At 33.2% G+C, this 72089-nt stretch overlaps 3 protein-coding genes and 1 pseudogene across 3 annotated transcripts; 2 read left to right on the top strand and 2 right to left on the bottom strand.

Annotated features, from left to right (window-relative positions):
- The first annotated feature begins 8942 nt into the window (after positions 1 to 8942).
- LOC131048574 (EP1-like glycoprotein 2) lies at positions 8943 to 10565 on the top strand. The gene has a single exon (XM_057982573.2). The coding sequence runs from the start codon at positions 9552 to 9554 to the stop codon at positions 10353 to 10355; it is 804 nt and encodes a 267-aa protein (XP_057838556.2). The 5' UTR covers positions 8943 to 9551; the 3' UTR covers positions 10356 to 10565.
- Positions 10566 to 30205: 19640 nt separating this feature from the next.
- Positions 30206 to 39050, bottom strand: LOC131029194 (exocyst complex component EXO70H1-like; annotated as a pseudogene).
- Positions 39051 to 48418: 9368 nt separating this feature from the next.
- LOC131029193 (EP1-like glycoprotein 2) lies at positions 48419 to 49810 on the top strand. Its single transcript, XM_057959586.2, has one exon. It carries the CDS (start codon positions 48419 to 48421, stop codon positions 49808 to 49810), a length of 1392 nt encoding a protein of 463 aa, XP_057815569.2.
- A 15493-nt stretch (positions 49811 to 65303) lies between these two features.
- Positions 65304 to 66686, bottom strand: LOC131029191 (EP1-like glycoprotein 2). Its single transcript, XM_057959585.2, has one exon. It carries the CDS (start codon positions 66684 to 66686, stop codon positions 65304 to 65306), a length of 1383 nt encoding a protein of 460 aa, XP_057815568.2.
- Positions 66687 to 72089: the final 5403 nt, after the last annotated feature.

Below are 72089 nucleotides of genomic sequence, written 5' to 3'. Positions count from 1 at the left end.
TTCTAACTTTCTCTTTTCCTTAAAATATTAGTATAGTAGATATGCTAATATTTTAAGGGGAATATACTCCGCTCGCTTGTGCATTCTTACATGAGCCCTATCTATTTTTATCCTATTATGGAGATTGTCTATTATTTCCCTTTGTGACGTTTATCAAAATATATTGTGTCTATAGTGGCTTTCCTCCATAGCAGGGTTTGTCCTACCCAGTGCCTATTTACATTTGGGTCTTTAACTCTATCAATAGTGGCACTCTTCCATAGCAAGATCAATTCTATTAAGTGTCTTATTTGGTAGTGACTTTCCATTACAACAAGGTCGCTTCTACTAATCTATGATCACCTAGCATAACACAGCTTGATAGAGTATTATCCGGCTTTTTAATCACTATCATAACCCTTAATGACCAAAAAAAGCTCTTGCTTGAGTCATGCAGTCTCTTTGATATTGGTTGCTTGTCTTTTGGATGCATTCTTCTCTTTTTAGAATTCTTCTTTTTTGTTGTGTTTATATTGTATTTTGAGGATAACGCATAGTACTTGATGTCATGTAAATGGGGACAAGAAAACAACAAAGTTCAAAGTTAATAAGTTAGTATCAACCATAAAACCAAAACAAAGAACTAAAACCCATTCCAAACATATCAAAAGAGATTTCAAAAAGCATGAAAGAAGTTTAACAAAACAAAAGAAGGAGAAGAGCCTCCCTAAGATGCTTCCATGATGCCTTTTGATGCTTCTCCCTTGTTTCTCCCCTCTCCAAGTCCCAAATGAGTGTAGCTCTTAGCTTTTAGCACTAGCCATGGATGCCATATGGATATTCAAGATGGTTGGATGTGATAAACAAATTCTATGCAAATGTAGATACTGATGCTATGAAAAAGCTCTATGCTAATACCAGTATAGCAACAATACTCTAATGCTTCCTTCTTTGCTTGAGGAGAAGGGTTCTATTTATGGAAGAAATTGGGAAATGAAGGGTTAAGATTGAGCAATCTTAACAAGGGTTAGGATTGAAAGATATTCAATCCATGCAAAACTTTCAACCCAATCCCATGTTAACAAGTGTCACCATGAGGAGACTTGAGAGGAGAGATAAGGAGCATTAAATGCTTGAGGGGACATGATGGTTACCCTAGGGGGTTGGGTTAGGGTTAGGTTAATGGATATTCCTTTTATCCAAGGGATACATGAATGTGCAAGGGTTAAATGGTTACCTTAGTCAAAGAAATAAATGCTTTGAAGAGACCCATGAGTCAAAAGGATGGTTAAGTTAGAGGAAAGTCTCTGACCAGAGGTAAAAGGTGAGTTAACCATAAATGGTTATGTAAGAGCCTTTAATGGTTTGGAAGACTTTAGAGGTTAACCATTTGAAGACATAAAGCCTTTAATGGTTATTAAAGAATTTGGAGGTTTTTGAGAAGTGACTTCCTTTTATTTAGGAATGTGACAATGATTAGGATAGGATTAGGCTAATTAGAATGAGTTAGAAGAATCTAGAAGGGATTTAGGCATGCAAGTGGATTTTGTAGGAGAATGCAAGAGGGAGGAATTTTGGGATATTCAATTGAAATAAAATCATTTATTTCAATTAAATGGTGTAATTTGCATATGGATGGATATTTAAATTAAAATATTAATTTATTTAAATGTGAATGTGAATTTTGGATTTTATTTAAATAAATTTTAATTTATTTACATAAGAAAAAGGAAGATAAAGCATTAAAATGCTTAAAGACTTTAAGGGAAACCTTTAAAGGCTTAAGAAGACTCTAGAAGGAAGCCATTGAGTTTGAAGACTTTAAGGGAAACCATTAAAGGCTTGAGAAGACTCTAGAAGGAAGTCATTGAGTTTGAAGACTTTAAGGGAAACCATTAAAGGCTTGAGAAGACTCTAGAAGGAAGCCATTAAGTTTGAAGACTTTAAGGGAAGCCATTAAAGGTTTCAAGTGGGTGAGGATAAATAGGATTTTAAATAAATAATTTATTTATTTTAAATAGTTGTGCAACTTGCATTTGTAGGAAAATGCAAGTGGGTGGAGGATAAAGGTGATTTAAATAAATGTTAATTTATTTAAATGTGAGAGAAGATTTAATTAAACAAATATTATTTATTTATTTAATTAATGGTCTGAATTTGGTTAAGTGAATTAAATCAAATAAATTGAATAATTTATTTAATTAATAGGAGAAGAGGGTTAAGATGAATTAATTAAATATTAATTTAATTAATTATTGATTGATGGTTAAATAATCAAATAAATACTAAATATTCATTTAATTAAGTGGACAAATTTATGTGTCTACAGTACTCTTTTTTTTTTAATTTGTTTGTTATATGCTATTCTCCTTTGTATATGTTCTATCCATGTTCTTGTCTATATGTCTAGATGTTTGGCATTTTATAATTCATTTTTTATAGCTTTTATTTTCTAACTTTATTGTCTTGTATAGATTTTTCCTATCTAATGCATATGCTTTGTAGGTCTTTAGTTTGAGGGCATGCCTCCTTAGCAAAAAGAGTTTTCTTTTTACTCTACATTATCCTTTTTACATTACAGTGTCATTTACTTTTAGTCAAACGTTTTACTTTTGTGAGTATATTCATGTAGATTCATAAGTCCGCTAAAGTGGGGGAAAATGTAGTGTCAAAAATTTCATAGCTTGCAATTTCACCCATACTTTTGTATTCATTTACTATTCATTCCCTTGTGTAGGTTCATTTCATCTCTTGCATACTCCTTTTCCCTTCTCAAGATGCTTGGATACCTTTTTTAGTAGCTACTTTTATGCGTTAGTTTTGCCTTAAGTATGTGATTATCTCGTCTCTTGCAATTTTTTAGCATGATTTGTTTGGACACTAATACCTATAATGGTTACACTAGCAGCCCATGATATTTTAACATTGAAAGGTCATTTATGAGTGTTTCACGACTTGTCACCTACCCAAATTAATAGAATCCATTCAAAATGAATTTTAACAACTTCTCCAACCTTTTCCCCCCTCCTCTTCTCACTTTTAAATCTATCTTTACGCCGAAGGAATCTCCTATTTGAAATGGACGAGCTAATTTTTTTTGATCGACGGTTCAACCTCCTCAAAAAAACATGCAAGATGATTGGGAGAATCTTGTGCATCTATTGTTTTCACCATCATCTGTAGTATCCTTAGAAAGTACTACTGGTCAGCGTCCATTCATTTTCGCTCCTCTCCTAGCCACTGTTCACCGTATTTATTTGGTTTGAAAGCACCTCGGGGCACAAAGATACATGGCATTGTTGTCTGCCAGTAGATAGTACATATTAATGGCTCGATTTCCATCAAGTGTAGGATTATTTAGACAAGTTGATGTTGTGGGCCAGCTAAACCCCACACAAACAACAAATGTCAAGATAAGATTCGTTGATGCATCTAACCGTGTTATTCTTAAAAGTACCTAACAGTATATGAACATATGTGATCATAGCAACCAATCGAGGAAAATATATTTTCATTTATTGGCTAAACTTGGCCACAAATTTTTGGAATATACAGAGTTATATATGGTGGGGAATTTTTTTTTAAATGTTCTTCTCAACATTGAAATACATAATTATCACCTTCAAAAGCTCCATGCCACTCGCACACTCACAAAATTTACTGTCATCTAAATTTCCTTCTTCTTGTGACTGAGAAATGATGTCATCCTGCCCGTATTGTAAAATACTTTCGGCACATTTCCTTCATTCAGGATAGTAAAAGATTCATTCATGTAGAATCTAAAACTTCCCCTATTCTTATAGCAAGATGATCAAGAAAATATAATATCAGAGAAAAACAACTAACAACAATAAAAATTGCAGAGATAAAATAAAACACAACTCAAAATTTAAAAAAACAGAGTTCTCTATTTTTAGAACATCACACACATTCTATATTACTTCTTAATAAAAAGAATACACATATTCCCTATAAATAGAGTTTGTTAGCTTCACCAACAAAAAGAATTCAAACTCTCTAAAAATAGAACATGCATGACATGCACTATTTGGTGAAAAAGAAACCAACAGTTCTAAAGAAAGCTCTAATCTAAGAATAGTCTAACCTCATGCACAACATGCTTTATTTGCATGAGAAATCAAAAAAACTATTAACTAATAATATACGATCCTAAATTAAGCTAGTTGCATGCTGGTGTATGGTCGTGGAAGCTAAAAACAATTATAAGTTGCATGGATCTGCATGCTCGAGCAGCATCAGTTATCAACATAGTCCCCCTTGATGCTGAGAGGGCTCACAATCTTATCTCGTAGTGCTAAAAACTGACCTTTTGCAACTGCTTTGGTGAATATATACACTAGCTGATCCTGGGTGTTGATGTGCTTCAATTCAACACCCTTCTTCTACATCAAATCTCATATGAAGTGATATTTCATATCAAAATGCTTTGTTCTGCTGTGATGAATCGAATTCTTAGCTAACTTGATGGTACTCACATTATCACAAAAAATTACTGTAGGCTGAATTTGATTTTCTCCAATTTCTTCCAGAACTTTTTTGAGCCAAAGAGCTTGTGTACCTTTCGAGGTAATTGCAACATACTCTGATTCTGTAGATGAGAGGGCAACAATACTTTTATTTTTTGAGCTCCAGGTAATCAAACCAGAACCAAAAGAAAAACAATTTCCAGATGTAGATTTACGGTCATCCATACTACCTCTCCAATCTGAATCACTAAATCCTACAAGATTGAACTTTTAAGAATAGTAGTAATAAATACCAAAATTTAAATTCCCTTTTACATACCTCAAAATCCTCTTGGCTGCCTTCGTATGTATTTCAGATGGATTTGTCATATACCTTGAAACAAGTGAAACTAAATATGTAATATCAGGTCTTGTGTGGGTTAGAAACATCAAGCTCCCCACAATAATTCTGTAGGATGTCTCATCAACTAAATCAGCACCATCATCTCTACATAAAAAGACTCCATGAGCACTTGGATTGGATGCAAGGTTACAATCAGTCATATTAAATTTCTTCAGCATATCCTATGCATACTTTGTTTGACAAATGAAAATCTCATCCTTACTTTGATAGACCTCCATTCCTAGAAAATATTTCATCAAACCAAGATCTTTCATCTCAAATTATTTCATCGTAGCAGCTTTGAATTCATCTTTCATCTTAGAACTACTACCCATATACAAAAGATCATAAACATACAAACTTATGATGAGAATATCAATACCTTCTTGTTTATAGTAAAGGGTAGGATCACTCTTACTTCTCTGGAAGTCATTCTCTTGAAAGTATCCATCAATCCTAGCATACCTTGCTCTTGGTGTTTTCTTGAGACCATACAAAGCCTTCTTCAACATGTAGACATGATTCTCTTTTCCATCCACTTCAAAACCCTATGGCTACTCCAGGTATACTTCCTCTTCTAATTACCCATTCAAGAAGGCACTTTTCACGTCCATGTGATGTATGCTCCACTTGTTCTGAGTTGCTAATGAAATCAACATTCTTATGGTCTCTTGTCTTGCTACTGGTGTAAATGTCTCTTCATAATTGAAATTCCATACTTCTGTGTGAAGCCTTTAGCAACTAATCTTGCCTTGTGTCTTTCAACACTCCCATCACTATTAAACTTGGTCTTGTAGACCCATTTGGTGCCAATATTTTTCTTGTCATGCAAAAGTTCTGTTAACTCCCAAGTCTCATTCCTGTGAATGGAATCCATCTCTTCTTCCATGGATTGCACCCAAACCTCATTAGTACATGGAACTTCAAAACATGATGGTATTTTATTGGCATTGTTGTAATTTTCAAAATAATAACCATGTTTTTGGTATTTATTTGGTTTGAAAGCACCTTGGGGCACAAAGATACATGGCATTGTTGTCTGCCACTAGATAGTACGCATTAATGGATCGATTTCCATCAAGTGTACGATTATTTAGACAAGTTGATATCGTGGGCCAGCTAAACTCCACACAAACAACAAATGTCAAGATAAGATTCGCTGATGCATCTAACCATGGTATTCTAAAAAGTACCTAACATTATGTGAACAGATGTGATCATAGCAACCAATCGAGGAAAATATATTTTCATTCATTGGCTAAACTTGGCCACTAATTTTTGGCATATACAGAGTTATATATGGTGAGACTTTTGTTTTAAGTGTTCTTCTCAGCATTGAAATACAAAATTATCACCTTCAAAAGCTCCATGCCACTCACACACTCACAACATTTACTGTCATCTGAATTTCCTTCTTGTGACCGAGAAATGATGTCATCCTACCCGTAGTGTAAAATACTTTCGACACATTTCCTTCATTCAGGATAGTAAAAGCTTCATTCATGTAGAATCTAAAACCGCCCCTGTTCTTATAGCTAGTTGATCAAGAAAATATAATAACAAAGAAAACAACTAACAACAATAAAAATTGCAAAGATAAAATAAAATACAACTCATATTAGAACATATTACTGCTTAATAAAAAGAATACAAAGATTCCCTATAAATAGAGTTTTTGAGCTTCACTAACAAAAAGAATTCAAAGTCTATAAAAATAGAACATGCATGGCATGCAATATTTGGTGAAAAAGAAACCAACAGTTCTAAAGAAATCTCTAATCTACGAATAGTCTAACTGCATGCATAGCATGCTTTATTTTCATGAGAAATAAAAAACTATTAACTAAATTAATCTATCTGCATGCTAGTGTATGGTGGTGGAGGTTAAAAACAACTATGAGTTGCATGGAGCTGCATGCTCGAGCAGCATCAGTTATCAACAAATGTTACAGATATCAATGTGGACGCCGATGGGAGCATGCACTTCGATAGCGAATCCTACTGATCACAAAATTATTGCTTTTCCACCCTCTAGATATCCTTTGTAAACACATTTCATATTCAATAATTGTATCTTTCTCATCTGTTGGTTCGTTCTCCTCCACAGATTTGATTTCTCTCATCTGGAACTTTCTCTACTCTTCTATGTTTATTTTGGAAATAAATGGCATGTGAACTATTTAGAAAATGCATTTGACAAGACCTGATCTCGTCGAGTGCAATGGTTGATAGGCATGCAATATGTGGGCACACAACTAAGACACGTGATTTGTTTGACAAAATAAGGATGTATAGACTAGGCACGTGAGCTGAGCAGTAGAATGCCACATGGGTACATGTGTTCCACGTATCGATCTCCTTCCCAAAGTAACATAAGATTTGCTTTGTAGACAATAAAACAATTAATTTTCATCTCAGTTGGCACTTTCTATGTCACGATCCACTTGTCCATGTTAGTTGGCACTTTCAATGACACGACACAATTATCCATGTCCCCGCCAATTTGGGATTGATATGAGATCAAAAATTAACAGATTAATCATTCCACTAATTCTCTAAGGTTATAAATTAAAGGCATGCAATTGCAAATAAATGCATTCAAATTCAAATCCATTTATGTTACCTACAACTTCAAAGTCCATAGTACCATTCAATATTACATAGGTATGTTCCAAGCAGACAACCCCATTTTCGAAATTTAGAACTTGACTTGCATTTTTTTATTTTTTATGGGATTTTTTATATGATTTAAATTTTACTTAGTATTTCGTTATAATCTATAGATTAATTTAATATTATTGTTGGTAGGTAATGAAATAATGGTTATTTTATTTATTGTGATCAAATTATGTGGGACTCAATTGTTTGGTAAAGATGTCTTGTCATGACTTTCTATGTTTATAAAATATGCACAAAATGGATTTGTTGAAGTCTTTGGAAACTTTCAAGAAAATGCAATTGTATATAAAGTTGATTCGAAAAAAAACTATGCTTATCTTCTCCTTAACTGTGCCAAAAAAAGATCTATAATAGGATATGGCATCTACAATAATATCATGGAAGGGGATTTTGTTAGATGTTACTTCCCTCTCTTTGTTATGTCATCTCTTTTTCTTCTTTATATCTTTCTATTTTTCCTGTTATCTCCTTAACCACCCCACTTTCTCTATTGCAAACATAACAAGAGCCTATTGGTAATGGAGTTTGATCGTCTTCCTCATTCGAAGGTTTTGTTTCAATTGTATTTCGATTTGTGTAAGAGTATGTATCGTTAATTTCAAATTATCACTTCTACAGTGAGACCTTTTTAAACATCATTTCCTAAATGGCCTACCAATTGACTTCATGTATTGCACAAATGTCTCTCATAAATATACCAATTTTTTTTATTTGACCTTTGAGACCCTTTAAGTATACCCATTGCACACCAAAATATAATTGCTAATTTTACTACACACAATCTCTCAAATATTCTCTAAAAAAAATATTTTGGATGTTCTCTTGTAAACTCTCTTGAAGATTTCATCTCTCTTTTAAATGGTATCTATGAATAAAAGGAGTTGAGTAATGAGACATGGGCTGCGTAAAGGGTATCTATTAATATGAAAGATTTTTGGTGGGGGAGCGTTGGAGGAAGCAATGGGCGTAAATGGTATCTATTAATGTGAAACAAGTTTGGTGGGAGGAACGGTGGGGGGAAGCAATGGGCATTTGTAGACTTGACAGTTGCTACGCTCTAGATATTTTTCGCTGACGTAAACATTTAAAGTACACGAGTGTGGATTAGCTTTGTCCTTGTATGGATGCGCATCTCTGCTTGTTTAGCTTTCCACGACTCTGCTTTTATTTAGGCCTAAACAGCAATTTACTGATCTTGATAAGCACGTTTTTGCGGTGGTTTGACCATGGCGGCTGCTCAGATGACTTTCTGGAATGGGAACAATCATTTGTACTTTTTGCCAGTGGCCATACGATAGTGAGCTGTTCATTGACCCCAAATACCAAGACGCGTTGAATGCAAGTCCATTCTATTTTGGATGGCCATCATCTAAATCCCACCTCTTCCATCTCACCATAAAATACAGATCCATCCCACGCACTTTGTATTCCAAGTTCATACCTCTATAGCCATGAATTCCAAGGCAGTGCTCCTTGTTTTGGTATTTGCAATAGTCCAGGCATATGCCGAGGGACCCTTTTCCTACGTGAATGAAGGAGAAATGGGTTACTACATCGTAGAATACAATGCCGACTACAGACCGGTGCCAGTGGTAGCTCTGCCGGATGCCATTTTTAAGATGCTTTTCTTCAACACCACACCCAACGCCTACACCCTGGGCATTCGCATGGGCAACCCCAACAAAGCCGAGACCATGCGAATCGTCTGGACAGCCAATAGAAACCGCCCAGTCCCAGAGAGAAGCACTCTCAATTTCACAACCGACTGAAATCTGGCGCTCTTCCACGCCGACGGCAGCCTCGTCTGGTCTACCAACACTGCTAACAAGGGCGTCGTAGGGATCGAACTCCGGAGCAACGGAAATTTGGTCCTATATGATGCCCAAAACAAAAGCGTGTGGCAGAGCTTCGATCATCCCACGGACACTCTTTTAGTGGGCCAGTCGTTGAAGACAGGCGGAATTCAGAAGCTCATCAGCCGGGTCTCGGAAATAGACGGATCGGAGGGGCCTTACACTTTCGCAATGGAAGCTGGCGGCTTTGCTCTCTATGCCACGTTGCCCATCCCTCTGCCCTACAACTCGCTGAGCTACTACGACAACAAAATAAAGGACTTGTACTCCATCACCCACACGTGCAAGCGTCCACTGGCAAGCATTACCTTTCTCAGTGATCCGGACGCCGACAATGGCTTCCCCCTCATGATGGAAATACGCCTCGCCAATTCCACTGCTCCTCCGGAAATGAGGGCACCTTATCTTTGCAATTTCACTTCTGACCAAACCTCCACAGCTCTCTACTTGTTCGCCACTCCCAGATTTAGCACCACATTGTCGTTCCTCAGGCTGGACTGGGATGGCAATCTGAGAATGTATACATACTCTCCCCAGATTGAATACAATACGTGGGACATCACGTATGAGCGGTTTAAGTACGGTGGACTTTATGGCTGTGGGTTGCCCAAGAAGTGCGGGTCGTTGGGAATTTGTGGAGACAGTCAGTGCGTGGCGTGCCCGAAACCGCAGGGGCTCCAAGGCTGGACCAGCTCTTGCTCTCCTCCCTCGCTTCCCGCCTGCAATTACAGCAGTGTCGCTGTCGACTTTTACAAGGTGGTGGGAGCCGAACATTTCAGTAGCAAATATGTTGCAGGAATAGAGAAAATAAATGTGGTTGAATGCAAGAGGAGGTGTTTGAGTGACTGTAAGTGCGCCGCTTTTTTCTATTGGCAGGAGTCTTCAAAGTGCTTCCTTACGCAGACTGTCGATACTCTGCAGCAGAGTAGTAACAGCACGCACCTCGCGTTTATTAAGTACCCAAAGAATGTTTAATTGAGTCCTTACCGGTTTGGCCATCAGGTCAGCAGCCCTGACATAATACAATAACAGGTCAGCAACCTGCATGGTTTTGTCCTGATCCCAGTCTTCTGTCAGTCTGAGTATTTATTTCACTTTAGTGATAGAGTTCGCCGCTGATCTAAGGCTTTTGGATCTAGTAAATGTTTGGATTATTAAAAATAAGAAAGGAAGATTATATTTTTACCGTTGTGCGACTTTAATTCAAGGATAGAGTAGGGAATGCTTGAAGGCAACTCTATGCCAAGTGGGTTCCATTGCCTTGTCATCAGTGATGTTAATCTGAAATTGATATTATTGAGGATGAGCATCTTGAAATAGTGGCGAGTACCTAATTGTTAGATACTTGTTTTGATAAGTCCTCTCTCTCTGTCTTTTTTTATTTAACGAATTTCAAATTTTTCATATATATACAATTGATTTATATGGCCTATGCAAGACTTATAGTAGGTCGTGCTCTTGCTTCAACCCTCCACACTCGGATTCTCATAATAGAGATGGACGCTATAACAAACTTTATCATTCAAAATATGCACCAAACAAACTCGTTATAGGACGTGCATGCCCACCCTCTCTTTATAGAAAATAGATAAAAGACTTGGTTGGGCAATTAGTCAATAAAATAACTTCACATGGATGATTAATTATGACCGTTGATTGAGGAATGGATAAGCACAATCCATTACAATTGATCTTGGCTCATTAAAAACAAAATAAAGCACACGCAAAGTGACCTTGACTTGGACAATGACTTAAGTTTGTACAACTTGATACGGGATGTTTACAATAACAATGAACAGTGATCGAATTCTACAGAACAAAAGAAGATCACATAATCCAATTTCATAAATGTAGTTAAAAAGATAGATTAAAATTTAGAAATTTAACATCTAAAATTCTCTGCAACAGTCTACAAATCTATATGTAAGAGCACACAGTCAATGCACCATGAAGTTCTTGGAACAATAGATCGAATCCTTATGTGATCATATACTCTGTTATTCTACATTTTTTAATGAAAAAACAGGGTGAAAAGTGGGGAAAAGAGGAAGCATCCATATCCCGTCATTACTAAATCTTGGCACCACATCTAAATCAAGCGAATAAGGACCATTAGATCATACCACAAATCTTGGGTGTTGCTTGGCGATCTTTGCAGTTTCATCAGTTAGATTCATCTTATTCAGCACCTACGTTCAACAGCGCAAATCATGACTCCATTTTGTTGTCCCTAAATTTTAACCCATTTCAGAGCTTCTAAGTACCCAAATGAACATATCAAATAATGTCAAGTGCCACTTTTAGTCATTGAGTCATCCTCAATCTGTGTCAAATTGTATGTTGAAATGAATCAAGGTGGAAAAGGTTAAAATTCAAAACAGAGCAAAAATCTAAAAGGAATAAGGCAATTTTTCTTTAGTTAACTTGCACATAAGCAATTTTATGCAAAGTAGAATAAATAACTGCTCATGCTAGACGCAGTGTTGATAGTGGCATTAATAGTACAAGTTGTTTCTTTTCTCATCTCAGTCGAATTCCTTGATTTAGCGATGACTTGTGCCAAGTATTATGATTTTTAGGTTCTTCAAACAAAATGATCCACAACATAATGGCTAAATTTATCGAAGAAAACGTTGAGATTCCAACTCATGAAATCTTTATTTTTGCTCAAAGATTATAAATAAGAATTGCTTGGATTTCTTGTATAGGGTTAATAAATACACTTCATCCAAAGAACTTAGAAGATATAGGCCAAATCCCCCTCACAGAAAACCCCCTTTTTGAATTTTTTAGTTTAAAAAAAAAAGTTAAAACTAGAATGTGGGATTAGGTTTTTGTAAGGGCTTAATGGGGATTAATCCTCTATTTTTATTTAGACCTATAAATTAAAAAATGAAAACATTGTCAAAACTTGATTACAAATTTGACAACTAAAGAATGTAACTTCCAAGAATAAAACGACGTCCCACCAAGTTTTTTGACATGGAGACGAAGGGGCATGTCTTGGGGATGGGGGTACTTAGGGCCTAAGTTTTGGAATGAAAATGGGATAGCAAGGGAGGGAGAGGGGGAGGGCAAGGCATAGAGAAAGGATGTAAGGGGAGCAGTGCCAAAATACATAATACATATAGTACTTGAAAAATTAATTTTAAAAAGATAAAGATGTATAACTATACAAGTCTAAGGAATAGGTAAAGTTTAAAGTTTAAACACATTGCAATGATTGCATTAAACTAGTAGCAGTTTTAAAGTTTAGATAGTGAGTTCATCAAAATAGTAAAATACAGACATTGGAACGAGAATTTTCAAAATTTCGGACTTCATAATCATGCTTCATAATTACAATCAAGTTATCAATAATGTTCAAAGTTCAAACTGAAAAAACAAAATAGTAAACACTAGAATCTAGATAGTAATCTGTAATACTAATGAGTAATGACTCATGTTTCATGAGTCAATGGCTAATAGTGTAGACTCTAATGTCTGATCATCGCCAAGCTCCTTACCAATCTCCTCATCACTCAAAATATAGGACCTCACATGCTCAAGCTCATCTATACTAATACCAACCAACCTTGTCCTGTAGCATCATCATCAAGTTGTGTTGGCTTGAGTTAGGGTTAGGGTGAGGCCTTTGAAGTGACCTTTTTTCTTAAAAGAAAACTAATAATTTCTATTGTGGGAGTTTTAATCACATCCCTTAGGGTGTCAACGAATGGCTGGAAGTCTCATGGATGTCCTAGAGTCCCTTTTGGCATTTTTGATGCAAAAAACTTCTTAGAAATGTCCCCTGGTGAGGAAACATCTTAGAGATGGTGGAGGAAACTTGGTGGCGATGGAGGGATGAGGAAGGGACATTCCCCAAGTGTCCCCATGTCTCAGGGACATCCTTGTCTCGGAAACTCCTACTTTTTCAGGGGGTGCGTCCTTATGGAACAAGGGAGTAAAATGCCCATATGAAAATTCCACCAATTACAACTCACCATAGTCATCCATGGAAATGCTATGTAACTTGCAAGAATAATGCTTTTACAGTTGTATTTTTGAATGCCCTCCTTTTTATTATTGTAGTAACCCACTTACTTAATCCAAAAACTCAACTGATTTTTTTTTTTTTTAATGTATAAAAATATTGATTTCTTATTCTTCTTTATTTTTTATTCAATCAAATACTCAGGTACATCTATCCAAACGAGATAGGCATCCATCCAACCAGGATGGGCATCTAACCACACTGGTTAGGCATCTAACCATACGGGTTGGGAATCTGTCCATATGGGACAAGAGGTTTCATCTATCCAATTCGGGATAGGCATCTACCCAAACGGGGTAGGCATCTATTCATAAGAATAGGATATGCTCTAGCCAAAGACTTTAGACTCATCGGGACCATCCGGGTTCTGAGCCACTCTCTAAAGACTACACTCCCCTACTAGGAGTGCACCGAGGTCATCGTCCTTAGGAGTATAAAAATAATTACATTAACAAGCTTTAGTTTCGCCTCGAAATTCGGCCTAAAGCCTCGGGAATTCAAGCGAATCCATACGGGATTCCTTCTGAGTATGCATTCAATTAATTTTAACATTTCAATTATTATTTGCACCATTTGATTTAAAAGATCAAGGAGCTTCAAGAACCAACTACTCACCCATAACCAAATCCTAACCCCCATCACCGAACGCCTGAGTACAAGGGACAACTCCGTCCCTAGACTGCCTACAAACCCGTTTCGGCACGGGATCAAGGCGTAAAGTATGTAGTTCTGGTTTCTAACTATGGTTTAATGTAAACTGTTTGGTGGGTACGCAACCCTTTCTAGGGTCAATGTCCTAGACAATTTCTCTGCAGTTGCTACCCACGATGGTAGCTCTGTAGCAAAAAGGCTCAAGGTGACCTCATGCTTGTGGCCTAAAACAACTAGGTCCTATTTTCTATTAAATACGTCACCCTTAATCCATTATCATACTTTGAAAAAAATCATCAAGATAGATAAATTCCAAATTATCACACACCGCCAAACCCTAATGGGGTTTTCTAAGGTTTAATTGAGCAGATGTAAATTCATTTAAAAATTAATCTTTTTAGATTATCGATCCAAGGGGGATTACCTGCCCCTTGGATTTTAGCCTCCAAATGACCCTTATTTCTCCCCGGCAATTTAGAGGGACGATGCCACAGACGTCATTATTGCAGCTTTATTAGGCATTAAGTGCAGTAGTTCAAAACGATGACATTACTCGTAAGTGTGACCCAGAGGCACCATAGATACCGAACGCCACTAATTTTTGGTTTCAACTCCTCTTGTTTAGTTATCTAACTAGGAATTTAATTTTGAATTCATGAATCCTAAAAGAAGCAATATACCAATACAATTATGAAAAAGAAACTTTTATATACAAGGAATTATCGCTTGAATTTAAAAACTAAACTATGAATTTTACATAATTGAAAGGAACATAAACAAATGCACTACTTGGAATAGTATTTTCTCTGAAGGAAATTTATGATAATTAAAAATTCAAAAACTTAAACTAAATACATGAAATTACTAATTGCTTGGAAACCATGATACTTTCAAAGATAACTTATGAAAAAGATTTGAATTACTTGCAAGATATAATTGTTTTGGACAAACCATTACACAATAAGTATGAATCCTAGTACTGATTTGCTTGAAAAAAATTAAATGATTGAATAGCAAGAATTTGGAAATGAATTTTAACACCTACTTGTTTGAAGTGAAAAGTACTTAATAATAATCCCAACTAATTCTCCCATATGAAGTAATACAACTTTCATCTACAAATGATAACACTACTTTAAATGTGAATCCTAATACTTGAAAGGTACTAAATTGCTTGAAATAGAATTTAAATTATCAAATAATTATATTTTGGAAATGAATTTAATACTCACTTGTGAAGGGAAAAGGAAACAATTATTCAACAATAAGCTTCAAATTAACCACATTATTCTTAGTTACTAATTGTTTGAAAAAGAGATTAGACAAGAGTGTAAACACTTGCTAGTTAACCAAGTAAATAATACTAAGTTTCCTAATAAACAATTCTAATCAATAAACTTCTAGTTGCTTTTGAACTATACCTTTGCAAGATTATAAAGTGATAACTAATTACTCCTTCCACTTGAAGTAACGTTAACTTTATTGTTGGATACAATTCTACAAATAATAGTTCTTTATCAATTTCAAATACTTCAAAGGGAGCTAATGTTTGCTCCTTAAATTACCCTCAATTAGAATTGTTATTTAATTTTCTAAGTGATCATGGAATAGGTTTCTTGAAACTCATTTGCTAAAATATTTTTGGTTTTGAATAAACTCTCTTTGCATCCTAATTAATACTATTACCATATGAATATTTTACTATGCAATTTACCTCTAATTTTAATGTTAATTAAATTTATCCTTACTAATTACTTGTATTATTAAGTGTAACTTTTCCTTTTTACTAGTCTTATGTTTCTTTTAGCTAGAAGGTAAATGATTTTAACTATTAAAAGAAGTGACTATTCGCAATGCCTTATATACTCATCTTGGAATCTAATAAAGAAACAAATCAAATAATCAACCTTTCAAATTGAGGCAAAAATTTGTCTAACATTAACTCATATTGCTGAAATACCTAAAAGGGTTACTATGAATCTAAACACATCTACTTGCTAGGTAAATTCCTTTAACATTTGATGCTTGTACTAATTGAAATATACAAAAGATATTTTGGAGTCTAAATATTAAAAATAAATAAATAAAGAACTTAGATATTTGAAATGTATTAAATATCTTGGGAAAATCTACTTACTACTAGGTACAATTTGAGACTAAATAGAGACACTTGAAGAAGAAAAAACCAATACTATAGAATAAGTGTATCATTAGTGAAATATCTTTTTTCCCCCTAAGGGATTAATCACCTCTTAAATTTTTCTTTAATAAACAAACTTTACTATACACTAACGAATAAATCTCTTCCTATAAGAGTAGGTTATAAATTAAATTTCAACTATATTGACATAAATAAATTTTAATTACCAAATTCTAATGAATAAATTTTAACTAAATAAACCCCTTAGTATATATACATAAAATAAATTTTAATTGTAAATCCTAATTGTATTTTACTTTTACTAAGGCCAAAATTCATTCATTCAACAATTAATAAATTATAATTTAATTCATTCAACTCGAATCAATGCAAATCAATTTAACATTAACAAGATGTTATTTATAATCAATTAGTACTAATTTTAAGACAACATATACCAATATTATTTTATATCTTAAACTTATTATAGTCAACTATATATAATATATCAATTATATTAATAGTTTATTAATAACTAAATTAAAAACAAAATTATAAAAATAACAGTAGTTATAACAATTGATATAACATGGATACTTATATAATTTTTTAATGTATTTATCTATATATATTGATTTGATCTGAGTTTATAAAAAAATAAATAAACAGAGATGGACTTGAGAATTAAATAATATATTCACTAAAAGATATAATTAATTTAGAGAGAACAAACAATAAGTGAAAGAAAATAAATAAGTAAATAAATAAATTTATCTTGATGCATTCTGAGATGGGTAAAAAAAAAATTTAAGTTTCTCAGAGAAGTGATATTATTCAAGGAGAAAGAAAAACACATGTTCCTAGGGAGCTACAAATTTTTCTGAATAGATGAACAAGTATATGTTCATAGAAAAATAATTAAATTAATTCACAAAGAGAGTAAAATTTATTTACAGGGAAGGAAAGATTATATTCACAGATGTTTATACAGAGGAACAATTTTATGCTTTATGCTCACAAAAAGAGTAAAACAAGATCTATACAAAAATGAATAAATTTAGATTCACAGAGAGAATATTTATTCACGGAAAAATAATAAATAAGAGAAGTAGTATTTATACACAAGTAATCATATGCTCACAAAAATAAGTTTATTCGCATGAAAGTAATAAAATAAATAAATTAAGGATTTATACACAGATGATCAACATATATTCACAGAAAGATAAGTTTATTCACATGGAGATAATTACATATGGAAAATAAGATTTTTTTTTTTACAAAGATCTTTTCTAGATTTTAAAATTCAAGAAAGCAAAAGAAAAGATTTGATTTTTCTTTCTTTTTTTCTAAAACGGATTAAATATATAAAAAGAATATTCATATGCATTTTTCTGAAAAAGAACTTTTATCTGTTTATTATTATTTTTGTTTAGTTATTTTTATTTATAATGAAAGTAGATTTTCTTTTGATTAATCTTTCTAAACAATTAAGATGAGCACTTTTTTATATATATAAATGAAGATTCCAGAGAGATAAAATCTATATATAAAAAAAATACAAAATTTTGACATGTAAATGAGAGAATGCAAGGGACGAGAACCTGGATTGTCGAAGCTTGATGTTGAATCTCCAATCTTCCAACTATCCTTCTTAGATCCTTCCTTGTAGCTTCATGAAAAATTCTTCAACCAAACTTAAAAGAAACCTACAATACAAGTGACTACCAAATTCTACTTCTACCAACAAGAACAAGAACTCTAGAAAATTTATTTTCATTCCCAAACTATGAACTCTTTTTTTGAAAGATTTGCATACATTATATAGAAAAGATGCATCAATTCCACTATCAAGATAGTTAATTGAAAATGGAGGTTCTTTTCTAAAATTGGTTTCATGCAAAATTGATTGATCACTTGGTGGAGGAGTCACATGCAAGAATATGCAATTTGAATTTTACCTCTAGAAGCTTCTATTTCCTCCTACGACATGTGCTAAATTAACATATTGAGAAAATAAGAATTTTCAAAATTAATTTCATGCAAAATGATTGTTGTCATAGTGGGGGTTACACTTGACCATGCATTTGAAATTCACATTTGAATTCTCCCCCAAAAATGCATTTTGTAAATCCTTTGTCATAAAAATGCCATGAATAGAGTTATTTTTGTCATAGAATAATTTTGTAACTCCCATGTCATATATTTGCTAAATATAATATTTATTCTTTAATATTTTAAATTTTAAATTTTAAATTTCTTTTCTAGAATCTTCTTATTTCTCCTACACCATGTGCTTAATTAGGATATTGAGAAAATAAGCAATTTTCAAATAAATTATGACCTCATGTGTGTGTCACCACTTATATTCCTTTTTATTCAAAAACTTCAACCTCATTTCAATTTATCTTTTCTTTCTAACATTACTCATAAAATTAATATAATAATAATATTATTATTATTATTATTATTATTATTATTATTATTATTATTATTATTATTATTATTATTATTATTATTATTATTATTATTAAGTCATATCAAGGTCCAAAAAGAGGGTTATGACAATTATTGCTTCAACTAACTTCTATGTCCTACAATCCAACAACACCACCCACCTCTCACTTGCATGTAACACATTTAAAACCCTAATTGCTAATTGTCCAAACCATATAATTTAATTGATACAAGTAAGAAACAAAAGCAATCTTGAAATAAAGTTAAATCTCAATTGATTGTTCGAGCATAATCATTGTTTAAAGCTAACCCTTTGTTATAGTTCCATGATAAGAACTAATAAGAAAGGAAAATTATCATACATTGATATGCTTAATAAAAAAAGAGACATAAAATATGAATGGAAGGATTGCATGAGAGAGGGGGAGAGAGAGAGGGGGAGAGAGAGAGAGAGAGAGAGAGAGAGAGAGAGAGAGAGAGAGAGAGAGAGAGAGAGAGAGAGAGAGAGAGAGAGAGAGAGAGAGAGTTGTAATGGGAAGAAAACTAGCTAAAGAAGCAAAAATTAAGATTGAAGAAGAAACTAAGAAAAGAGAAAATGAAAGAGAACTACAAGCTATGACAATAGAAGGAGGTTCAAAAAGTGTAGATGAAGATCGCTTGGCAACTAAAGACAACTCAAAGTCAAGTGGATCAAGAACACAAAGATAAACGTATGAGTTGAACATTGTGTCCTCTACCACCCCAACACCCTATTCTAATGAAAATATTTGACATATTGTCCCTATTTACAACTCTAAGAAATCTACAAGCTGATTATATCCCTAACTAATCAAAATATTTGTAGCTAAATATAGAGGAAAAGTAGACTTTGCTTTCCTGTATTGCAAGAAGCCTATAGAATGTTCCATAGCCAATCAATAGCCTATAAGATGCAGCAACTTCTTTGAATATATGTATGTGTCTTGTTTTCTGACCAACAATAATTATAAGATTACAAGATTAATATCATTGACCCTAACAAAAATATAGTAAATAGGGTGATGGGAATCTTTAGGAGGATTATGACTCATTGAGACTTGAACCCCACTTGTGGAATAGAAGTTGCAATGATTGTCATTTGACTGAGGCTAGGGTCCCATGGGGGCCTTTAGCTTCTATTTTCAAGGAACAAAGGTTCAATGAAGAGAAAACTCCTACTTTTTAGGACTACATATTTGAGCAAGTGAAAATGGAGTGGGGCTACAAATTACCTCACTAGCTTAAGAGTTTTATTTGCCACTTGTCAATCATCCGAGTTTAGATTCTAAATAGAAAAAAATACGAGGAAAAGTTATGTTTATTTACTTCTTTTTATCTCTAGATAGACAATACACTCCTTCAACACTACACAAACTACATAAGAGCATCAACAAATAGAGCTATAATATACTATGCATGTTTCAATTTTAAAATTTATTTATGTATTCATATTGTTTTGAACATTGTATTCTATGCGCATTTCAATTTTAAAATTTTAACAAGTAACAAGATCTACATTTGAAAAGGGCTTGATTGGCAATGAATATGAGATTTTCTTTCACTGAGGATTTTATATATTTACAATCTAGTTGTTGCTTCTCTTCATCATAGGGTTTTATATTGTAGTAGATGCTATTTTTAAAGAACCTAATTTGTTTTTTAATCGTCCAATTTTGATATGCATCGATGAGGTTAAGGTTGCACATTTATTCAAGACAAATAAATAAACGTGGCGTAAACAAATATTTTTTCTTATGAGATTAAATATAATTTAAAGATGATAAAATAGATATATGCAAAAATGTAAACAAATATCTCTATATAATAGGCGGCAAAGTAAAATACAAGAGAGTTTTCAAGTATATCGGATATAATTTTTTTTTGTGATATGAAATTTATTCAAAGATATATAAAAGTAAAATTCATTAAACCACTAGCTTCCTTAATTTTTTAGGCTTAAATTATTAAGCTGAAATATATGCTAAATTTATGAACCACCAACTTAAAAATATTCCTAAAACATAAAAAATAAAAACCATTGAAATCTGATAGGCTTCCCCTCGACCCCAGGCTGAAATTCCCCCTGTCGTGTCGTCTGTATTCTACAAAACTTTTGCATTTAATCCTGTAAATAGTTATTATCTGGCGGCGAGGTCAAATTACCTGAATTTGGGAAAGCTTGCGCAGATTGGAGCTTTAAGAGGATGTAACCGAGATTGAATATTAGAATCATTATTATATATATAGACGATCATTACACTGTTTTGGCGTACTTAATATAGGCAAGATGCGTGGTGTTGCCAAGTTGCTGCAGAGTATATAAGCTCTGTAAGGAAGCATGTCGACGACTCCTGCCAATAGAAGAAGGCGGCGCACTTACAGTCGCTCAAACACCTCCTTTTACATTCCACCACTGTTAACTTACCAATTCCTGCCGCATATTTTTTAGAGAAATGCTCCACCCCAACCAGTTTGTAGAAGTCCACAGAAGCAGAGTTTATCCCACTGCAGGCGGGCAGCTTTGGAGGAGAGCAATTAGGGCTCCAGGCCTTGACACCGTCAGGCTGAGGGCAAACCCCAAGAGACCCACACTTTTTCGGCGGACCACACCCATATATTCCTTCTCCGTTCTTAAACCGCTCATATATCATATCCCAAGTATTGCCTTCTACATCAGGAGAGTATGTATACATTCCCAGATTTCCATCCCAGTCGAGCCTTAAAAACCGAATAGGGAAAATTGAAGCCGTACCTAACTGTGGATTGGGAAGTGAGATTGCAAAGCTCGGGTGCTCTCTGCTGTGCCGGACAGCTCGCATTGCTTAGACGCATTTCGATTATCTGGCGGAACCCATTGCGGACCTCGGGGTCGCTGAGGAAGGTGATGCTCGCAACCGGCCACTCGCAGGTGTGCTTGATGCTCAACAAGACTTTTCTTTGATGTCCAGTACGGCAGAGGGTTTGGCAAACTGGCGCAGAGCGCAAAGCCCCCGGCTTCCATTTCCAGACTGTAAGGCCCCTCCGAACTGTCCTTTTCCGAAGTCCGGCTCACCAGCTTCTTCACTCGGCTTATGTCTAAAGACTGCCCACCAACAGACTGTCTGTGGGGAAGTCGAAGCTCTTCCACACGGTTCTGTTCTTCTTGTCATAGAGCACCATGTTTCCGTTGCTCCGGAGTTCGACCCCTACGACGCCCTTATTAGCAGTGTTGGTAGACCAGACGAGGTGGTGTCTGTTTGGCGTCCACACAGCGCATGGTTTCAGCATAGCTGTAGTACCCCATGCGAATGACCAATCCGTATGCATTGGGCGTGGTGTTGAAGGCGGCCAATTGAAATATGACTCCAACAGATGATAAGTGTAAGGCTCGATAGCTAGCACCGTACTCCACTGTATATTCCCCAGTATATAGCTAGGACGCGTCTATTCTGGTTTCAAAACGGTAGTATGGATTGACTAACATGCATGTTAGTCGCGCGTTTTACACCGTCGATTTTGCAATAAACGGCTGCAATTGACTAACCTATCGCTAACACGTTGTACGAAAGGTCTGTTTTGGAGCCAGAATAGCTTCAGCCTATATAGCTAAGATATATATTCAGCCTATATAGCTAAGATATATATAAATCCACTTGTCAGTAAGTTAAACTAACATGCATTGTACACATTATCTTGTGAAAAGATGTTAAATCCATATTCTAATATTAAGTTTAGAAATGGAAAAGACATACTTAAGATACACATGCCCAGATAAATATGAAGCAATCAATTGTTCATCCATTTCGATCTGTTGGAATGAATTCTTTATTGGCTATAGACTTATATATCCCTTGTGCCTTCCCTTAAATGAAGATCACTCTATGTAGTCTGTACTCCAATGAAGCAATCACTCATAATAAAATATTATTATTTTTATTTATAAAGGAAAACCATTGCCAAGTGTCTTATAAACAAAGATTAGATTATGCTTATAATTCTTCTTAAAAGATTAGATCAAAGTAGAATCTTGTTGAAAATAAAGAATAGGTTGAATATTAAATTAGACATATTGCAATGTGGAAAATTGACATATTAAATATTTTATCTACACGTGTCTCTTGCTACATATTTTTTATATCAACTTGTTGGGAACACCTAATTATTATGGATATTTTAGCAATATGATTTATGGTGCTTACATTCCTTTTATTACTAATGATGGTTTTGTCAATAATATAACAAAAATAAAGAGAAAAAAAATGACACCAATATATATGGATACAAATTTTTGAGTAAAAAACACTACACTCAAAAACACCAAACCAATATATTAATTTTGCAACAAAACATGCTATAATACACTTGATTGATCAAAGCTTTAAAATGGAGATTTGCATCTTTCTCTCTTGACATGGACCCAAAGAAGGTTAAAAAATACCATGCTAAGAATTCTTATGACCCATGCCTAAATTTGTCTCATTAAAAATATCATTTAGTTCCTTAAGAAAGATGCTTTATGGTGCATCATGATATGTGTCATAAGTGGGTCAAAATTCTTGGCCCACTTTGTAAATCTCTATAATCATGCTCTTACATATGTCATAGAGTATTTCATAATTAACCACCACATCCTAGAATGCCATAATGGTATTAGCTATTCTTATGAATTCCTACACATACCACAAGATGTTGAAATACCTCAAAGTGAGACATCCCACTTCCCATGTAATGAAAAATAATAAATAAACATAATAAAGTAAATGAATGCGAACATTAGGAATGCAAGGTTGAGCAACCCTTTTCTGACAAGGTTATTAATTCATGTTATGATTTAATCGATTTAACTAGGTTATTTATGAGAGATGTATTATTTTCCTTTACATTTACTCTAGCGAACCAATCTTATATTACATCCCCCAACATTTCATCCTTAGGGTTTATCCTTGTACATGAGGGTTTTATTTATGACTTTTATTGAATGAATTTTATTATTTCTCATTCTTTTCTATATCCTAATTCTGACATGACCATTTCATTGGTGTCCTTATTAAATTCAAGGTCATCTAAAGACTTGGAACCTTAGGTCCATAATTTAAGATTTCTCTTGTATTTTTTATTCCCTTCTAAACTCCACTCCTTGGCATATATAGTGAAATATATTGACCTAATCCCAAGATTATTATAAAATATTATCTATGTATCTATGATGCTCACCATCTACCAAATAAGATCTAATGACACCTAGAATCATTCTTTATGAAGATTGGCAAGGATCTGAAGAAGGAAAGTGATGCTCAACCATACCTCAATTATTATTATAGAGGTTGATGATTGGCATGCCATCCCTTGGTCATTATTTCAATTGATTTCTTGAGAATTTTCCTAGGATTCACACTCAATCCCACAAATCATCAATTCTGATAAGTATATTAGGGGTACAAAGAATGTTACTTCATGTTTCTAGATGATTAGATCATATTTTGAGAGGACACATTTCTTCTATAGAGTATTAATGTGAACAACAACTAGGGCATGAACACATTCTCTACAACATACCCTTGGTGGAGTAGGATTTTATTACAAATTGGGCACCATCCTCCAAGGTACTAAGAAATCACTAGTCCTTATTTTTAGCGAGTTCTCAATTTTTCAATGTAAGAAAAATATAAAAGAAAATTCCTTTTGTATTTACTCTTTTTGAAGTTATAAAGAACTTTCTTAACATCTTGCAATCAATAAAATTTTGTGTTTACCTTTTAGATCATCAATTTGAGAATGATATGCATTCTTTAGTTTAGCAACACTTTTTTTATTTAAGTCTTGTTACCTTCATGTATAAGTGGTTTTTACTTCTTTGGAGGTAATGTATGTTCTGTATAAATTGTTTGTAGAAACTATTTATGGATTATTGTCTTTAGTCCTACTCTCTCTCTCTCTCTCTCTCTCTCTCTCTCTCTCTCTCTCTCTCTCTCTCTCTCTCTCTCTCTCTCTCTCTCTCTCTCTCTCTCTCTCTCTCTCTCTCTCTCTCTCTCTCTCTCTCTCTCTCTCTCTCTCTCTCTCTCTCTCTCTCTCTCTCTCTCTCTCTCTCTCTCTCTCTCTCTCTCTCTCTCTCTCTCTCTCTCTCTCTAAGTGATTTTCAAACTCCTTACCTTCATACATGCTTGCATGAGTTAGTAAAATAGAGAATCATATGAGTTTGCAAATTTTAATAGGCTACCTATGTTGTAGTGATCAAGAAAAGTAACTCAACTAATTCTTGGTGCACAATTACCTTTCATTTTAAACTTTTTCCTTCTTCCCTTTCTTTTTGATTTATTAGAGTAGGAGTAAGTATTAGTTTTAATATATTTTGAGTCGGATCAACACTTGCACTTAGGGTTAGAAATGAACTATCCTTCTCTAGAGGTCTAATCTCAAATTAGGAAGGTTACACACTTGAGAGCTCATTCCCATTGAATCTCTAAAATATTGGATCAAGTTCAGCAATGGTGCAATTTCATGTGACAATAGTAGATAAATTAGAATGACATCTGAATAAGTTTAGGAGAAACTAGAAACTACTTAAAATTTGGATCAAGATGTACTTTGAATATTATGATTATATGATAAAAATTTGGTAAATAGAATTTGGAATTTGACAAGTTATTAGGGCCCTAAGATGATTGAGTTTTTAGGATCCTAAGGTTAACGACTTGAATTTTCTTGCAATTTGATCTAGGAGGCCAATTTCATTAAATGTTGAGTTTGTCCATAGATATTTGCTAAAAAAAAGTCACCTAGTATATATTTTGTGTCAAGAAAACAATTTGGTGCTAGAGAATGCCATCAATAAAATGTTATGTACAAAGAGAAATATGAAACCTCTTTGATGATATTGAGGTCCCTAGGTTGATTTGATAATATTGAAAGAGATATAAAAAAGAGTGATGAATGCCAATTTATTGATGTTTGATGTAAGCTATGTTAGATAAAACCCAAGTTTTATGTAAACTAATGATGATACCAATTAAGAAGTGATACATGTCAAAAATGAAATAGGCTAAGTTTGATGGAAATTGAGATTAATGATAATTAAGATTGACATTAATAGAGATTAATGTGTGTAATTCCTTAGAGGAGATATTATTATGTGATAGTTCAATGATTAAAAGTAAATTAAGATGTCTGTTAATTGCATAAGCATAGACATAAAATTTGACCTTTTTGCTCCTACTCTGATAATAACAATCATATGTTAGGATAGTTAACTCTCAAATTAGTGAATTAATAAAAAAAATTGAATATGAAAGACTAGATTATGTTTATGACTCTTTCTAAAAGATTAGGTTGAAATAGAATGTTGTTGAAAATTAAATTAAACCTATAGCAATGTGGAAAATTTGACATAATAAAATATCATATCTAAATTTAAATTTAATAAGTTTGGCATAATGAAATATTATATCTAAATTTAAAGTTGATAAGTGTAGCAAGTGGGCAAATTTTAAAAGTATTGTATAACCGGTGAAATGATGGGATTGGACTCAATTAGTGCCTTTAGTGTTTGAAGGTTGTGCATGTGAAAGTAAAATATTGAAACTTAAAGAAAGGGACAAGACTCTTGTATGGAATGGTGCAAGATCCAGGAATTTGCACGAGTTTAGATATGTAGAATGACTGTGCAGTACAAAAGAGTGGGCTACCGCCATGTGCACTGGCTACCCTTTGCTTCATTCAAAAGCTGCTTTGAGATCAACTCGATTAAGCATCAATACAACATGGTAAATTTATTCATTCAAGAAACGTGAGGCAATGTTTAAAAAATAGTTGTTCATCCATTTCCAACTATTGGAATGAATTCTTTATTGGTCATACAATAGTCTTTGGATAACTAACATGTCTTTCATGCTCATTCTATTGCAAACATAATATAAGCTTCTTGCTAATGAAACTTGATTATCTTCTCAATTCCAAGGTTTTGTTTAAGTAATGATTGGATCCTAGTACGTAGATGCATAGTCGATTTTAAGCTATCACTTCTCCATTGATACCTTTGTTGCACAAACAACATAGTTTCATATCAATTGACATCATGCACTACACAAATTTATGTAAGAAAAGGACCAAATTTTCCCTAATTGACCTTCCACAACTCTTCAACATACCCATTGCACACCAAAATGCAAATGCTAATTATAAATATAATTATGATTTGATCTATCATTATGTGCTAAGATCTATTTGATTCTTACCCACCCTCTTAAATTTTGTTTTTGTTATATCATTTCTCATGAATTCTCATAAACCACCAACCTTTGTTTTTATCCATACATAATATGTTCACATTCTATCATTTGATCCTTCCATCCTTGATGCTCTTTATGCCTTTTTCTACCTTGTAGATCTATTTTTTTTAAAGGCTTTATAAAGCATCGTATGGCTAATTTTTTTAGCCAAACAATAGATTTGGTCATTTCTTTTCCTTCTTTCTTATATAACATACACGTAATCAATAAATTTATACCATTACTTTGATTTCAAATAAGATCATTTTTTTATCAATAGGAAACTTGCAAAGCAGGGCTCTTATTTTCTTATTTGAAATCAGGAGGCACTTAAATAAGGTGTGGAAGGAGTATATGAATGCAGGACACCTAGAAAGTGTGGATTGCTTGGGATCTATCATGACAGCAGTTGCGTCGTGTGTCCTCAACTTGAGGGAGTGAAGGGTGGAAGCACTAAGTGCTCTCCTCCGAAGTCTTCAAAGTGTGGTGCCACTAGCAATACTTCTCTTAGAATTTTAAAAAATGGCGGGGGTAGGAATTTTCAACATGCTTCCTTATGCAAGGTGTGTATACTCTGCAGGAATTTCGAAACAACATGCACTTGGATTTTATTAACTACTCTAGTCTATGGGCAAATCAAAGATCTGTCAGATGACTAGGTTGCTTTTGTCATGGAGTACAAAGCTTAGGTGGTCGGGCCCACAACACATACCTTTCACGTTTCCCTTTGAAAATTTCGTTGATGTTTGCATTCCATTTTTCGTAAGTAGCCTATTCAATTTACTCACATCTGTAGCAGAGAAAAGGCACAATAAAAGGGTTGTACAAGTATGCACTTAAGAGAGTATGAAAAATATTTTTCTCAATAAGTATATGCTCAAGAGAATAGCATATCTATTTATTAGTGCTTGCATCAAATGAGGTGTAATGGTAAAGTCGATAGTAATATATCAATATATACTAACAGCTTTGTATTCTTAAATATAAAATAAAAACTTGTTTTTCTTTTAAATTGTGAATCTATTATACTAATCATTATGAAATGCACTCACCATATTATAACATAAAATTTAGCAAAAAAAAAAAGGGAGAACAAACAATTGCTCTCCACAAATTAATAGATACCTAAAAAATATGAAGAAATTATTGTATTCAAAATGAACAAATTAATAGTTGGTCGATGGATTCATAGAGCCTTGAATACATTCATATTATCAAAACTTTCCTAATAAACTATCATAATTTCAAATAATCAAATATCAAAAACAATTGATCAACCAAAATTTTATTGCTAAATTATCTAATCAAATAAATTAAAAAGAAAAATTATAATATCAACTAATATAAAAACAAAATGGACAAATCAATAGTTGGTCGATAGATTCATAGAGTCTTGAATACATTCATATTATCAAAACTTTCCCAATAAACTACCATAATTTCAAATAAAACAATATCAACCATAAATTAATTGCTAAATTTTCTAATCAAATAAATTAAATTATAATATCAACTAATATAAAAACTATTTTTTTTTTTTAAAACAAAACAATTAATTAAAAAATAATAAGTAATAAATATAAAAAACACATAACATATCAAAAAATATCTTAAATTCTCTATTATAAAAAAATTTGCAAAACTTGATTGTTATATAAAAGTAAACTATATAATACAAGCTTAACATAATTAGATTAAATAAAAATAAAAATAAACATTAAAAAAAAGTCAACTAAATGGAATAGTTTCAAAATTAACTACATAAATTCATAATGAGACATAAATATAAATAAAACACACACTATACAAACGTAACGCAAGCATAGCAAGTATTAAAATATCTCAAATAAATCCTAGAATATGTCAAGCAATTCCCCCTTATATAAAGGATAAAACTCCACACCATCTTAGCCAACGGAAAATTTGTAAAAAAAATTATCCCTAAGCCCATCTCTTCTCCACTTACACAGATTTAATTCACGGCTAACGAAGTAAGTTTAAAATAGTCTCCTGAACTAGAGAAAGTCCCTCATTTTACCAATAACCATTTTTAGTCCGTCTTACCCAACACTTTCTCTAGAGTGAAAGGAAACGATTTTTAGACGAATTAACCAGCTTTTAGAAACGAACATTTAAAAAATGTATCGACAGAAAGCACATGAGGATATCTTACTTATTTTGTTCCTTGATTTCGTAGCCCTTGAGCCATGAAACATTCTGTGGGGATTCTTTCCACTGTTGAATGCCATGAGAAGGATATTTGCGGCTCTCTATGTGTTTTCTGAATGCATCTGCAATTCTATTTTTTATGTAGCAGAAGTCTGAAGACTCAACATGGTAAAATAGAGGAATAATTCTAGCTTCTGTCGATGTTTTCAGCATGGCAAAAAAGAAAAGACAAGATTAAAACTGAGAATGGTCAAACCCTAAGTGTGCTTGTGTTTTAATTTGTGTTTATCCTCTAAGATACTCAACTTTGAATTCTAACTCTTTGCTCAGTAGATCCTTTAAGTAAGTGCCTTCACTTTTATAGACTTCAATGGCGGTTGAAATGAGTGGTGGAGAATGGGGTTGAAGATTTGGCTTGCTAAGAATGAACCACGTAAAATTTATTCAACAGTGAACACTTTTAATAACATGGGCTCAATGTCAAACATTTCCGGGCAAACGTGAGAAAATCCCAGTGGGCTATGCCCACGTTAAAATAGCCTATCAACTAATTATTATACTAGTGGTTGGCCCTGGCAAAGGTCTAATGTGTAAGCCAATAGGTATGTGGAAAATATTTATTCTATGAAACTTAAACTAACAATCTAAAATATTATTTTTATCATTTTATATGACTTTTTAAAATATTTTTTATTAAATAATATATATCTATAATAAAATGAAAAAAAAAAGACAATTTACTCATTTCATTAGTATGTGGCTGTGAAGAGGCACTAGTAACATATTATTATTAATAGTGCGTAACCTGGGGAGTCGCGTCTCTAATATTTAGTGAATGATTCAACTTCGTAAAGAAAGAAAAAAAAAGTAAAATGTTAGCACGTTATCATCTGCAGATTATTTTATACTACTAACAGGTAACTAACCGGATTTTTTTGCTCTCCCATTAACGAAGTTTCTAAATTTAACAAGAAACTAAAGTAATGGAATTTTAAATTCCCAAAGGCAACTCGCTTTGATTCTCCGAATACAATATCGAAGAGAAATTTTTTGTTATATTGAATATTCACACTTAACAAAAAACAAAGAGATGCTAATATATAAATGTGAATCACTCAGTCATCAGGATCTCATGAAGCTCACAGACAAGGGCCTGTCTTTAAATATGTCTTGCACAAAATCTTGCACCTCCTCAGGTGTGTATTTGACCAACATATCGCCTTACCTTATTCCACCGATTTCTTACCCAATCCTCCCCCAGTATATGTTTGATCTCGGAGCCATTCACTTTTTGTACTATGTAGTGAAGGTTATTCATGAGAAAGAGGTACGATAAAGCCACATCTTTGTACCGATTAGATTTCTTAACAAGCTTACACAGGAGAAGGAAGATGGCCCATCCGAGGTGGACAGACAACGGGTCACAAGGATTGTCAACGGCGTAATCGTCTGGTAGCGTCTTGGATAGCTTCTCAGGCGCATTTGCAGTTCAATGTTAATCAAAGTTTCCTTGTAATCGGAGAGAAAAGTGAGATAATTCATAACTTATCTGGTGAGAGGATGTATAATGGCGCCCAGACTGCGAGCCATAGAATTCTCCTTCTCAATAGCCTTATCAAATTCTTTCAACATTCCTTGGGTCGCCTCTCCCAACCTGGTCACGATCTTGTGGCCTGGTCATGCACGCTTGGAAAGGATTTTTGACAATATGTGGCCTCGATGTCGGGCATGAGATCGGTGATGGCTTTGTATAGATCAAGCACTCTGAATATCCTTCCCGACGACAGGCTTGTGGCTACCAGTCCTTCTACCAAGGTGAAAACCCTGCATGAGCTCTCCTCGGCGTTTTCGGCAAAACAAGCATCTCTCATCTTATCAAGCCCCTCAAACACATCTTCACACAGCCTCTTTTCTTGGGCAAACAAAATTTAGATGCTAATTTTGGCACCGCAAATCCATTTCTTAATCTTTTCATCAAGAAATTCCCATTTCATTTTCCAAACATCCTTTCTCGTCACCTTGTCCACGCTCAGATTGTATAAACTCTCTTCCACCACCGACTTCCTACTGAGAACGAAGACTCGGACACATTCACTCACATACCCACTCTTCGTCATGCGATGCGCTATTTTCCGCAGATCCACCACAGCGTCCAACGGAATCATGTTGAATTCATAGAGTCTGTCTACTGATAGACAATTGGAGCTCGAGAAGCTGCTACGATTATCCTTGCCATCAGAGAAAATGGACCTAGTGAGGCTACCCTTTGTGGAGGAATAGAAGGACGACCGAGTCGATGACTCTCGGTCTAGATTGATGGGTTCACTATTAGATAATAGAATTTTGTGAAACTCTTTCTCCAGACGGATCATGGCCATTTTCATCAGTCGCTATGCACGGATGATTCCTGCAGCATCTATGCCAACGGTAGAATTGTTTTTCTCGTCTTCATTTTGTCAGTTTTTACGTAGTATTTTTGGCGGTGTTGTTGAACGGTATCCAGGGCAGTTATGACATGATATAAATGCCCGTGGGATGTAGCAAGTACCACATGGTAAGGAACAATATTGTCCACCTACAATGAATGGAGACTCCCGGAATAACTGACAGACAATCAAAAAAAGCAAAATTTTATGGCGTGAGACAATTCTAGTGCAGGTGCAACCCCACAGGATTTAAATTCCACATATAATTAATTTTAATTAAAAAACAATATTATTATTCTAATTTTTTTTCACATAATTACTTTTACTTATTTATAATTTTTTTTTTTTTCATATTTTGAAAATGTAATAGCATTCAAACTGTCAAAGCATTCAACAAAATAAGGTCAATAGTTCCACTCACTCTGGTTTTCTGCATCCTATGATTATTGTTGGTGTAAATAATTATTCATCTTGGATATTATTATTACAGTATATTTAAGTTCACTTAGGAAATGAATTTCATAGTAGTTTGGGTATGAGACACTTGGGTGTTTGTGCCACATTGGGATAGTGTGTGTAGGAGAATTTCCACCTTTTATGGTGTTGATCTTGTTGTTACACTCCACCTTCGGTGAGTGATCCACCTTATGTAGAATATTATATTGTTTCTCCTACCTACCCACACATATTTACTACCTACCCTTATTTCTTATTGAGCCACATGTCATGTTTGTGTGCTCACATATCCATATAGCCTTGCCTATATAAGCAGGCTCATATTCATTGTATGTAACGATTGATGATCCAGTTGATCAGTATTTTCATCTTGATAGAATACAGTTTATTCCTATCATCTATTTTGTTTTCTCTTATTTGTGTTTTTCATTGCCTCTTGATCTTGGCAAAATCTCACATAGTATCAGAGCCATTAGAGTGTCATTGGTTTGTCAATTGAGAGAAATTTAATGTTATTTGGGGTTTGCATTTTAGAGCTTTCTATTGCAGGTTATTATTGAAGATTGATGGATCAAATCTGAGGTCACCATTGGATTGAGGAGGTCCAAAAAATTCAATTTTTTCTTTTGTTTCATCTAAATCGGACTTCAAAGGCCAAATCTAGAGGCATTTGAAGTTTGAAGCTGTGGCAGAAATTTTCCAAAAATTATAATTTTGTAGACAATTTTCAAATAGCGATATCTCACTCATCTGGACTCGTTTGTTTGAGCAATTTTTTTTGTTTTGGGGTAGAATTTCGTGATCTGTATAGTGGTGCAAGAGTTTTTTGATTTTTGGATACAAGTTTTTTGAAAATCGTGAAATCCATATTTTTACAACTTTGGAGGCTTCATTTGGGCTCATATGGACTCCTTTGCAGGTGCCGTTTTTTTTAGAGTGCATATTTTTTCATCTACTTTCATAATATGCCATTTGCTTGCAGTGATTTTGAGTAGAAATTGTACTTTCAGTATTTGGCCATTCTTGGCATATTTGGTACTTGCATTTTGCTTGGATCTCAGTTTAGATCACTAGCAGTATTTATTGAAGTCTCTTAGATCTCATTTTGGGAAGTTGTAAATTGAAATCAGAAGTCCACTTTGCCTTGTTTTTCAAGTGGCCCATTGTATACGCACTAAGTATAAAGTGCCAAAATCACCATTTTGTGGGGGATTTCTTGATTGAGTATTTTGGGGGCGTGTCTTGTGTGATTGTGCCTCTCTCTATCTTGTGTTTTTTCATTTTGGTAATATGGGTTCTCCTAAATTTTCATTTTAACTCCTCATAATTATGCATCATGGAAGATTAAGGCATGGAGTAAACTCATGGAAAAAGGACTCATTCATTATGTAAATGAAACTATTACAGCACCACCTGATCCTAAGGCTGATCCTAATGCTCGAATTGAATGGCTTACTAAGAATGCTATGGCACTTGGAACTCTTAGAAAATATGTATCAGATGACCTCATTTTTCACATTGATAAATATACAACAATTAAAGAGGCTTGGGATATTTTTAAGAAATTGTATGGTCGAGTTGATGAGATTAAGGGCTACAAGCTTGATAGTGAACTCACAACTTTGGATCCCAAATATTTTGATACAATCCAAGATAATGTCACAAAAGCAACTGAGTTAAGAGCAAAGTTGAAGGATTGTGGAATTGAAAAAAATGATGCTCAATTGGTTTATAACTTGTTGGACAAGCTTCCTTCAAAGTATGTAGCTTTTGTATCTAGCTTTCACATAGATAGGTTAGCTCAAGGTTCCTCATACACTTCTCCCTCATTTTATTCATTCACGGAGAAGTTGATACTTGAGCAATCTAAGTTGACCAAGATGGGGATTCTCAAATCTTCAAAGTCACAAGCTTTGGTGGCTAACAAAGGGAATCAAAGTAATCAAGGAAATGGTAAGAATCAAAAGCAACCTAAGTCAAAACCACAACAAGATGCAGCACAATCTTCCTCTCCACAACAAGGTGATTCACCATTCTCACCTAAGACAAAATAATATAAGGACAATCTTTTTTGTGGATATTGCAAGAAGTTAGGACATGATGAACATCATTCTTATAAGAAGGATATTGATGAGTTGAAGAATCTTCTTGAGAAGAATAGAATCAACCTACCTTCTAGAATGTCTACATCGGCTTCTTCTTCCAAGGATAAAGGAAAGGATCACTCTTTTGGGGCAGATAAAGGAAAGGGACAAGCTCTTTGTGCTACTACAAGTCCTGATTCAGGAAGATGGCTTCTAGATTCAGGGGCTTCTCATCATATGGCATCTTCGTAGTCTATGTTTTCTACATTTTAGCCTTGCCACATGCCGTAGATTTTGATGGGAAATCATACATACATGGATGTGATTGGAAAATGATCTATTGTCATTGGGGATAACTCCTTCAATGATGTGTTGTGTGTACCCCACTTGACAAATAATCTTATTTCCATCTATCAAATCACACATGGGGCAACTAGGAAATCTATGGAGTTCACACCTGATTCAGTTATCATTAGAGACTTGGAGAGTGGAGATATCATTGCGACTGGGGTGGTTGATCATTCATCTTGGTTGTAATCTTTTTCAGATTTTGGTCCTATTGATGAGGTTGATTCTTCCTATCTTGATGATTCTGATTTTGAGGAGAACTTTGGGCTTTTGAACCTGGGGATTCTCACATGTGACCCCATTCTTGAGCCTTGCATTTCATCTCCTTCTATTGATATCACACCACCTATTGCACTTGATGATGCAGCTAGTGTGACAGTTTTACCTTCTTATGATTAAGTGTAGCAAGATATTTCATGTCTTCCAGCTTCAGTTGATTGGGATGCCTACTTGACAAACATTGCAGGTTTATTTGTGGAGTCCTACATTACAGATTTGGGAGACATCATTGATGAAATTCATCTTCTCTTTGATGAAGATGATCCTTCTTCAATTGTTGCGAGGGATCACTCTGACCCTCTTGTGCATTCTCTACATGATCAATCTTTAGAGGTTGACATGATTATGGATACTTTTGTACAACACTTGGAGGAGGTCTCTTTATCTTTTGAGGAGACATACGAGTCTTTGGATATTGTTCAACATTCTTCTCCACTAGATCTTGGAGTTCCTTTTTCAACAGTGTGGCACAGTTTACCACCTTTGGAGGGGGTAACCTTCAGCATCGACATGGAGACACTTGAGCAGTTTTTAGAGATTTATTTCATCATGAGTATTTTTGCTTCATCTTCCCTTCATGGTTCGGGAGACTTTTTGGATACACCTTTGGTTTTGTTTCTTCCTAAGGGGAGGAATGTGGATTGACGTTTGTGGAGCAGTTTCTTCATTCATCTTCGAGCTTCTATCATTGGTGCAAATTCCACATTGAGGAGGGGCTTCCTAGTCTCTCTTCTTCTTCTCTCATATGGGGGGGACTTTTTCCTCACATGGGGTTTTGTCCTTCACATACTTCTATGTGAGTTCTTTGTATCTAGTTTTGATCTCTCTTTTGGGGAGGGTTTTTTTCAATTGGGTTTTTCTCTCTTTCCCCACTTTATGGGAGATTGCATTGCATTTGTACATGGGTACCTAACATGGTCTCGTAGCAAGGACCCATCTTGCATTTCTTAGTTGCATTGTAGACTTTAGTGCATTCCCCTAAATTGCACTTAAAGGGGGGTTGTTGGTGTAAATAATTATTCATCTTGGATATTATTACACTATACTTAAGTTTACTTAAGAAATTCATTTCATAGTAGTTTGGGTATGAGACACTTGGGTGTTTGTGCCACATTGGGATAGTGTGTAGGAAAATTTCCACCTTTTATGGTGTTGATCTTGTTGTTACACTCCACCTTCGATGGGTGATCCACCTCATGTGGAATATTATATTGTTTCTCCTACCTACCTACACCTATTTCCTACCTACCCTTATTTTTTATTGAGCCACATGTCATGTTTGTGTGCTCACATATCCATATAGCCTTGCCTATATAAGCAGGTTCATATTCATTGTATGTAACGATTGATGATCCAGTTGATTAGTATTTTCATCTTGATAGAATACAGTTTATTCCTATCAACTATTTTGTTCTCTCTTACTTGTGCTTTCCATTGCCTCTTGATCTTGGCAAAATCTCACAATTATATTTAAGTCGTTTCATTCTAAACAATTCTAAGAGAAAATAACATAGTTTGTTAGTTTATGAATATTTAACATAATTCATAGATTAATTGTGTAGAATGAAGCTTTGAAATTATTATTCTACTCACATCATACTTCATTCATTATCGAGATAAGTAGAAAATTAATGTGCTTCAAGGAACAATTCGCTTGAAATGTGAGGACTTTGAAATTAATATTTATTTCATAGAATTGAACCTGACAGATTTGTCCTTTCCATGTTTCTTTAGTGTGTTTGTTTCCAATCATCCACTCATTCATTGAAATCTTTAACGGACACAATGAAATAAAATTAGGAGAAACTATCACCAAGCTGAACAATCGTAGAACAATATTTTGTCTAATCGAACACACTTTGATAGCTACTACGCACTAATCTGACCTAAAGCATATAAAGAGATAAATATTCTTATAAACATAATCTTCAGCTTAGATTATGAGATGAAACCCCAAAATTAAAATATTATATAAGGTAAATGAAAAGGAATCTGCTTGTGGAGTTGTAGGACGGAGTCTTATTCACTTATATAAGGGAATTCACTCTAATTCAGGTATTGTTTACACAAGTGATTTGTTGCGCCACACAATAAAGCTCTATCACAAGTGTTATACCAGCCAACATAATTGTGAAGGATTATAAAGTGAAGGAAGGCTATTTAATTATTTACACTTATTTAAGTCATACTCCATAATGGAAAAGAAGAAATATAGATAAAAGTGATAAAAAATCTATTTAATTACAATAAATAATTCGACGTAAGTACTTGAACGCCAAAAATAAGTTCGATAATGAGAGACTGTTAAACACCAAAATATGAGAGGCTGTTTCTAACAACCGATATATCAAACAATAATCTTCAATGTCAAAACAAAATTAAAGAAAGATCATTAGCCAGTGCCCAGGCTTATGCATAACCCTTCCAAAATCAACCAATATTAAATTTATTCAATATAAGATAACCAAAGAGAGTCGCAAATGCTCAAGCTTATAACTCAAAATTTTAATTATGTTGAATTAAAAAATATGGACAACAGGAACTTTGCTATATGGTAATTTTGATTATAGAAGCTTCACCACGTACAATCTACAACATCAACTTCCACAGTTCCCAGCTCTCAACCATGAGAAAGCTCGAATCAGTAGTACTGCAGCTGGATCAATCAAAAATTTATGTCACCCACTATAATAATTTATAAAATACAGTTCACTACAGTTAACTACAAGAATGGATTTTGTTGCTTTATTTCTGCTCTTGGGCTGAGCGAGGGACCACAAGAAGATATTTATTTGAGGCAAGAATTACCAAAACTTCTCTCTATCATTTATGCGTTTTCAGGGGAGATGATTAAGTACAGGTAGCCTGTCATTAGATTATGAAATGTTGCAGAGAATATCAGGATTCGAAATGTTGGATGTGTTCATCATGCCTCTCAGCTAATTGGAACGTCGAACAACTGTTACAACCAATAATGATATTGTTTGCCTTTGGTATGTTTTCCTTTGTTTCCGCAAGTGTTTTATTCTGGTTGTAGATTCATTTTCTTACAACAATCTTCTACTACGTGGTATTACACATTCTTCATGAAGCCTCCAAATTGTAGTTAAAGTATTTCATGAGCACCACGTCTTCACAGGAGCTGCATTCACAGCCGCCTGAATGCTACTATGATGGCCGCTCCCATCCCCGGGAGCTACAACGTCAATGCTTATCATATAAAATTTCTAACGTCAATATTGATCATACGGAATTTCCAGGGAAAAAAGCGAGAGGGCAAACCGGTAAAAATGAGATTTCTCGATGAAACAACGGATGCCTGTGGGATGTAGCAAGTACCACGTGGGAAGGAACAACATTGTCCACCTACAGCGAATGGAGATTCCTGGAATAACTGACGGACAATCGGAAAAAGCAGAATTTTACGGCGTGAGACAATTCAGGTGGAGGTGCAACCCCACAGGGAATTGCCTATGGGCAAATTATCAAATATGAAATAGGTAAAGTACGAAATACATAAGACTGAAAATGAGTTGTTTTTAGTTGTTTTAATATTTTTTTGAAAATAAATTAAAATGAGTTGTTTAATTTTTTGAAAAAAATATGTTTTATTGAAAAAATATATTTTTCTATATTAAAAATAGGTAGATCAAATACAAAAGCATCCAACGATAGTATCAAAAAAAGAGGCCCAGCCTCACCACGAATTCAGAGTATCATGTAAACAGACTAAAGAAGAAGCTAAAGGACATCTAGTGTAAGACATCATAATGGGTATCAACCTAAGCAGTCCAACCAAGAGGACCCTCCATCCAAACTATGATCTTACACTCCCGGATTTGCGTAAGCATGAATATCTCATTTTTCCTTGAATTAATATTCTTCCTAATCTCTAGGTTCAGCCTTTTGCAAGTTCGTTCAAACATTTGAAGGTCATCGAAGTTCCTTCTCCACTCGTGACCATGCTTCAGCTCATAGACGAAAACAGTGGCGTGCCCATCTTCCAAGAATCTCCTCAGCTTGTCTTTCTCCATCATCATTGTTGTGTGGACCTGCATAAAGATTTTTAAAAAAGTGAGTTTTTGAAAAAACTCAGTAAGAACTCTAGGGTTGCTTTGATACCTTTCCTCGTTCCTGCACTTCCAAATCTACCAGAGGATGTTAGAAGACAACATATTCCAAAATAAATTAGCATCCTTTTTAAGCCCATCAATATGACCAGTAACAATTTCCAGAATGTTCACATTTAAAGGACAAAAAATACCAAACATATTCCATATTTCTTTAGCAAAGATGCAATCAAAGAGGATATGTCTACCCATTTAAGGAAGCTTGCAGAGACTGCAAATGTCAGTAGTGTGACCATCTTGTCTAACAGGGAGTCTATCAAGCAGAATCAGCCACCTGAAACATCTGATTTTAGGCTCAACAGGGCCTTTCCAGAGAATATCAAAATACTTTTTCCAAGACACAACATCAAGAGAAGAGTACCAAACAGTATTGATATGATTAATAATATTTTCATAATGATCAATGGTTCTATAGATATTCTTGGCTTTGAGATTAACCATGATGACCCCATCCGGCCATTTGCACTTAAAAATATTTAAATAAAAATTATATTTTTATATATTTTTATATATTTTTAAAATTTAAAATATATATTTAATTGTAGCAATTATTACGCCGAAAGGCGTATTAATACTCATATAATGGATTGATAGATATGTGACATTAAAAACTCCCTATGATTAAAATTGACACCCGTCATACCGTCATATTGTATGACACCCGTCATAATTACAATTAGTTTTACTATTACTTAAAAAAAAAAATTAAATAACTTTAAATAACCTAAATTAAAATAAATGCATGAAAAACTGAAAAAAAAAATTAATTATTTTCTCCTCTCAACTACCACTCGCTCTGAGTTTAACTATTAATAAATTCTATTTATCTCCATCATACTAATAGTAGTGGTAGTTGAGAGGAGAAAATAAATAAAATAGTTTTTTTGGTTTTTCATGCATTTATTTTAATTTAGGTTATTTTAATTATTTTTATTTAAGTAATAATAAAATAATAATATAAAGATATGATAATATAATAATAATAATAATTAGTCTTAATAGATTTATTTGCTTTGCTAAAGAGTTTAATAGAAATATTAAAATATTAATATATAGTAATATTTTAATAATAATATAACATTGATTGCAATATCATAATATAATAATAAATAATTATTTTTTAAGTAGAATAATAAACAAATATGATATCTTTCAGTGTACTTTACTTATATTTCTCTAAAGATAGGTATACTAGTTTTATTTTATTTATATATTATTTTATATATTATATTTATTTAATATTGATAATTAATTTTATTTATAAAATATATATAAATAGATAAAGAAGTAGTCCTGAAATTTATAATTTTAATAAATATATAAAATTTATATTTTATTTCATGAATTAACATTTAATTAATCAATATTATGTAAATTGCAATTTTTAATTATTTACACATTTAATAATTTAGTTAATCCAATGTTCTCATGTTTAATATATATTATTTTAAAATTCAAATTTAAATTGACTATGATTAATACTTTAATGTTTTTTAAATGTACCTACTAGCTTATATATTTAATTTCTTATATATATATATATATATAAACAAAGAGATATCATTATCAAGGTGTTTGTTGCACTTTAATGTGATTAATTGATTAATAAATTGGTTCATCTCTTAGCTTATTCTATATATATTATTAATTATCTGTAAGCTTGTTAATCCTTGACTATAACACTATTTTAATCGGGCAACCATTATTTAACCCTAACACTTACCCTAACTTAAATATTTTTCTTATATCCCTTATTTTATTGTAGCCCTAATTGAATCCTAGCCCTAATTGAACCCTAACCTTAGTTTTCTTATAACATTAACTTTACTTTAACTTTAATTGCACTTTAACCCTAATCCTTACTCTAATTCTAATTCTAACCCTAATTACATCATAACTATGATCCTATCTTTTTTAAATCCTAATCTTATGTCAACCCTAACCCTACTGAATTTCTATCCCTGACCCTATTGAAACCCTAAATATAATTTAACCTTAATCCATGCCCTAATCATATCTCACATTCTAATTTTAACCCTCACCCTAATTCTCTCGTTTAGTTAATTATAACATTGACTGGACCCTAACTATAATTGAACCTTTATTGATTACTTTGATGTAACCATAAAATGATTTATAATAAAATATTTTATATATTAAAATTAAAAAGAATTGTGTGTCAACTTTTATTATGAACTCTAATGTGTTCATAAATGCATTTAAATTGATTTTATTATTTTTATCATAAAAATATAAGAAGAGATGTGATGGTATCATGCATGTATAAAGTTTATAACGTATTAAAATCAATGTCTCTTAAGGCATTGGTGGTTTGAAAGCTACTTATCTCTATTTTTTGACACACAAATATATTCATTAGCCAAAAAATATTTTTGGATGTTATTTTATTAGAAACGTTTTCATCAATTTGAACATCTTTATAATATTGTAAATATTCCTTGTTAATATTTAATTTCTTTGTATATTCTCCATAATTTATTTTTCATTAACCAAATTTTCAAAAAATAATAATGATTATATCTTTGATTTGATGTAAAAAAAAATTGTTCTTTGTTTACTACTCATGAAACCATGATATGTCATTTATATTTAAATATATTGTACTTTAGTTGTGTGTGCAACTTAAAATATCAAGCTAACATACTATCAATATTTTTTTGAACTAGTGTTAAGTCTTCATGTTGTCGTTGTGGACTAGGATCTTGTTATTTAATGGTGAAAATTAGTGTGCATTCTTCTCTTGTTCAAATCTAACACAAATAGGACCTCCAAGATTGCAAGAAATCTCTGTTGTAGGGTAATTTTCTTGATGAATATAACATATGTTGGATAAAAAATGATTACATAGTCCATGTCAAAATGTTATTTGGAAAAAAAATGATTACATAGTCCATGTCAAAATGTTATTTGGATAAAAAATGATTACATAGTCCATGTCAAAATATTATTTGGGAAGTTTTCAAATCAATCTTGATATTTATTTATTGTAATTAAGTGTACTTTCATTTTTTCAATTTTTATTCTAAAGAATTGGCCTCACCATTATAATGAAATTGATTGTTTTTTTAACTAATTTATAATTACATTCTTTTAGTTGTCTTTTTGTTTAACTAATTGATCTAAATGCATGTCACTTTTCAATCTTCTTCTTAATCAATATTTCTTCTATTGAGATGTTCGTAGAGATTGTGTTATCATCTCATCTATATGTTGTCTCATTTTGGTATTCATTTCTTCAACTATCATATGTACCCTACATTAACAAATATTTTTCTATCATTTTTATTTCATTATTTGTCACTTCCTCTCTTCATGCATTTGTCATTTGTTCACAATGTTTTGTCATAATTTAAGATTTGCCCTCTATGATATTCTCTTTGTTGTTTTTCTTAACCTTGGATGAGGCATACCTACAAAATTTGAATCAAATATAAGGAAATTTTAATTTAATCTAATAATACATCATGAAAAATTAAAATAAATATAGATTTTATTTATAAACAATATTTTTATTTGGATAGAAACATTAAAATATCTTTTTTTTTCTAAATTATCAATTATCATAACATTACGTTTTGATTGTATACCAATCTTTTCATCAATGTTTCAAATCACGCTCTTGATCCATCATCAAGATGCATGAGTGCAATCCAAGTAAGAGTGATTTGATTAATTGCACTCATGCATCCTAATGACTCATCACATAGGGTGATCTCAAACATTGATGTAAAAGTTAACACACAATCACATCTATAAGCATTAATACATAACTTCATGAATTGTGAAAAATGATATATTTAATCATAATGATGTCAAATTTATTTTGTTAATAATTCAATATTTTATATTTTATCTAATCAATTGTATTAATGTTTAAATATTTTATATTTATTAAAATTATGAACACACACACAAAATCAATTAGATAAAATAAATAAATATGTTTTCACGTCTCAAAATTAATAATTTATAGATTAAATAAATATAATTCAATAAAGAATGTGAATAAAACAAAATATCTGTCAAAATAAAAATATATATTTCTTGAGTATACAAAATAACTTTTATATAATAAATAATATAAAAAATATTTTTTTTTAAATAGACAAAATAAAATAACTATTACCTAATATAAATAAGTAAATAAAAAATATTATTATTAAAATACATTAATTTTAATTTTATTATTATTTAAACATAAATCCTATCAAATAATTTTAATTTTTTTTCTATTCTAATAATTATTAAAAGCAAATCTAAACTAAAGTAATATAAAATAATGCATAGTTTCACATGTAGAATCAAGATGATATATTATTTCACTTAATTTACAATATATTCATACGAAATGATGTTATTATTTCCAATATTAAGTGTGTGCATATAGCGCCATGGTATCTTGCTTTTCTCGGCTACATATGTATCCTAAATTAAATAGCCTACTTGCTTTTTCATGCAGCAAGCCAATCTTAGATGAGCAAGGCGTAATAGAAAGAATGAATAAAAAAGATACCATTGAAAGGGGTGTTGTGGGCCCGACCACCAGAGCTCTATCATCTTAGTGTGTGTCATTAAGGTTGGTCGTATACAGATGTGGAAGTATGGATCTCTATTGTCAGCTTAGTGTATCATTAAGGCTGGCCGTATGACAAAAATAAAAAATATTTTAAATCTGTTTTATTAAAAAATAAAAAATATAACAATATATTTTAATTCTAATTATAATATATGATTATAAAAATTTATAAAAATTATAAAATAAAATATCATTAAAAAAATATTCAATGACGCTACCTACAGAGCCATCGGGGGATGACAACGGAGCAGCTCTGTAGGTAGTGTCATACTCTACAGTATAATCTCTTAGATCTCCTTTGTTCACATAGGAAAATATGGTCCCTTTCCCTCTGCTCCCACGCATAGAAACACCACCACAACAAATAATAGTTTACAATCCATTGTTGTTGCTTGAATGATCTTTGAGTACAGACAACATAGAATGATCTCCATTTAAAGTAAAGCAGAAGGGGTAGGTAAGTCAGTGAGCTAAACGATAGTTATCCAAAGGCTACTATATGACCAATAAAGAATTCATTCCAACAGCTGGAAATGGATGAACAATTGTTTTTTAAACATTGCCTCTTGTTTCTCGAATGAAGAAATTTACCACGTTGTATTGATGCTTAATCGGGTTGATCTCAGAGCGGGTTTTGAATCTAGAAAAGGGTAGTTAGTGCACATTGTGGCAGCCCACTCTAGTATTGTACTGCACAGTCATTATGCACATCTAAACTCGCACAAATGCCTAAATCTTGCGTTGTTCCATACAACAACTACTTGCAAGAGTCTTTGTCCCTTTCTTTAAGCTTTAATATTTTACTTTCGCCTGGACAACCCTGAACACACTAAAGGTGCCAATTGAGTCCAAATCCATCATTTCACGCGTTATACAATACCTTTTAAAATTTGGACCGCAAGCTCCAAAACGGCATGTCAATAACACGAAAAGTCAATAACACAAAAAATTTCAAAAATTACAAATCGTTGATTGTGATTAGTGGATTTAGCTACGATTTTGATTTTTCAATTTTTTTTGGAAAAGTCAATAACACAAGTTTTATAACCCATTTTTGAAACCAGTTTAGCGCACTAAAATTTGCCCACTAGCTACACTTATTAACTTTAAATTTAGATATAATAATTTATTCTGCCAAATAATTATTAATTTAAATATAATATTTATTATGTTAATTTTTCACATTGCGATATGTCTAATTTAATTTTCAACCTATTCTTTATTTTCAATAAGATTCTATTTGAATTTAATCTTTTAGAAAGAATCGTAAGCACAATCTAGTCTTTCATAATCAAAATTGTTTAATTCCCTAATTCAAGAGTTAACAATCCTAACATATGATTGTTATTATCAGGGTAGGAGCAAAAAAAGTCAAATTTTATGTCTTACTTTACTTTTAATCATTGAACAATCACATATCTTACTTTACTTTTAATCATTGAACAATCACATATCTTACTTTACTTTTAATCATTGAACAATCACATAATAATATCTCCTTGATAAAGAATTACACATATTAGTCTCTATTAACATCAAACTCAATTGACATTAATCTCAATTTCCATCAACCTTAGGCTATTTTAGTTTTGATATCTATCACTTCTTAATTTATTACTATTTCAATTATCAACTGCAATTTCAGGCATCATAATTAGTTTACATAAAACTTGGGTTTTATCTAACAAAGCTTACATCAAATATCAATAAATTGGCATTCATCACTCTTATTTTATGTCTTTGTCAATATTATCAAATAAACCTAGGGACCTCACTATCATTGAAAAGATTTCATATTTTACTTTGTACATAACATGTTATTGATGGCATTCTCTAGCACCAAATTGTTTTCTTGACATAAAATATATAATAGGTGATTTTTTATAGCAAATATCTATGGACAAACTCAACATTTAATGAACTTGGCCTCCTAGATCAAATTGAAAGAAAATTCAAGTCCTTAACCTTATGATCCTAAAATCTCAATCATCTTAGGTCCCTAATGACTTATCAAATTCCAAATTCTATTTACCAAAATTTTACCATATAATCATAATATTCAAAGTACACCATGATCCAAATTTTAAGCAGTCTCTAGTTTCTCCTAAATTTATTCATCATTCCAAATTATATTGTTACATGAAATTGCACCCTTGGTGATTATGCACCAAGAATTAGTTGAGTTGCTCTTCTTGATCATGGCAACATAGGTAGCCTATAACAAGTTGCAAACTCATACAATTCTCTATTTTACCAACTCATTCAAAAATGTATGAAGGTAAGGAGTTTGACAATCACTAAGAGGGAGATATATAAGCACAATAGACCTTAAAGTAGGACTAAAGACTATAATCCATAAATAGTTTCTACAATTAATTTATATAGAACATACATTACCTCCTAAGAAGTAAAAATCACAAGTACATGAAGGTAACAAGACTTAAATAAAAAGAGTGTTTCTAAACTAAAGAATGCACATCATTCTAAAATGGATGATCTAAAAGTTAAACACAACATTTTATTGACTGCAAGATGTTAAGAAATTTGTTTACAACTTCAAAAAGAGTAAATACAAAAGGAATTTTCTCTTATATTTTTCTTACATTGAAAATTATTAGAAATCCCTAAAAATGAGGACTAGTGATTTCCTCATAACTTGGAGGATGGTGCCCAAGCTATAATAAATTTCTAATCCACCAAGGGTATGTTGGAGAGAATGTTCTCATTCCCTAGTTGTTGTTCACATTAATACTCTATAGAAGAAATGTTTCCTCTTAAAATATGATCTAATCATCAAGGAACATGAAGGAACATTCTTTGTACCCCTAATATACCTATAAGAATTGATGGTTTGTGGAATTGAGTGTGAAGGATAGCAAATTTCTCAGGAAATCAATTGAAATAATGACCTAGGGATGGTGTGCCAATCATCAACCTCTATAGTAATCATTGAGGAATGGTTGAGCATCACTTTTCTTCTCTGAATCCATGTCAATCTTCATAAAGAATGATTCTAGGTGTCATTAGATCTTATTTGGTAGACGTTGAGCATCATATGTACATAAAAAATATTTTATAATAATTTTGGTATTGGGTGAATACAATTCACACTATTTCTCAAGGAGTGGAGTCTAGAAGGGAATCAATATAAAAGACTTGTAGGAAGAGAATAAAAAATATGAGAGAAATCATAAATTATGGACCTAAGGTCCCAATTATTTAGATGACCTTGAATTTAATATGGACACAAGTGAGATGGCCTTGTCAGCATTAGGAGATAGAAAGGAATGAGAACTAAGAAAAATCATTCAATAAAAGTCATAAATAAAACCCCCATGTACAAGGATAAACCCTAAAGATGAAATATTGAGGGATCTAATATAAGACTAGTTCATTAGAATAAAAATACATCTCTCATAAATAGCCTAGTTAAATCAATTAAATCAAACATGAATTAATAACCTTATTAGAAAAGGGTGTCTCAACCTTGGATTCCTAATGCTTGCATTCATTTACTTTACTATATTTATTTATCATTTTTCATCACATCCAAGAAGTGGGATGTCTCACTTTGAGGTATTTCAACATCTTGTGGTATGTGTGGGAATTTGTAAGAAAGCTAATATCATTATGACATTGTAAGATGTGGGGTTTAATTATGAAAAAATCTTTGGCATATGTAAGAGCATGATTATAGAGATTTACAAAGTGTGCCAAGAATTATGATGCACCATAAAGCATCTTTCTTAATGAAGTAATGATATTTATAATGAGAGAAATTCAGGTATGGGTCATAAGAATTCTTATCATGGTATTTTTGAACCTTCTTTGGGTCCATGTCAAGAGAGAAAGATGTAAATCTCCAAATTAAAGCTTTGGTCAGTAAGTGTATTATAGCATTTTTTGTTGTAAATTAATATATTGGTTTGGTGCTTTTGAGTGTGGTGTTTTTTACTCAAAAAATTTTACCTGTATATATTGGTGTCTTTTTTCTTCGATTTCTTTTTGTTATATTATTGCCAACACCATCTTCAGTAAGAAAAGGAATGTAAGCACCATAAATCACACTGCTAAAATATCCATAATAATTAGGTGATCCTAGCAAGCTGATATAAAAAATATGTAGCATGAGAGACATGTGTAGATATAATATTTAATATGTCAATTTTCCACATTTCAATATGTCTAATTCAATTTTCAACCTATTCTTTATTTTCAACAAGATTATTCTTTGATCTAATCTTTTAGGAAGAATCATAAGCATAATCTAATCTTTGTTTATATGATACTTGACAATGCTTTTCCTTTATAAAAAACTTTAGAAGAAAAATAATATTTTACTATGGGTGATCTTAAGTATGTCTTTTCCATATCTGGAATTAATATTAGAATATGGATTTAACATCTTTTCACAAGATAATGTGTACAATGCATGTTAGTTTAATATATTGATAGGTGGATTTATATATGTCCTTTCATTCCCACTTATTTTGAATAAATAACAATTAAATATTTTAAAAAAACTCTCAATGTTGATTAGATTCTGAAGTTTTTTATATCATAAAATATATATATATATATATTGTAAATATTTAAATTACTTTATTGAATAAATAAAATCTCACAACTAACTTATCCTGATCTAACATCTGTACTCCACTTTAGCCATCGACCAAACCATGTTTGCTTAAGGTAACCAGTGCACTACAGCCATGACCGCCACGTGCATTTGAAACGACGGAATGCCAAATACTTTTTAGACTCGAAACCTGGATCGATGACTAGTACGCGCACTCCGCCTTTGACTAGAATAGTAATTCACAGAATTAAAAAAAAACAAATCAATTGATCCATTTGCCTCTGACAGCATGAGCTGTTCACACGTTGATCACGTTGGAGAGACTGTAACATCTAGAGTCACCGACCTTACTAGCCCTCTCGGCTTACTTTAAGTAGAGACCATTCTATACAATTTATAATCCAAAGAAGTTTAGCCTAGAAGAAGCGATGGATCGTATTTGTAAGCTGTTATTTCTTCTAGTGGTACTCGTAGTATGTGTGGAAGTGGAAGCAGAAAGTTGGGACCAGCCGTTCTCCTATGTGAATGGAGGTGAACTGGGGGAGTATACAGTGGAGTACGGTGCTAGCTATCGATCCGTACCCTTATCATCTGTTGGAGGCATATTTCAGTTGGCCTTCTTCAACACCACGCCCAATGCATACACATTAGCCATCCGCATGGGGTACTACAGCTATGCTGAAACCATGCGCTTTGTGTGGACGCCAAACAGACACCACCTTGTCTCGGAAAAGGCCACTCTCAACTTCACAAGGCGAGGAGATCTGGTGCTCTTCGATGCCGATGGCACCCTCGTCTGGTCTACCAACACTGCAAATAAGGGCGTCGTAGGGGTCGAACTCCGGAGCAACGGAAACATGGTGCTCTATGACAAAAAGAACAGAACCGTGTGGCAGAGCTTCGACTACCCCACAGACAGTCTGTTGGTAGGGCAGTCATTAGACATAAGCCGAGTGAAGAAGCTGGTGAGCCGGACTTCGGAGAAGGACGGTTCGGAGGGGCCTTACAGTCTGGAAATGGAAGCCGGCGGCTTTGCGCTCTACGCCAGTTTGCCAAACCCTCTGCCCTACTGGACTCTCAGCTTCTACGACAATGAAAGAAAAGACTTGTTCAGCATCAAGCACACCTGCGAGCGGCCGGTTGCGAGCATCACCTTCCTCAGCGACCCCGAGGCCCGCAACGGGTTCCGCCAGATAATCGAAATGCAACTGAGCAATACGAGCGCTCCGGCACAGCAGAGAGCACCCGAGCTTTGCAATCTCACTTCCCAGTCCACAGTTAGCTACGGCTTCAATTTTCCCAGGTTTAATACCACCTTGTCATTTCTAAGGCTGGACTGGGACGGGAATCTGAGAATATATACATACTCTCCTGATGTGGAAGGCAATACTTGGGATATCACATATGAGCGGTTTAAGAGCGGAGAAGGAATATATGGGTGTGGTCCGCCGAAAAAGTGTGGTTCTCTTGGGGTGTGCCAAGACAGCAGTTGCGTGGCGTGCCCTCAGCCTGATGGTGTCAAGGCCTGGAGCCCTAAATGCTCTCCTCCAAAGCTGCCCGCCTGCAGTGCCAAAAACTCTTCTTCCCTGGACTTCTACAAACTGGTTGGGGTGGATCATTTCTCTAAGAAATATGCGCCAGGAATTGGTAAGCTAACGGTGGTGGAATGCAAGAGGAGGTGTTTGAGCGACTGTAAGTGCGCCGCCTTCTTCTATTGGCAGGAGTCGTCGACATGCTTCCTTACACAAAGCTTATATACCCTGCACCAGCTTGGCAACAGCACGCATCTTGCTTTTATAAAGTACGCGAAAAATGTGTAACGGTCGTCTCATCGTAATAAGTATATGAAATAAAATAACTGGAATCGTTCTCTCCTAGGAAATACGGTCCCGCTAAACTAGGATGTTCAAGAAAATAAAACCTGAGTCCCCATGCCTGTGCCTGTTGGAAGGGTTTTAAAATATTTATCGAAGTAATATTGTAAGTTCATTTTTATTTTTTTGTTTGAAGGTTTCATTTTTTTCTATTAGTCAGTGTATATTAGTCAGTGTATTAGTCAGTGAATTATTAGTCAGTGAATTGCAGTATCGTGGATTGCTTTCAATAACTGATTTAATGTGTTGCTTTCAATAATTGATTTAATGTGTTGTAAAATACTATTCTTGTTTATTCTAATATGTATTTCAATAACTGATTTAATGTGTTGTAATATAAATCTTAAATTTTTAAAACAATTTTATGTATAAACCATTTTTTAATCAAATCATTCTTTTTAATTTTTAATTAAATCATTGTAATATACAAACATTTTGAAATTTTTCTAACATCAAAAGTTTTTTTTTCCTCAAAATTCAAAATTCAAAATAGCAGTTCCCAATAAAACCACAATGAAGAGAACAGAACATATTTGTAGTGTTTTAGAAAACTCAAAATGAATTCATAATAATTTGTAGTGTTTTAGAAAACTCAAAATGAATTCATAATAATTTATATCATTGTGCGGGTCCATTTTTAATTGTCATTTAAAAATAATAATTATTATTATTATTTTGTTATATTGTGTTTGTTCTCCATATCCATTCTAAAGGGTAGAAGGGTAAATAGCTCTATATCTATGTATCGCTCGATGAACGAGGCTTCTCACTCTGCTTGGTATTTTTCATTTTATTACCTGAGCCTTACATGGTCATTTTTTTAACAAGTTGAATTCATCGTATACAAGAGAGAAATGGCTAAAAGTTTAATAACGGGCTCCTAGATATTGAATTCAGAACAATTGTGAATGCAAAAAGAAAAAAACACAATATGAATTGGGTATAACCGTGATTGTCACACATGAACTAAAGCTTCTTTAACTAAGCTTATGGCGAATATGTTACACATGCCAATCTTGAAGATTTCAAGATGTAATCAAGGCCTAAAGAAAAATATTTTGTCATGGTAAAAATAACCCGAAAGAAAAAGCCTTCTTGTAATACATGAAAAGTGGGATATACCATCAATACCCAATAAGTTAGCTATTAATTTGCATCCAGAATGCAACCATCTAGACAGTATTCTTGATCCCAATCAAGACCTGTGCTCACAAAGAGATGGTGAATTAATCGATCTGATATTTGAAAATGTTGTCAGAAATTAAAGAGTTTTCCAAAAATGGCACCTAAAAATACTGTTCGATGATTGTGTGAAGGCAACTTACAAGCTTTGTATCTCTTTTCAATACCTCTATTTTTGCCCAAATCCACATAATACACAATACGAGTTTAGCAACTATTGATATTGTCTATGGTCAGAGCCTCTCTATTTTGGGTGCCTGTTGCTGCTCGCCGTGATGTCTTCTGAATTAGAGCTCGCTAGGGTTTCTTGAACATCGTGAGACAGACGTGCACACATAGCATAATGGAAACCAAAATATGTTCCGAATGGCCATAAGGCAAAAGGCCATTCACTTTATACAACATAATGGCAAGCACAAATTTTATTAGATCCAATTTTTCCAGGATGCTCCAATCGAAAAGAAAACCTTATACAAAATTTCCTGTCTCCAAAATTCTCAAGGTCCCTATAAAATTCACAAAACCCATACGGAAATAATATTTCCAATTCTCAACTCAAAAGATTATTCAAGAAATAAAAATCCTTACCCGGTAAACATAGGATTGAAATGGCATACAGAGCGAAGGAGTGGCCATGGTGATTGAGATTGAATTCAGCCCTGCCTAAATTGTCTGAATCGCAGTTAACGATTCTGGACAAATTTGCAGGAAAAATTTATGAAGCCCTACCACACCAATTTTTTAAATGAGACTTTCGCTGCTGCTTCAATCTACCGACAATAAATGAAAAGTAGATCTGATTTCTAGCAAGATTTCGTGTGAACGGCGAGCTGTTTCAGATGTGTATCCGTAAGTGTTTCTTGATCATTCATAAATGAGAAGTAAAGAGAATTAAGTTTCAATAGATTAGCCAACGATCCCAGCTAAGATTATTCACAATTAGAAGAATGCGGTGCTAAAAACATAGCTGGATTATGTTGTGATTATTTGCAAATTGTCTGGAAGTACTGCAAATAATTCTCTTCAATGCTTTTTTATAAACCCTGTGAAAGCTTGCATTTAAACACACTTGAGGCGGTGCATTTCAGGTAGTGTCTACTTCAGCATTATTTTAATCTTGCTGGTCTGAATTATTCCTTTCGATTGAACACGTCACAGGGAGATGACAACTGTAGCATCCATGCGAAGCCCTAAAGTAATTTTTATTAATTAGATTTATTATTAATTAAGGGTGGCTACATGCATCGAATTATTGCTGGAATTTGATTAAATATAATTAAGATAAATTGAATTATTCCTTAAATTCTTGTTTATTATATTTGTTTGAGCGAGCATGATAAAACATTCACGCCACTCAAAGACATTATTTAAATCATTATATTTTTTTAATATGAAAATTATACACCAATCTTACTCGGGATCCAATAAACGTGTAAATTATAATATTTTTTGGGTTGCCGCCAGGACGCAGGTAAATGCATTGTATTTTATCTGTCGGTTTTATTTTGCACAGATATTTGTTTTCATACATTACAACTTGATTGTTTTGATGCTGACAAAAAAACTTGAAATGAACAATGCCCGAAAAAATCGTCAGTAACGGCAAATACAAAACTCGCGGCGTGAGACAGTTTCCCGACGTGGGCTATCCCCAATGGGAATAGCCTATCGGCTAATAAAGAAAATTTACAAAATCCGGCAGGTAGAACAGCTCCAAATCTCCTTTTCATCGGATTACATTAAGTAAAGCTTCCTATATCAGAGGAGTGTTGTAAGCAAAATCCTAGAACTATAGAGGTAGAGGTAATGTCTTCATTTGTTGATCGATCTTCCTTAGAGGTAGAGGCTTTGTACACAACAAAAGCCCAATTTACATCACCTGCCATCTTGAGACCTATCATTTGCTTAAGGAAAGACGCTGCCTTGTCAGTTGTCCTCTTCTGAAGTTGTTCATTCTTTGTGATGGAAGTGACAACGAATGGTTGACATGGCTCAACAATCTTCTTTTCATGCACTGTCAGTAAACTGTTGAGTGATGAGAAGCCAGTACCTTCCACCACCTCCAACAACACCATGTCCAAACCACCATTATTTGTTCCTTGATTAGTCTTCCAATCATCTTGATAATTTCGTTTTCCTCTCCTAAACCAAGTAGAACCCCTATAAGCATTGAGGCAATATCAAGTTGATTCTATGATTATGAAATACCGCCTGGAATTCCTTTTCCAACACCCACTGAATTGCATGGATTATTCCTGCCTTGGTCTTAACTTTTGAGGCACGCTCCAAAAATTCCTCCCAAAAAGGCCATTTACTACTGGATAGAGATCAAGTAGACACATGTATCCATTCTTAGATAGAGAAATAGTTGTTTGGAATGGCTTAGTAAGTGAATGAGTTGTTTGATTCTTCACCATCATTAAGAACTAATAAGCCGAATACACATGCTTTCCCATCAATGATTCTTTCATCTCTCGTTGCTATTATTTTCCATCACCTTTTGTTCCTAAAGAGCCACCATAAATAAAAATTGTTAAATTTGCTTATGCTCACTAATGCAGATTGTATGACACAAAAATGATTATACTCCAATCAGCCCACCTCTGATGTCCTCTTTTGCATTGTGTTATAAATCGAACTTATTCCAAATGATTCCCATGTATAAGCTTTTGTGCTTGTGATGCGACCTGGACTGATTTCAATATGAAAGTTGGCTTTGAATTCTGCTTCTCTATACACATGTTGAATTGTGTATTCTGTTAATTTATCAAGAATGGGCCAAACATGCTCAAGGATATTTGCAATCTTCCAATTTGGTGAAACGTTTCTCCCCAATTCATTTATGATACCTTGTGAATTCATTTCGATTTTAGCTGATTTTATCTTGTATGTATGTAAATGTAAATATATATATATATATATATATATATATATATAAAATTGTTGTTCAAGCATAAATCTAATGTTTATTTGTGCATTTTATCCAATGATCAAATTAGTCATTTATTTAGTTATTTTTATCTGTGTGACTAATTATTTAGTTGTGTTTTCTTACCCGATGACCAAATTAGTCATTTATAGTTGTGTTGCTAAAAATGACTAGAATTTAGTCATTTTTACTTGTTGTGACTAAAAGTTTTAGTCATCTGGTCATTTATTTGTCATATTTCTACTAGTGTAATATTACAAGCTACTCAAAATGTTGTTGAAGCAAATCTACATACTTGATTAGTATGTGGCTCCTCAAAGAAAAACATGTGAAACCATGGACCATGATCAAAGGTAGCCCAAGCTTCTTTGATAGCCATATTAATATATTCTTTGGTGGATTCTATTACACTCCTTATTACCTATTTTATTTGTGGATCAAACATCTCATATATTTTCACTAAAAGTGAATACACCAACTCTCTATTAATGAAGATCTTTGTATATTTTATAACTTCTAACATCGTGCTTATATATATATATAAAGCTCGCATACACATCCTCATAGATACTTTCCTCATAACTATGTGGGAGGATAATCTCACTAGCCCATATTATTGCCTTTAGCAAGCTCTAATACAAAATTGAATGTCAAAATGTTGATTTAAGATACAAATAATAGTATATTCAATTTCATTTCATTCAATACATATTACATTTTTATAGGACTAGCATCTCTTATATTAAATACCTGAGAGATCCTCTAACAACTCCTTTATATAGACAAGTTGTTCTAACAAAGAAAATCCATAGAAACACTCATATAAATAAATATTACAATATTATATTAACCTATACATGATATTCTAACAAACCATTAACTGAGACATGTAATGATGCAATATTTGTAACAATTAAAACATATGTCATAATAATATGCAATCATGTCTCATATTGGTCTATACAACCAATGGTTCTCTTTGTATTCTCTAATTCATTATATATTAGCATGGACCCTGATAGAATAGTACAACTTTATCTCATATTTAACCTCTTACACTTTTATTGAAGCTACTAGATCTTGGGTGGCTACATATTTAACCGAATTTTGCATGATATAGAGAATTATATTGCAACTCTTGAATGGTATCAAAGCTTGTGGGATTTCTTATTATTTCTATATTGAGATATCTTTAGTTACAATCCTTGAGGATCTTAAAAAGTTGAGTATACTCTTCTCTCACACCATATGATGACTTAGACAAATAGAAAAACTTAATAGAAATATCATATTTTGGAGGCACTCCTCTTTGTGGCTTTATATTATAGTTTACTTTTTAGCATGTTGGTTAAAATATGGGCTCACCATCAAGTTTAGTAATGACATTAATATGATGTATTACATTGTTTACACCATTATTCATTTATGTATGCCAGTTATACGATTGTAGAATTGCATTCTACATTTTCACCTATATATGTATCTCTTTGGCATTTAATAATAAATCAAGTATTCTCTCAAATGTGGTATTAGCGTAGCAGTTATAAATACGAAAAGGTGATGTGAATCTATATTTAGATTGATAGGCTCAATAGGTTATTTTGTGCCACACAATCAATTAAAAGTGGTTTTACTAAACAATTTCTCCCTAAATAAAAAAAATATAGTTTACCATCTCTGAAAACATTATAGAACAATATATAATAGCATAACATCATTTTGAATCATAGAGCAACAATGCATAGCCTAACACCATCAAGCCACTCATAAAACTATGTGACTCTAAATAATATGTCTATGTATACTTATCTATTTATACTTTATTATGTCAAATCATAAATCCAAAAATTAAATTTGGTATTATTTATTTATTTAACCTACACAAGGGAAAGGGCTCTTCACTTTCCTTCTTCATAGCTTAGAACATTACTTTTCATTCACATATATATATTGGCTTGAATAAGTGCAACATGAGTCTTAATGACTCAGTTTCATCGTCAAGGATGCACACATACGATACTTCATATTCAATTCTTCTCCTTATTATTTAATATTTATGCAATCCATATTGCCAACAGATATCTACAAGAATCGAAGAATTCATTCAGAGAATTGTTTACTATTCTATATACTTGGTGGATATCACTTTTCATGAAGGGATTGTGTTATCTAAAATAAAATTAACATAAATTGTTGAAATATTTATTATAAAAATTGTTATTAACATAAATTGTTGAAATATTTATTATAAAAATTGTTATTGAGAAATTTTCAGCGATGTGAAAAAAGAAGAGATTTTAAAGATTTGAGCATATATATATATATATATATATATATATATATATATATATATATATATATAACTTTTCATTTCTTGTTCAATAGAAAACAATTAAAACACCCAATGATTTTGGCAATTACGTCAAGCCGATGTTTTATTCCATGCATTACATAGCCTATCTTTCTATAAGGTGAAAGTGGTCATGTCGTTACCCACTCACTAGTTTAAATGATTGTCTCAATTCATTCCAATAGTATGGATTGTTCTTATAGATGGCCTTGGCAAATCTATTTTCATTCCTTTGGGCACATATAAAATTAGATGGAAAGTGTAGAATTTGGTGAAAATTTTGAAAATTATTGCATTCACATTATGAATTAGCATATATATTTTAAAAATATTTTTTTATAAAAAATCAGTTTTATTTAATTTAACTAAAAAATTTTGATACTGTCAGCATCTGGAGACTGGAAGAGCATCATTTTTACAAAGAATAAGGAACTAGAAAATTTCCAAAATATTGCTCTAGATCAGATCGCTCTGGTTGGGCTTCACTGGCACACTGTAAGAATTGACTACTTAGGTGTGTTAGTTTATGGGTTTCTGCGATTTAGTTTGGGTGCCCAGTTTCTCTGCCCTAGAGAATAGGCTATTTGGGTTTCCCCTGCCTCCCTTCTATTGCTCTCCCATATGCATTTGGGTTGTGGAGATGTCTACTCACTGATTGTAGGCTTTCCTCTATTCTTAGATTTTGGGATTCTCTTGAAAACACGCATGTTCTATATGATCGATGATTTAGTTATCTCTTTTTGGTTTGCTACTCTGGTCAAAAAAAAATTGTTCTTCAAAAAAGCTCTAGTCTTTTTTTGGGTTTTCTAGTTGTCCCACTGCTTGTGTGATCAATCTCTTTCACTTGTTGGTTGTAATGTAAGGGATCGGGCCCTCTTTTGATTTTACCAAGTCAAATTTTGACTAATTCAAAACAAACAAGTTAGTATTATACATAATGGTTAGGCTTGTATTTAGATTTTTTTATATTGCTCATATTATAGATATTCTTAGATTAATGGATTTATTGGTAATATATAATTTTTCATGGGTGGGTCTAAGAAGTTGAGTCCCACTTTTGGGCAAAAAGTGGAAGTGTTTTCCCTATTTTTCAATTTTTTTGTCGATTGATGTCAAAATTTGAGGTACTTAGAGTTTGAATCTGAAAAAACTTTAGTAATAGAAAATGTAGTGCTCAGAGTCTAATTTTCAAATATGTAATTTATTTCAATACCCACATGGTAAAAATTGATTTTTTGTAGGCATATTTAAAAACTACTTTTTCAAAATGCCTATTTCGGGACCATACCACACATGTGTACGACCAACATATTTTGACATAAATAAAAAAAAATTTGCAAATCCTTCTGGGAAAATATACCTAATATACCAAATATTGATGAGAATATTTTTTCTTATTTTTTTATTGAATATATTTTTTTAATTAATTTTTAATTGACTATAAAGTACATTTTCAAAACATCTAGTGTACGACCACCATAATTTGATGAAAATTTCATATTTTTTAATTTTTTCTTTTTTAATCTTCAAAAGAATTGTATATAGATTGATGTCATATAATTTATTTTCAAAAAAAACCTAAAAACAAAAAAGTTATTAAAGTTTTACTAAACCTCACTATTTTACATTTAGGTACCACTTTTGATTAATAAATAATGCAAAAATACTAAAACTAATCATAACACTGTGAAATTTACATTTTTGAAATTAGGACAGTGAGAAATCTAATGGGTTTTTGTTTCATCAAAAAATACGATCAGGAAGACCTTCAAAAAATTACAGCAATGCAGAAATCTGGTATTCCAGTGCCTTAGCCATTTTTTTGGAGGTCCAAGCATAGGCTTGGTCCCACCAAGCCTAACCCAAAGCCAAAACTGAGGCATAGGTTTGTTTCCCGCTCCATCTTTTATGAAACGGGCACCCGTTATTTAAAATTCAAAAAACGGGCACCCGTTTTGAAATTTATAGTACTTTAAGAAACGTGTGCCCGTTTTTAGAAACGGGTACACGTTTTTAAAAATGCGTGCCCATTTTTAGAAATGGGTGCCCGTTTTTAGAAACGTGTGCCCGTTTCTCTACGGTGGTCTGATCCTAAACGAGCACTCGTTTGTCAAAATGTGCACCCGTTTTATTTTTATGGGTCGGGGCTCCGAAGCTAAACAAGTGCCCGTTTCTTAAAAAACAGGCACTCGTTTCTAGCGGCAAACTTTTTTTCTCATAGACTTCCGCGGAATTGGGACCCAACTTCTTGCACCCACCCTCATATAGATGTATATAGAATAGTCATATAGATTGGTGGTTCTAAAGATAAGATATTATTAGAGGAACATCAAGAAGATAAAGATTGTCAAACAAACAATATCCTTACTCTTCACATGATTAAAGCACATAAAATCTAATGATATATAGTACTATAACAAAATGGAAGAAGAATTTCTTGACTAAGCATATTAGCAATATAATGAATAGTCAATAGAGAAAGAACATTATCATATGGAAAACTTCCCTATATATATAATATGTCTAAAAATGTACCATTAAGGTAGGGAAAATGTTGCTATAGGAATGAAGTCATTAATAATGAAATATCTAGTAATGTTGCACAACCAAAGTGGGGGTGGTCACGAATAATGTAAGAGCATGAATAAAAAAATCTTAAACCTTAATTTATATAAATAATAAGTGCAAGAAATATAAATATTATATCTAAAAATGAGAGAATAATGAAAACCAAAAAACTATGATAAAACCATTAAAGGGGTTCAAATATCAAGTTCACCAAAAATAAGAAGAAGAAAAAAAATATTGATATTTATCTAGGGTAAATATTAAATAGAAAGAAGAATAACAAGTAATCGACCTTAGATATAAGATCTTGGTAAGAAACATACTTGATAGGATATGAAAATGGAAGGAAATGACTAAAAAAAAATGCATGATATTTATTTGAAAAGGAGATGCTTTGATTGTGGCATAGGGCTACTAACTAGACTCTGATGTTAGATATAAGATGAACAAACTATAAAACCTATGACTTATGAGTTTTGTGATTGTGTGTCAACTTGGATCACTTCCTTATGATGGATTTTCTCTAGAAGTCATATAAATGACTTTCAATCATAGATTCAACCTAGTTGTTTGTAGAACTTTCAATACCCACAACTAAATATTTTCCTTGAATGTCTTTATCTATAGTAAAATAATTGATTGTGTTAATGATTGCATTTTTGGGCTTGTTTTATTCTCCTTATTTTAGCCACTAGATCTAATTTAATAATTTTTGGATAAATTTAGAATACAATAAGTAGACATATAAATGATAATGATGTGATTGTGGAAAAATGTAAAAAATTTAATACTTGAACATATTTTAAAGAGATTTGTGTAATAATTTAGTACAACTAAGGGTTTGCAATCTGTTGACAAGGAGAAAATGTAATTAAAATGGTTAATGAGAGCATCATTACAACAAGGGTAAAATTGATTTGAGAGTTGTAATGCTAGAAGTGAGTTCTTATAGGTGGTAAGGGGTGATAATTGATGCTAAGTGCCAAGTGATTACTAGTAAATTACTAAAGAGTGGTGCCTTTTTATGCAGATTCTAGATATACAATTTGGTTGCTCTAGTATAAAAGTTAGCACATAATGGTTAGTTGAAAATATGTCAAATTAGATCTATAGTGAATTTTTATGTTTGAAGACTTGAGTCAATCCCAAACTATAATCTAAGAAAAACTATTAATATATTAACTCAAAAATAAATAACCAAGGAATAAGTTTTATTTATAAGAGTCAATTAGAAATTGAGATTAATGAGAAGTGTAGTGTATTTTATTGCTTATTTTTTATGCCGATGGATCCTCTAAACCTGCAATATTAATAACAGAGAAAATTAGCACCAAAGAACAAAACAAACAATATTAATAGGTTGTGATGCTCTGCAAAAAGGATTAGAAAATATGTTTGATGGCAACACACACAAGAGCACAAGAAACAAACATTAGTGTTAGCAACAAAAGATTATCCTAAACAGGCATATCAAGAGAGATATTAAGCATGAAATAGAAAGCATACAAATATAGAATAGATAAACTATACTCCTCCAAATGCTAATCAAGATGCTCATAGTTGCTCCTCCCTTGTTCCTCTCCTCTCCAAGTTTCACATGAGTGTAGCTCTCAGCTTTTAGCACTAGGCATGGATGCCATATGGAGATTCAAGATGGTTGAAAATGATAAACAAATGTTATGCAAGTGTAGATAGTGGTGCTATGAAAAAGCTCTATGCTAATACCAGTATAACAACAATACTCTAATGCTTCCTTTCTTTGCTTGAGGAGAAGGGTTCTATTTATAGAAGAAATGGGGAAATGAAGGGTTGAGATTGAGCAATCTTAATAAGGGTTAGGATTGAAAGATATTCAATCCATGTGAGACTTTCAACCCAATCCCATGTTGACAAGTGTCACCATGAGGAGGCTTGAGAGGAGAGATAAGGAGCATTGAATGCTTGAGGGGGCATGATGGTTACCCTAGGGGTTTGGGTTAGGGTTAGGTTAATGGATATTCCTTTTATCCAAGGGATAAATGAATGTGCAAGGGTTAAATGGTTACCTTAGTCAAAGAAATAAATGATTTGAAGAGACCCATGAGTCAAAAGGATGGTTAAGTTAGAGGAAAGACTCTAACCAAAGGTAAAAGGTGAGTTAACCATAAATGGTTATGTAAGAGCCTTTAATGGTTTGGAAGACTTTAAAGGTTAACCATTTGAAGACTTAAAGTCTTAAATGCCTTTCAAAGACTTTGAGGGCTTTGAGAAGTGACTCCAAGTTGCTTAGGAATATGACAATATTTAGGGGATAGATTAGGCTAATTAGGAAGGGGTTAGAAGAATCTAGAAGGGGGTTAGGATTGCAAGTGGGTTTTGTAGGAGAATGCAAGTGGGAGGAATTTTGAGATTTTCAATTGAAATAAAGTCATTTATTTCAATTAAATGGTGTAATTTGTATTTGGATAGATATTTAAATAAATATTTATTTATTTAAATGTGAATGTGAATTTTGGATTTTATTTAAATAAATCTTAATTTATTTACATGAGAAAAAGGGAGATAAAGCATTTAAATGCTTGAAGACTTTGAGGGAAACCATTAAAGGCTTGAGAAAACTCTAGAAGGAAGCCATTAAGTTTGAAGACTTTAAGGGAAACCATTAAAGGCTTAAGAATACTCTAGAAGGAAGCCATTAAGTTTGAAGACTTTAAGGGAAACCATTAAGTTTGAAGACTTTTAAGGGAAACCATTAAAGGCTTGAGAAAACACTAGAAGGAAGCCATTAAGTTTGAAGACTTTAAGGGAAACCATTAAAGGTTTCAAGTGGGTGAGGATAAATAGGATTTTAAATAAATTATTTATTTATTTAAAATAGTTGTGCAACTTGCATTTGTAGGAAAATACAAGTGGATGGAGGATAAAGGTGATTTAAATAAATGTTAATTTATTTAAATGTGAGAGATGGGATTTTGGAGGATTTTAAATAAATATTAATTTATTTAAATGTGAGAGAAAATTTAATTAAACAAAGATGATTTATTTATTTAATTAATGGTTTGAATTTGGTTAAGTGAATTAAATCAAATAAATTGAATAATTTATTTAATTAATAGGAGAAGAGGGTTAAGATGAATTAATTAAATATTAATTTAATTAATTATTGATTGATGATTAAATAATCAAATAAATACTAAATATTCATTTAATTAAGTGGACAAATTTATGTGACTACAAGTTGCATACACCTTGAAAACAATTTTTGAAATCTTTATTCTAAACATGAATGGTTACATCTCCAACGACTAATTCCTATGTTTCCAACACCTCCTACGTAGACTACAAGACAACAATAGTTAAACAGGGAAATCAACTCCTAATTTACCTCCCACATAGCTTATAATGTAACAACAATTGAACTAAGTAATCATCACCTAATTTATCTCTCATAGAGACTACAAGTAACATCAGTCCTTAATAGAAAATCAACTCCTAATTTTGTGGAGTTAATTGGTAGTCGGCCTCTTGATTCTTAGGAGTTCATTTGCATCATTCTCCCCTTCTATTAAAATTTTGAACCTCCTAGTTCAAATCCCATTTACATGAATACACCTCAACAATCAAAACACTAAAAATCTCAACATCCTAACTATTACATTTTAAGGCGATGTAGGGTTTCATTTTGTCTCGGGACGCTACTCGATAAAAGATTTTGGAATATATGATAGAACCATCCTTCTGACTTGAAAAACCAAACCATGATGTCCTTCCACTGGATTAAATATCTCTTCAAATCAACACATTATTTCTTTTTTTTCTTCCAACCACTTGTTAGAGTAGAGATCCTCCTCCTTTTTCGAATGGTATTCTTCCTCTTTCTCAACTCCTTGAAGGCTGAAGAATTATCCTCAATTGAAAATCATCATTGCTTTTTACACCATTTGTATCACTTTCACATAAATCATTTAAGACATAAATAAAGTTAAGGGAATAAAAATATCCCAAAAGTGCTTTCTCCTCTTTTACATTATGCCATTTAGGCATGATTTCATTTTCATATTTTATGAGGTGGCCTTTATTTCTTAGCTCAATGTGATGCTTTTCCAAAAAAATCCTTTTGGACATTGTCCTTTATACCATAATTATTCATATATTTACTCTTTCCCTTAATTACCCTTATTCTCTCCTTAAGGAAGTGATGGTCTTCTACTCATCACTAATAGGATCCTCTAAACATTATTCTATTTATTTTTGACAAGTTGTGTTCTTTAAAAATATTAAATCTTCATCACATATGGGGCTCCCAAAGATCTCCATCTTTGTTGCAACTTCCTCTTCAACATGGATTTCTTCCACTGCTACAACAATTTGGGCCTCCCCTTTTGATAGGTTGCATTCCTTCTCATTTCGGTCTCTCAACTCTTCTCTTTCTACATTGTAATCTTCAATGCCTTACCCTTCTTCAAGGTAACACAACTCAACAGCTCCATCAAACTCAACTATTGTTTCTCTCTATGAATTTTGGTATATCTCATTCAAAGGTTTGTTATACATTAACATTTTTTCCAACTCCTCAATGGATTATATCTTTCCATGTTCTACCAGTTCCACTACTTATCTAATCCTTGACTCAGTGACTTTCCTTTTTGAGAATGTCTCTTTCCCACAAAGTGGATATTTATTTTCACCATTCTTTTTCACCTTGTCACAACTCTTCAATGTCTTTGATGTAGATTTATTTATCTTTGGCTTCTTGTTGTTGCATACCTCATAATCTTCCACTATGCACCATAACTACTCCAAGTCAACCTGTAATTGTTGTAGCTCCTTTTGCTAGTCTTTGGTTTGCTTCTATCTTTGCCTTTATCTTACTCTTTCTTCCAACTTGATTATTCTCTTTTTCGGGTCATAATATAACTCCATAATTATTATTATTATTTTAACCCAAAAAGCAAAGTTGTAACTCTCTTCTGCTATTTCCTTTGGAATGAAAAAATTATTAACCATGTATCAATTTACAATTTGTATCTTTCACTTCATGCACATCCCTCTTATTTCTCTCCACTGCAAACTTTCCTTAACTGATCACACATAATGCTCATGGTTGATCATATTCTCTTCTTGTGGAATAGGAATAATTTTCTTTGATACCATACTGATACAAGCAGTTCCTCTGAACATGCAGTTTTAATATTCGCATCCCTTGTATAACAAAGGAAATTAGAACTAAAAAACAAAACAACCAATAATAATAGGTTGCACACACCTTGAAATCACTAATTCTGAAATCTTTATTCTAAACATGAAAGGTTATATCCCCAAAGACTAAATCCTATGTTTCCAATACCTCCTATGCAAACTACAAAACAACAACAGTTAAGCAGAGGAATTAACTCTTAATTTACATCTTAGGTAGCCTATAATGTAATAGCAGTTGAACTAAATAATCAATGCCTAATTTATCTCTCGCGAAGACTACAAGTAACAACAATCCTTAATAGAAAATCGACTCCTAATTATATGGATTTCTTTGGCAGCCAACCTCGTGATTTTTAAGAGCTCATTTGCAACAATTTCTCTTGTAATATTCCTAATAGAATTAGAATTTAGGATGACCCTTGCATAATGATGGTAGTCATAGGTGTATGTGTATCATTAGCTTTGTTTACATAGAATACAAAGTTTAATTAATATATCAATTTTAATTGAATATTAATAAATTTAGCAATCCTTACAACATTTATGTTTGAAAGAATATAGAGCATTACTTGGTTTATATATAAAAATGAAATTGTTTGGATGAGATTGAATCATATTTTAAATGAATTTTCTAGTAGGAATATTTCTCAATTTTTAACTCTTATCACAAAAAATGATGATTATTTATACAACTTTATCTCATACACTCAATACAAAAATTTACAAAAATATCCTATACATAAATTTGAAAAGCTTTGCTATATTTATAAACCATAACTTAATTTGATCTACTAATCAAATAATTACAAATCAAATATAATCAAATTGAATCCTCCTCGTGGATCAGAGAATGTGATCTGAAATATTGATACTAAACAAATCTTACACAATTAAACTCAAAAACTACTTTACAAGGCTTCGGCCCTAGCTCGCCGGGTCGTGGATCGTAACTTAAGGCATGGGTATGCTCCCCATGATCTTGAGTTCGAGTCCCCAGCTGTGTTAACTCTGTGTGTGTTGCTACCTTGTGAGCGGATCATACACACTAGAGGATTAGTCTTGCTTCGGCGAGGACACCTCCAGATTCCACGATAGTGAATATAAAAAAAAAAAAACTACTTTACTGTAAAAAAATTAAATATTTTTATATATAATCAAGTTTTTGATCAGTCGCAAACTCGAAAAGCACAACTCTTATTTATTATATAGGATTGATCGGCACTCAGCAGGCACTAAACATTCTTTGCATACTTGATAAACGCGAGGTGCGTACTATTTCCAACTTGCTGCAGAGTATTCAAATTCTGTGTGAGGAAGCACGTTGATGATTCCTGCCAATAGAAGAATGCCGCGCACTTACAGTCACTCAAACACCTCTTCCTACAATCCTCCACTTTAACCTTCCCAATTCCTGCCACATATTTATTAGAGAAATGCTCCGCCCCCACCACTTTGTAAAAGTCGACAGAAGCATTGTTAGTAGCACCGCACTTTGGAAGCTTCGGAGGAGAGCATTTAGTGCTCCACCCCATCACACCCTCAGGCTGAGTGCACCCCACACAGCTACCATCCTGACAGAGCCCAAGCGATCCGCACTTTCTGGGTGGGCCGCACCCATATACTCCTTCCTGGCACTTAAACCGCTCGTATGTGATATCCCATTGATTGTATTCAATCTGGGGAGAGTATGTATACATTCTCAGATTCCCATCCCAATCCAGCCTGAGGAACGACAATGTGGAATTAAATCTGGGAGTGGTGAATCCGTAGAGAGCAGTGGAGGTTTCATCGGAGGTGAGATTGCAGAGCTCGGGAGCTCTCTGTTGAGGCGGAGCGCTCACATTGGCCAGCCTCATTTCGATCATCTGCCGGAACCCATTATCGGCGTCCGGGTCACTAAGAAAAGTGACACTCGAAACTGGCCGTTTGCAGGTATGTGTGATGGCGAACAAGTCCTTTATTTGGTTGTCGTAGAAGCTGAGAGTCCAGTAGGGCAGAGGGTTAGGCAAACTAGCATAGAGTGCAAAACCGCCTGCTTCCATTACCATACTGTAAGGCCCCTCCGAGCCGTCTTTCTCCGAAGCCCGGCTCACCAGCTTCCTCACTCGGCTTATGTCTAATGACTGCCCTACCAAGAGACTGTCTGTGGGCGAATCGAAGCTCTGCCAGACCGTTCTGTTCTTTTTGTCGTGGAGCACCATGTTTCCATTTGTCCGGAGTTCGATCCCTACAACGCCCTTGTTGGAAGTGTTGGTAGACCAGACGAGGGTTCCATCGGCGTCGTGGAGCATCAGATCTCCTTTGGTTGTGAAGTTGAGAGTGGCGTTGTCGGAGACAAGGTGGTGTCTGTTTGGGGTCCAGACGAAACGCATGGTTTCAGCATTGCTATAGTAGCCCATGCGGATAGCCAGCGTGAATGCATTGGGCGTGGTGTTGAAGAAGACTAGTTGAAAAGTGCCGCCGGGGGATGATAACGGAGCGGTTCTGTAGGTAGCGCCATACTCTACAGTATAATCTCCCAGATCTCCTTTGTTCACATAGGAGAATGGACCCGTGTCCTCTGCTCCCACGCATAGCAACACCACCGCAACAATTATAAGCAGTTTAGAATCCATTGCTGCTGCTTAAACGATATTTGGAGTACAGACTACATAGAATGATCTCCATTTAAAGTAAGGCAGAAGGGGTAGGTGAGTCAGTGAACTAAATGATAGTTATCCAAAGGCTACTGTATGACCAATAAAGAATTCATTCAAACAGCTGGTAATAGATGAACAATTGTTTTTTAAACATTGTCTCGTGTTTCTCGAATGAAATTTACCACATTGTATTGATGCTTAATCGGGTTGATCTCAGAGCGGCTTTTGAATCAAGCAAAGGGTAGTCATCATCAGTGCACATGGTGGTAGCCCACTGTATTGTACTGCACAGCAATATCTTATCCTCTACGTTTTGCATATATCTAAACTCTGCGCAAATGCCTGGATCTTGCACCGCTCCATACAACAACCACTTGCAAGAATCTTGTCCCTTTCTTCAAGCTTTAATATTTTACTTTCGCATGCACACCCTCAACACACTAAAGGCGCTAATCGAGTCCAAAACCATCATTTCACCGGTTATACAATACCTTTTGAAATTTGCCCACTTGCTACACTCATAAACTTTAAATTTAGAACTTATATTTTATGATGCCAATACTTATGAATTTTAAATTAAGATATAGTATTTTATTATGTCAAATTTGCCACATTAGGATATGTCTAATTTAAAACATATTCTTTATTTTTAACAAGATTCTATTTTCATCTAATCTTTTAGGAAGACTTATAAGCATAATCTAGTCTTTCATATTCAAAATTTCTTTATTCTTCAATTCAAAGGTTAACAATCCTAACATATGGTTGTTATTATCAGAGTGGGAGCAAAAACGTCAAATTGTGTTTCTATGTTTGTATAGTTAAAGACATCATAATTTACTTTTAGTCATTAAATTGTCACATATTAATATCTCCTCTGAAAAATTACACAGATTACTTTGTTCGCATCAAACTCAATTGACATTAATCTCAATTTCCACCAAACCTTAGGCTATTTGATATTTGACATCTATCACTTCTCAGTTTCATACTATTATAAGTATTAACTCCAATTGGAATCATGATTAGTTTGCATAAAACTTGTGTTCTATCTAACTTAGCTTACATAAAACATGAACAAATTTGCATCCATTGCTCTTTTTTATCTCTTTCAATATTAGCAAATAAACCCAGGAACCTCAATATCATCAAATAGGCTTCATATTTTCATTTGTACATAGCAAGCTATTGATGGTGTTCTCTACCACCAACTTGTTTTCTTGACATAAAATATATGCTACGTGGATTATTTTAACAAAATATAAAGATCCTCAAATCTCAATCATCTTAAGGCCTTAATCACTTATCCAATTCCAAATTCTATTTATCAATTTTCTACCATAATCATAATAATCAAATTACACATTGATCAAAATTCCAAGTAGTCTCTAGTTTCTCCTAATTTTATTCTGTTGAATTTTGCAACACAAGCACCTATAAGATCAACCAACAAATGAAGAATACCTATAAATGAGAGCAATGAGAAAGATGCAACTCTAGCCAACCTCAAGGTAATGTATAAGGGTATATTACCTTCTAACGGAGTTGCCAGCACATAGATGAGACAATTTTGTGGTTGTATAGTTTTGTGGTGGATTGTAGTACCATTTTTGGTGTTTGTTGAAAGATTTAACATATATAGCATCAGTTTTGGAGGGATCCCCATCTAAAGGTGAGAGTTTTGTAATGAGTGTGCACAATAATGGGGCGTTTATGCAGTGTTTTTTAATTATTAGAACGCCCTTTGTACTTGATGTCAAAAGGGTAGAGAGACTTGTATAGCTGGTTGTCTTTATCAAAGGAGTGTGTATAGGAAGAGAAGACTTCTAAATAAAGGTGTGTTGTCGTCAATGACAAAGGGGAATGTATTGTTGGAAATATGTGTAAATTGGTGTTGTCATTGATGTCAACTCAATGTCATTGAGTGAAATTCTAGAGATTGACAAATGATATATGTGGTGAGACATTTGAGAGAGATGGTTTGACTCAATTCTTGATCAGCATGACTGGAGATAGTTGGTGGATCACCAATTGTATTCACATGGCAAAACATTAGTCTAAATAATTAGTAAGTATGTGATAACACAGTTTTACATATGCTTAATGTATTTTTAATGAGATGCAATTACATTGATTGGTGGTTATATGTTCAAGGAGTCAACGAATTGATATCTAAGTCAAATTCATACTTGTTTGACTAAGGAAATATGTTTGAGGTTTGAACAAGTATACTCTATGTTTGAAAGCTAATATTTTGGTTCGCATATTATCGCATTACATGATTTGGGTATGTGGTTATGCAATTAGGATTGATAGTGCATAAGGTGTCTAATTCTTGAATTTCATGACATACACATTTGTGTAGCAAAAGTTATAAGTGTCTATTCTTTGGATTATAGTTTGATAAGATATTGTGTCTTAGATAATGCACTAAAATGCTCTACATTCTTTTACGATCATTGGTATTCTTGTGTATATTTGATAACATGTTTAGGAATGTAAAAGGATTCAATGGTATGATTTTTAGGTTAATTGGTGCTCTACGGTGCTACAGTTTATGCATTCAAGTGTCACGGTCTATATGAGTTGCTCGGTTTCTACCCATTTAGTGGGTTTATTCTTTTGCACCAACATTTGATGAGTTTTTTTATTCAAGAGATGATTGTAGAGAGGCATTTGATGACCGTTTATAATACTTTCATTTTGATCTACATGATTATTTTAGCTTCTCCCCAATGGTATGAAGGAAAATATCAAAAATTTTGATAGTGTTGTTGATAATTGTGTCAATGATTTGGTTCCCTTCAATTGCAGTTGATCCTAACCTATTTTAATTACTTTGAGACATGTGTTTATATGTGTTTAAGGTTTACCTATTCCTTGGTTTGATCTGCAATTTAACCTTGGTTTGTGATATATGTATTTGTAGCTAACCTATATTAGGTAATACATTTCATTTGATAAGTCCTATTGGTGTCGACCTAATTAATTATTTAGTGAATTGCAGAGGGTATATAAGGAAGGATAAATAACTTGTGAGAGTTTGGTTGTGTGGTGTGTTGCGCAAAAAAATCTAGTGATGACTTAGTTGAGCATGAAGTGTGTGAAATCAATTTGACAGAGTAACTATGCTACAAAAGAGGACTGCAGCTTTAGCATATGTCAATTGCTTTTTTTATAGCAATTCATGCCACATTTCTTATTGAAATCTTCATGTATATTGCTAGGAGATAGTGTATCTTCTCACCAAGTGATTTGTATCTTTCTCTGGGGTAGTGAACCTTAGTCTGCAAGTCCTTCTAAGAGCAGTGAACTTCCTTGGCAATGTGCCTAAAACAAACATTGTAATATCTATTTCAAATAGTTTGGCTTAATTCTCACCATTATTTTCCCCTCCTTGGGTTTTCAACATAAAAATCTTGGTGTTCTTATGTAGTGCATGTTTTATTCCGGTTGTTTCTTTTAGTAGATCTGATTTAATAGTTAAATGGTTAATAAATGTTAATTTTTAGTTGACGATGATTCACCCCCCTCTCGGCATCTGAATGTGCTCAAAATATTTGGAGTAAAGATCTTTAGACTATAGTTTCCCCATTCCTCGTACTAACATTAGTTTTGTTATAAAGATTGTAGAGTGAATAGTGAGGAAATGGCAAAAAACAGAGGTAAAGTGGTTAAAAATTGATTTGTGCTAGACCCTAAGGTCCACCTCTATGAGAAGGGGTAGGAAATTAGGAAACTATGAATGGAAAGGGGGATGAGAAGTTCGAAAGGACACCTTAAGAAGACGTGAATATTCAAGTTTTGGAGGATGAAAAGGTATATATATGAATATATGAGGAATATCGAAATAAAATACTATGAAAAGAGGAAAGAATAAGACAAAAAGAGAGACCAAAGAATTGATTGCAAAAGAAATGGGCAATAATACTAGGGAAAGAAAAGAAACAAAGACTCTGGAAAGAGAGGAAAGACACCAGAAAAGATTGAAATAAATGGAAAAGATATATAAAGAGAGAGTTGGAAAGTTGGTGGAAGGAAAATTTAAAGGGAAGAGTAAGTGTGCCAAAGAGGGTTTAGTGGAGCGTGCTAACATGGGTGCAACCAAGGATAAAAAAATAAAAAATAAAAAATACCAAAATCCAGTACTGTTGCAAAGAAGAAGAATAAAACTGTAGAAGAATAAAATGAATTTATGGAGGTAAGTAGTCTCAATCTTGAGAGAAAATTAGAAGTATATGAAGTAGCACCAAATATCATTCAAACATCGTCTCTAGAACTGAATCGGTACCTTGAACAATAATCGTTCCCAAACCAAGAGTCATCCACTATACCAAAAACATCATATACAAATATAATGAGCGTAGAATAATCTAAGAGAAACAAACATAGAGATAATTTGTGGACAACATTTATAGTAGATTGAGAAAATATTAGAGGCGATAATTAGGCAATTGTTCGGGGTTTTAACCCAAGAAACAACACACCTAGAAATTCAAATAATTTCAAAAGTCAAGGAGGGAATACCTCTGATGAAGAAGAGACCATGGGTAGTATGCCGAGATGCCCTTCTTTGAGAAAGATACTTGAACAATATTGCAGAACATATATTTTTATTAGACTCAATATGATAGAGTTGGAATGAAACTCAAGATAACATCAAACCATTTCATTTTGTTAGATCACTAAGGAACGGACTGTTGAAGTGGTATCACAGAGCATATATCCACAAAATGACAAAGAATGGGATGAAGTAAAGAGAATATTTTTGGAGAATTTTGATAGTCCAAAACTTCCAATAGGAGTGACCAAATTGCAGAAGTTTTCCCAGTGGGAGGATGAGTCGATCACTAAACTTGATAGAAGATTTAAGGAAGTGACAAGGAGACTAGAGGAACCCCTCAATAACAAAAAAAAAAAATCAAATGGTTCATTTCAGAGGTAATACCAAAAAAATTTAATGGCACTAGAAGGTAGGTTTTTAACAACATATTTAGAATTGGTCATATTGGCTTGCAAGATAGAAATTCAATCATGGCATGAGGCAAGGAAGGATACAGAATTTTAGAAGATTGAACAATTACAATTAGAACTAGAACAACAGTAGTTGTGGTAGGAGATCATGAAGCAAGAAATAGGATCTCAGAGTTTGAACCTTTGGTGCTCATATTGAGGTAGAGAACGTCATATGTGGAATGAATGCCCTAAGTAGATTGTAGGAAAAATGAAAATATGTTGAGTGTTAATTTTTGAACAATGCGGAAGCCTAACACTGTATATTGTGGCACCTATGGACAATGGGATGACCATGAGACAAAATATTGTCTTTCCCACCTATTATGGGTGAGGGAAGAAACGAATTATGATAAATATGTGTAT

This window comes from Cryptomeria japonica, chromosome 3 (genome assembly GCF_030272615.1).
Source record: "Cryptomeria japonica chromosome 3, Sugi_1.0, whole genome shotgun sequence".
NCBI lineage: Eukaryota > Viridiplantae > Streptophyta > Pinopsida > Cupressales > Cupressaceae > Cryptomeria > Cryptomeria japonica.
The sequence above is the reverse complement of the archived record's forward strand: the minus strand, read 5'-3'. Positions and strand labels throughout refer to the sequence as shown.

Coding starts and splice junctions, on each gene's coding strand:
- LOC131029193 (XM_057959586.2), top strand. CDS start 48,419: ATGGATCGTATTTGTAAGCTGTTATTTCTTCTAGTGGTACTCGTAGTA.
- LOC131048574 (XM_057982573.2), top strand. CDS start 9,552: ATGGAAGCTGGCGGCTTTGCTCTCTATGCCACGTTGCCCATCCCTCTG.
- LOC131029191 (XM_057959585.2), bottom strand. CDS start 66,686: ATGGATTCTAAACTGCTTATAATTGTTGCGGTGGTGTTGCTATGCGTG.